The sequence below is a fragment of the Centruroides vittatus genome, unplaced genomic scaffold, assembly GCF_030686945.1.
Source record: "Centruroides vittatus isolate TY-2023 unplaced genomic scaffold, ASM3068694v2 contig_832, whole genome shotgun sequence".
In the NCBI taxonomy this organism is placed as follows: Eukaryota; Metazoa; Arthropoda; class Arachnida; order Scorpiones; family Buthidae; genus Centruroides; species Centruroides vittatus.
In genome coordinates, this window is record NW_027122541.1 from 12,127 (window position 1) to 84,215 (window position 72,089).

Sequence of the window (72,089 nt, forward strand, 5' to 3'; positions counted from 1 at the left end):
AAGCAATCGTCAAGGTGTTCATCTGTAAGTCGTGATCTGTACTTTGATTTTATGATATTCAGAACGGACCGGTTTATTTCATTTTAGGTATGGGAAATTTGGTTGGTGAAGATTTGGCGGAGGGGAAAAAGAAATCGGTCGCATTTCGCTTTGTGCTTTTATCTGTGTTGGACGCCATTTCTACTTTTGAGTGGTTAATCATTAAAAACGAAAAAACTTTTACTTAGCATTTTATTGAAAACCGAAATATTTTTATTTTTATCGTGGTCGCACAGCAGCGGGCACACGAAAAACGATCGGCGGGCGCTATGGTGCCCGCGGGCATAGGGTTGGGGACCACTGGTTTAGAGTATTATTGTTTAGTCTGCTGTGACCGTTACTCTAACTCACGTTCTGGTGAAGAATAGGTCCAGTGTCAACAATGTAAGAACTGGGCCCATTCCAGATGTAGAAAATATCGTGACATGTTAACATACTTTTGTCCGAATTGCGGTTCTGATGAATCTTGTGATGATTTATAAGTATAATATTATTTTCAGTCAAAGACGACTTTCTAATGTGATTAAACGTTGATAATTGATAATTTTTCAAGGTTAATTAGCTACTTAAGCTAATATAATGGTTAATGTTTCAATCGTTAAATAAAAATTATAAATGTTAAAAAGTAAAAATGTTTTCTTTAAAATAAATTTAAGAAAAACAACTAATTATTGATGAAATATTATTGATTAGTCTTTAAATACATACTTAGTTAAATAAATTATTGTTTTTTTTACATATTACACCTTTCACAGATCTCGTAACAACTTGTTCCACCCTGTTAACAACATGCCCCGAACCGGGGTAAGTTGTTACTTTCCGACTTTAGGTATTGTATTATTAATTATAAAAAAAACTTACAAAAAATGAACCCCAAAAACTGTATTTATAGCAAAGTTAGATATATTACTAAATTTTAATCTCTTAATACTTATGCTAGAATTATGTTTCCTTAACAAAATATAAGGTTGATTAAAAAACGGAACTTGTAGCCCCGCTCTCCCCTACTTAGCCTGTTCCATAATATTTGTAACATTTATGTTAAATATTGTTTAATCTATCACAGATAAAAAAAATGCTCACGAGTAAGAAAAAATTCATGCAAATTATATTGACGATACAGTCACGCATTAATCTCGAAATTTCGGAAAAGTGTTACAGGTTGCATCCAGACTTCTCACAGTCACAGCAGTCAAGATGCAGCCTGTTTGATTTCGGCGACTTCTCGCTGATTATATTTTTCTACTGTCAAAATGAACTTAATTAATTCTTTCTTATTCGGAAATTTGTTTCAAATAAAAGCAGAGATTAATATTAATCATATAGTTATAGTCATATGCTTATAATAGAATATATGCTTAAAATTCATTCCTAAAAAACATTTGTAAATTTACCTGGAAGCGATTTTGTGTTTCCGCTTTCGGATGAATCTTTTTCTCGTGTGTCTTTAATTCAGATTCGAATGTAAATGTTTCGTTGCAAATATTACACGAAAATGGCCGCTCTCTGGTGTGACTTCTCAGGTGACGTCTTAAAGCATAAGGATCGGATAAAATTATTCCGCAGATATGACATTTACGGCTTGTGATCTTCGGGTCATCTGGTGAAATCTAAATTCATAATAATTTATAAAATAATTATTGACAATACATTAAAGCAGGCAATATTTTATATGTTATATCATAAATTATAAATATGTTAACTCTAGTTGTGGTGAATGGCTTATGGGTAAAGTCTGTTCGACTTTAAAAAGGTTTTCAAGTTATGAATTAGCACACAATAAATTAGAAAAATTGTTTTTACGAAACACGCAAGCAAATAAATTAAATAATAATTTTAAAAAGTTTCCTAGCTTCAAAAATAATAATAATAATAATTACTATTATTTATGATTATTGTTGTTGTTCATGTTATAATTATATTCAGCTTAGTTTCAGAAAAGTGTACAGTTTCAATGATTTTTGAAATTAATATAAAACTTTATATATTCAGATAAAATCATATTGTATATGCTTATTTTATGTGTATGTAACCTAAACAATCGAAATTTCACAATATGTGAAAACACAAATGTAACTCTTTAAATGCAAATACTTGATGTCAATTATTTGTAAAAAAGTTGTAAAATGTTTGTTTCAACGATTTCTTTTATTGTGATAATGTCGGAATCAAAAGATTTTGATCATGTTTTATTAAACTATGTATATAGAAAATTATTTTACATAAATAGAGCTAATGAGTTGTTTTGAGTAATTTGCTTAGATCTTATTACTGAGATTAGCAATCACGCACAGTCGTACGACTGTTTTTGGAAGTCTTTTCGACAGTAACTCTGAACTTAATGTTTAAATTATAATATAATTTGTAATTTTAACAAAAAGAAAAACAAACACGAAATAACTTAATAGCACTGTAAACAATAAAGCTCACGTTTCTGTGGTGTTTGTAGTTTAAGAAATGCAAATACAAAATTAAAAAATAACAACACGTTGAAGATGTATCTCGTTGTAATGAATGGAAAAATCAATTGTAAAAATAATAATTGCCAAAAATGATTTTTTTTTATAATTTAAACTCGTTGTAATTCTGAATTTTATATTATTCTCGCCATTTTTAAAATAATTTTTAATAATAAATTGGCACAGAGTAAATAAAGAGAACGGTTTTGTATTCACAATTCACGAAATGACAATAATTATAATTATGGTAATTTATTATTATTGTTATTTCAACAATTTTTTCTGTAAATTAGCAGAATTTCATAGAGTTTATCTAAAAAATGAACTAAATATTTTATATAACCGTATACAATTATATTGTGTTCGTTTATTTTATAACTTTTATTGCTTTGAGAATCGAAATATAAAAATAAAATTTAAAAATTTATAATATTTACTTTATCTAAAATTTTTGTATCATGCCATGAGAACAAGTGTCGTTCTAACACATCTTTCTGTTTGAAGCTCCATTCACAGCCGTCGTAATTGCACTTGAATGGTTTTTCATCCAAATGCAATATTATGTGCCGTTTTAAATGGCTTTTATCCGAAAAACAACGTTCGCAAAATTCGCATTTAAACGGCTTCTCGCCGATGTGAATCCGCATGTGTCCACCTAAAACGTCTTCTGTCCCAAATGTCTTACTGCAAGTCGGGCATTGATGTTTTTCTTCTTTTCAGAAAATTCCGTTGAGTAAAAATAAATAATTAGTAGAAATTGAAATAGAAATTTTTTATAATATAAATATTTATCGTACATTAAAATGTTATGGTAAAATCTGTAATACGTACTGTACTATAGGTACAATATTAAACTAAATTCGAAAGTGTTCTTTTGGTAATTTTTTTAAAAAAACGATGCCAAATTGAAAGTGTTTGAAAAAATGAAAGTTTTACTCACCATTTCTAATTTCAATTAATTTAATTTACATAATAAATGCTGTAAGTTTAGTGTCTTAAATTCAATGTAATAATTTGGCCGAAAATGAAAACAACAAAGCGAAAAATAATGTTGTAAAATTTAATTGTTGTTTGAGAGTAATTAAATGCGCATGATTTAAACACAAAAATAATTGCAAATAGAAAGATATAATTGCATTTTATTTCTGTTTTTTCATGCGGCTTTTGGCTGATTTCAGATCTTTTACGTGTGACATTTATATTATTTGATTTAAAAAGTATTTTTAAAATCATATTTTATGCATTTTGACATTTTACTCTCCTCAAGTATCAAATGAGTTATAGTTTTATCAATTTTAAATTCTTGTAGACGTTTCCTTCGAAGTTATTTTATCGAAGGATTTATTTCTAAATTAATTCATGTACGGAATATTTTAAAAATAAAAAATAACAAATCATTTTATGTGAATTTAGTTACATTGATTTTGTTGAAAATAACCGAATAAAAACGAAAAAAATCTTATTTGAATTCCGTTTTCACAGTATGCAAGAATTGGTCCCCCTGTTTCCAGACTAATTCGAAAATTTTTATAAGGGTCTAAAATCTGTTCGATTTCCCGCAAACACGAAAAAACTGCATCTGCGTCTTGCACGTCGCTTTCTCTCAACAATTCCATTGTTACGTAACACTTCTGCTGTTAATGGAAGTGTTAGGTATTAATTCTGTCTCTCCGTAGAAAGGAATTTCGAAAAATACTTTCTTAGTATGCGTTCTCGTGACGTACCCTAACTGTGTACCAAATTTCAACATTTAATTTCTAATCGTTTGAGGCTCTGCGCTGATTATTATTATTACTATTATTATTATCAACTCGTCTCGATTATATATATAGATTCAGTTTTTTAAATAAGTCAGAAATTTCAAATAATTTGAATAAGGTTGAAAAACAAATGACGTGTTCTCATTATTATCATAAGATATTGAGCAAAGTATCATGTACGAGCTGTATCGTGATCATCTGAAAACAGCCCATCGTAAAATAATAATCATCAAGAAATCGGAACTAATCGATAAACAAGAAATATCTGATCCCTATTTAACTTTTCTCCTCAAATACAAACCAGCAATTTAAACTTTACGAAAAAGAGTAGTTTAACAATTTTTTTGAGAATTTGCTGCCATCGATGCATTGTCCATTAATAGTGTTACAACAATCTCGTTCGTATGAGAATCTTTGCAAAGCGCAGATATTTCTTACCACAAACAACTCTTGAATAATGGAACTTATTCATACATTTTATGAAACTGCCAAATATGAAATTATAAAACAATTGAGTTGTATGAAGAAGAATTGAAAAAAAAAAAATTTTATATTGTGAAGCTAACGAGCGGTAAGATGACAGAGAGTCGAAAATAAGAAAAACAAAACACGATGAATCCTATTTTTTTCGCTCGTTAAAAAACAGGATAGAGGATACCAACAAACACCTTTCTCACCGAGAATACACGAGAGCAAATACCGAATCTTGTACAACAAATTTTCCCGACAATATCACTTAAACTATAAAATTAAAACTAGTGTACAAAACAAAGAAATAGCAAGAAAGAGGGAATATCAACAATGGACAAAAAAGAGGGTACCAACGACTAGAGATATCTGGTGGCCGTTTGCGTCGAAAATAATTATTTATAATAGTTTAAAAGTATTGTTTTTGTTTTAAGAATTTTGCAGTCAAATATCATTTGTTGGTTTTTCAAATTTCGAAAAAATATGAACGTTAGAAATTTTCGAATTAAACATCGCCGTATTTACTACCGTGCGTACTTCAGAATGAAAAACAGAAAAGAAAAACATACGTAAGTAGTTAAAGTACGCAACACTTCCCTCGTTAATAATGATCGTACTTCTGTTTTCTTTTACAGACAGAAGTCGATATAAAAAGTTCCATTGTTCTTATTTTTGGTATCCCACAATTCTTTGCTTCTTTCAAACCCGAGACTGGGTAATTAGCAATGAACAGAATTACTTCTCATCAATCGTAAGTGATCGTACATTTTCTGTTATTTGTATCTGAGTGTATATTATGTTGAAATCATTATATATTTAAAACGTGCATGAAATATTGAAAATCTACTTCTGAATCATCTTCATTAATTTATTCTCTATATAGAAGGATTATTTTCCATTTCATTTCTCAGACTTCTATGCTTTTAAAATTTTATTTTAAATTTCAGGTACCGAAAGCACATTTCCGTTTGTTTTCTTTCATTGATCGATGAACGGTTATGGAAAGAGAACAATACAAAACAGTAGACAGTCATGATCTTTATATAGTTTTTTTTTCACTGAAATGAACTGAAAACAGAAGAGTAAGCTTTCTTCTAACGGTTTCAATCGTTAAAAGACGTCTTATAAATGAAACTTTTTGTGTGAAAAACATATTTATCGGTTTTTTCGTGTTTTCGTGTATAAGACAAAAAACGAATGGAAGTTCCGGAATTCAATATATATCTACAATTTATTATATTTCACCAATCTAGAACGTATTGTATCATTTAAACTTCGCTAAGTGTTAAGTTTTTTTTCTTGAATCGAGTTCTTAAGTTTCCCTAAATAAAATATAAGTAGATTTCTACTTATTTCAAGGTATTTTTACATTCACGATTTTCAAAAAACTGTTAGAAATATTAAAAAAATAAATTTTGTGACGAAAGCTGTAAAACAAGATAATTGGAAGAGAAGTAACATCTTTGTGAAATACAGTATTATTTGGTGTAATTGTTTCTAAACAACGCGTATCGAAACACTCCAAATTATGTACTAAACTTTGCTTGAAAAAATTTTTTAAGCAAACATTTAGTTTTCGATAAATTAAAATTTTATACCAAAAAGCACCATTTCATCACTCGGAATCTCTTTGAGATATGTCCATTATCTCCTTAACATCTCCCGATCCGATGGTTCGATTTCTTTTGAAAATTTCAATAGACTTCTTTTCTAACACAAATCTCACTACAAATTTTCAATAATCTTCGACAAAAGCATTGGAATTATTAAGCTTCAAATTAGATAAGCAGAATCGCGCCATTCATTTACAGATACGTCTATACACCCAAAAAATAAAACAAATACCGTATTTACTCGCATATAAGACAAGGTTTTTATTCACTTATCACATCTTCAAATTTTTTGGTAGCTCTATACGCGCGAGAGAAAGATTCTTTGCGTTTTTGCAAATAATTTTTTGAACCGTGTATTTAAAACTGAATGCTTACCCTCTAGTATTTAAAACAGAAGTATTTTATCTGGATCGTTTCAATCGTTCTTTTATGTCAGTGGTTCTTAACCGGTGGTCCATGGACCACTGGTGGTTTCTAAAAGCATTCAAAGTGGTCCCTGAAGTCATCTTAAAATTATTAAATAAATGACGACGAGTTGATGACGAGTTTTGTCAGTTCAAATTTCAAATACATTTTGCTTATTTAGTGGATTTTTTTGCACAAACTAAATAAATTGAACTTTTAACTACAACGGTCAGGAAATATGAAATTGGAAGGCACTAGCAATATATTTGCATTTGAAGATAAAATCAGTACGTTTATCGCTAATATCGTCCTATTGATCAGCAAAGTTGAAAGTGAGATTTTTTCTGCGTTTGATACATTGAACCCAATTATTGACAGACAGTGTGCTGAGATGCCCATTAGTGGCTGAGCAGTTCTTTCGCTAAACACTGAGAGTTTGGTCGCCGGTTTCCACTGCGTTCGGACGGGCTGGCCACGTGGAGTTCTCCGGGTTTTCTCCACGTTTGTAACACCTGAATAGGGAGCCAGTTTCCTTTAAAAGACCTCCTGGAAGGCATTATTCGGAAACTGATCCACAATCCTTTCATAGTCAACATTTCTGAGGTGCCGGATAAAATACAAGAAAAGTTAATTGAAATGTAACACGATAGTAACTGCAAGGATACTTTCGAGACAGGAATTAATCTTAAAGATTTTTGGAGCCATAAAGCTATTGCTTTCTCTAAAATTCGAGAAATTGCTTTACGGTACCTAACTTTATTTTCAACCGCGTATTTATGCAAGCAAGGATTCTCAGTGCTTTTGATAATTAATTAAAAATAAACATCGAAATCGGTTGGATGCCAGTGCCGACATGCGTTTGGCTTTGAGTAGTACTGAACAAAGAATCAAGCAGTTGGTAAACACTATGCAGTTACAAAAATTGCACTAAAATAATATAATTAATGAAACATTTTCACAAATACTATAATACTCTTGGTTTCAAATAATTTTATACATGTTTAATTTATAGAACAACCTTATAAAAACTTATATTACTGCCAAACAGCTCGTGGTCCATGGCAAGAGAAAAATTTTGATAAATGGTCCCTCATCACTAAAAGGATAAAAACCACTGTTTTATGTTGTCAGAAGTAAAGATGACTAGGAGTTGGAAAAGCAATGCTTTAAAATTAAAATTCAATTTAAAATTCCAAAATCACACGAGAGCCCGATATAAGTTTTAATCCATTCCCACGTGAAAAACAGATAATTATTCGAAAATTTGAACTTGGAGAAATTACTAAGTGTAATCGACAGAGAGTGGATTCGCCTGTTAAGAATTGGTAAAAAAGTTTCCCGATCGTCCAAGCTTTGCATGAACACATTATGTCATTTTATAAGATTTTTCCTTAAAGATTTAAATGCCAGTAATTTTTGCTGGACAATGTGTGCATTTACGTGCATTTGCCATTTTATTTATGATTCAACGGAATTAAATTAAACTGTATTAATAAATCTAACTTTCTATATTTTGATCTTTAAAGACACACTTCGTCCTATATGCGAGGTCGTCTTATATACAAAAAAAATACGGTATTTTGCATTGTAAAACGTTTCAAATGTCTTTGGAAGTGGAAACGTTTTTAAAATCTTGAAGGGCATTTTTGACCGATTACTATACTTTCCTGCTGTTATATACAGTATAAGAAAAATACGCCTTTTCCAGTAGTCAGACAAAATTTAATATCTCGGGTTCAGATTATATTTAAATAACTAGAATTAATTCTATATTTAAATAAATAATTAAATAAATAATTTAAATCTGGCAAGGTAGCTCCCGTATAAGAGGAATCGCTGTCTTGCATTCATGCTACACAGGGGTACTTAAATTTTATAAATTATAATATTCTGTTAAGTGCCTTTATTCCCTTTCCAGTATGAATTTTGTACTGCAATTTGAAAAGAAAAGTAAAATTCCCATTGATGCGCGACCGTAGTTTCTTAATCTCTAGAATGGAATTACAGTAAGGAATTCCGAGACAAAATATAGAAACGTCAGAGGCACAAGGCCCGGATTGACAATATAAAAACTTCCGATGCAAACCAGAAGTCACGTTATTTCAATCTAAATTTTTTTCTCTGAAAAAAAACCTAATAGATGACCAGTAAGAATCTAGTGTTAAAGGAAAAGTATGATGTACAGGAACAAGATACTTTTAATTTGAAATGAAAAGAATTTGCAGCGTGGCATTGTGTCGATTTCTCAATTTTCCATTATCTTTTTAACAAAAGCATAATTGAATTGTTAGTTTCGCTGTCTTTTGTTGCGTATTATAACATTTATTTGTCTCTTTCTTCTTGCGTTCAATGATCAAAAGCGTTTTAAGTTCAAATTAGTAGTCACATGCTTAAGTTTATATTCTATACTAATTTTTGAGCAGTGTAGTTTAAATTGAATATAATATTAGTTCAAAAAACTCTTTTAATTTAGTTTTTAAACTTTTTGTCTAATATTGAAGTACTGTGAATTTCTAATTTTATGAACTTTTAAAAATTTGAATTGCATGAACGATGAAATAAAATTTTTATTTAGAGATGAATCATTAGGTTTTTTTCTCCCCATTGAGGCAGCAGAAGTACCAGTGACTGTTATACAAGATAATGGAAGAAAAGAAAGTATGTCCCCATGTAATATAATTACAGAATTTCAATAGTTTATAAGCCTTTTTAAAGCAATAAAATCAGATCGAGTTTTGTTGTCAAATAATGTCTTAATCCCATTCTAATCTTTGTTACTGTTACAGAATTCAATAATTAGTTATTTCGGACATTTAAAGTTAAAAACCAATATTTAAAAATTACATTGTCAAAATTTTGAAAGGCAACTGTATTATGTCACAATAACCTAAAAATTTTTGTTTCATTTGTAGATACAAATTTTTGACAGTTAAACTGCTCATACAACTTTAGAGGAAACACAAAATGTGAGATGAATATGCTCAATAGAAAATTTTCTGTTATTGCCAGCAACTGCCATAAAGCAGCCTGCCTAGATGATTTGAAAAAACCACAATTGGTTCGATAAAATCCAAGACTAAGAAACGTTGATGGTTGCCATTCGGAAAATGTTCGCTAGAACTGAAAGATGAAATGATGCTGAAATGCTTTGTTAATTCTAATCTAATGAAAATGGCTGTGAACAGTGGCAAGCTTATAGAATTAGAAAAAATTCACAAAAAATTCATCTGCAAATTTCGACAAAATTGCACAGATTTCAAAAATAGGTAACTACTTTATAAATGATGGACGGCTCGCTCAAGAGCACGTCATCAACAACGAACTGAAAATCTGCATTCGCAACGTATGCGACACCCCTGCTGAAACTGACCACTTTTTTGCAAATAATGTCTAGAATCTCAGAATTTCAAGTGTGCCAATTAAGACCAATCCTTAAAAAGAACACTAGTTTTGTGAAAATTGCGTGGAAAAAATAAAAATCAATAAAATCGTCATCTTGTTTCGTCCATGTAAAATGATTATATTATCTTCAAAAGCGAACATTTAAATCTAATCTTATTTTCAATAATATTTTTTGTCGTCAAATTTACGTGGTATTATTGTGACTTCGTAAGTAATAAAAGTGTTTTATTTAAAGTGGACTGATGAGGAAACAGTAAGTTAGCCAAACTTTAATGCTTTGCAATAGATAAATATAAAATTCTTCAAACCTTTCGGATAAGCATAATTAATGAAGTAAATAATTATCCTTGAATATTATCAATATAATATGTGTAAAATCTATTAAACAAATACGAATTATTAAGCTGTTTGTGGATGTTTAGGTATTTGGTTTTCGTGAAGCAATAAAGATGAAAGTATAACTTTTGGAGTTTAGTCTCGTACAAATATTAGGAATTTTCTGTCAAACAATTACACTATAAATTAAATTAGATGCACACTTTCTACGACGGTTTTATAGTTAACGTGAAGTGTAATTAAAGTTCTCGTACTGAATGTCTAATTTTGCCTTCATTAATATATATCGAAATATAAATAATCTGACATTATATAAATTAATATATTTTAAAAATTAGTTGTTCGGAATTGATTAATCAGATGAATGGAATGTTTTTTCGTGCTCTTTTAGTGAAACGTCGTCTAGAAATTGTTCACAGCAAAACGGACATTCCAATATATTTTCTTCAACGTCTATTTCTGGGATGAATTCAACTTGTGGGGACGTCTCAAATCGATCAGCTTCTAAATCGACGTTTACGTTTTCAAGAAGTTCTTCGCATTCTTTTGGAGTAAAAACGATCTTTTGTGAAGAAATTTCTTCAAATTTTATTGACTGTGCTGTATGAGAACTTGTCGATGGTTGTTCGAGCGATTCTTGCTGCTGTTGTTGGACGACTTGTATACTTTTCTGGAAGTAAACAGCATAACTGTGCACAGTGTACTAGAATGTGGGTTGCATAAAAATATGGAATTCCAGATAATTATTTACTGCTTTATGTATTTGTAATGCTTTAAGATTTAACAGATTTTTAAGCTAATTAACATGACATATTTCAAAATGTTCTTAAAATTTCAAAGAATATTCACAATTGTAAGAAAACTTTTTGTTTTCAATAATCTTAACAATAATCGGTTAACAAATATAAATGCTCTTCATTAAAGTTATCAAAGCAAATTTTATCAAAAAAATATAATTGTCACATCCAATTTATTTAACGTTGAATTTATGGTACCAAAAACGTATCTGTATGGTAGGTAGCACGTTCCATAATATTGGTAACATTTATTTTAAATATTGTTTAATCTGTTACAAAAAAAATAATGCTCGCGTGTAAGAAAAATTCATTGAAGTCATTTTGACGATGGAGACACGCAATAGTCGTAAAATTTCGAAAGAGTGTGACAGGTTGCATCCAGATTTCCCACGTTCACAGCTGTCAAGCCTGTTGTAATTTCGGCGACTTCTCGCTGATTATATTTTTCTACTGTCAAAATGAGTTGAATTAATTCTTTCTTACTCGGAATTTGTTTCAAATAACAAGCAGAGATTAATGTTAATCATATAATTATAGTTATATACTAATAATAGAATATATGTTTAAAATTCATTCCTGAAAAAATATTTGTTAATTTACCTGGCAGAAAGTATGTGTTTCCGCTTTCGGATGAAGCTTTTTCTGGTGTCTGCTTAATTGAATTCTGAATGTGAAGTTTTCATCGCAAATAGTACATGAATAAGGCCGCTCTCCGGTGTGAGTTCTCATGTGATCTTTTAAAGCATCGGAAGTGGAAAAAAGTATTTCGCAAATACGACATGTACGGCTTGTGAATTTCGGGTCATCTGGTAAAATCTAATTTCATAATAATTATTGACAATATAAGTTATATCGTAAGTTATAAATATATTAACTCTATAGTTTTGATGGAAGGCTAATGGGTAGTGTCTGTCCGACTTTAAAAAGGTTTTCAATTTATGAATTGGCACGCAGTGAACTAAGAGAATGGTTTTTACGAAAAATGCAAGCAAATAAATAAATTATTAATTCATAATAAGTTTTATTTTTAATAATAATAATAATAATTTACAGGCAGTTTTCTACTTACGAACTTAATCTGTTGGTAGCGGTCGTTCGCAAGTCGAAAAGTTCGTAACTCGAAAAGACGACGTTTGGCTCAAAAACTCAAATGCAACGTTATGTTTACAATTATGTAATGTTTAGTCTACTTGAATAATGTTGAATTAAGATTGTTAAATGGAAGTATAAATTCAAATCAATCACATGTACATTATTTATTAAAATTACTTATTTAAAACAACAACGAATGTACATATGCATGTACTGTAAATGTTTTTAACGTTAAACTTCAAAAATAAACTTGACAATATATAAAAAATTACCAACTGCACTTTAATAGTAAACAAATAACACCACACACAATTGACACACGATTACAGTCCAAAGTCAACTAAGAGCCTCTCACCTACTTCTCACGCTTAGCGTACCTATATATCAGAGTAGCGATACACGAGTCATCGCCGCCATGTTCTGTCGATCGACTGTCATCACGTGGTATATGCAGTGGCGTAGCGTGGGTGTCAGCCGCCCGGGGCAGAGGAAAATTTCGCCGCCCCTTAAAATTTCGTTCCCTCTTAAATAAAATACGGGAATCCCTACAAGTCAGTACAGACGATGTTGTCAGTCGATACAATGAGCAAGTTGTCATTATTACACATACATTTAAAGAAAGGGGATTCCCCAGTTTTGTCACAAAATAAGTAATGAAAAATTCCGTGCTCATTTCAATCGGTCCGAATCGTAGGTGCGACAAAAATATGAAATGAAATGGTTCAAATTTTTACAAGATATTATTATTATTTATTGTGAAAAAATGCCGCTCCCTAAAAGTGCCGCCCGGGGCGGGCCGCCCCTGCCGCCCCCACTACGCTACGCCACTGGATATATGGGTTTACATTAAGAAATGACGATTTTTTTTACGAATAAAATACTTTATTAAACTAAAAATAAAATCGTTATTATGACAAATTCGTGGGCCTCTGCCAAGTTTAGTAACTATCGTTAGAGATGTGCAAGGATCTCTCTTTCTCAAAACACTAGGGCAATCCTATCTGTGTACCAAACACCTACACTTTCATGTGTAACCTCATTCTATCGCGCTGTTCTAGCATATTAAAACTCTGTTTAAATCAATTTTATTTTATTTTCTTTTGCATTCATATTAGATGTCTCGACACTGGCACTGACAGATTGAAGCTTACCACATGGTTTTAATATTCTGAGTAAATGTCCTCTACAACTCTATAACGTTGAAAAATTAATGTGTTTATGCACTTAATTTGTGTTTATAGAAAAACAATATAAAAACTCCATACAATTTCAAATTAAATTATTTTTACTTGGTAGTTTTCAAAAAGAGAAGGTCTAAACTTTATGAAAATAATTGAGAATTTATTAGTAATTTATATTTCATTTAAATCAGTACATTTTGAATATTAAATAACGTCTGTGATTTTGTTACAAAAATTAAAATTTTAAACACATATTTAAAATCTTTACAAGTAGATGACATCAAATTAAAATCGAAAGAATTTCAGAGGAATAATCGGTAAAATAAAAGTATATTAAAGTAAAAAATATTTCAATGTTTTCACATTGAAAATGTTCCTTAATGATACTTTCTCATGTGTTCTTGCATAGAAACTTCTTCGTCAAACTTAACTTGACACAAGAGACATTCCAATTCATATCGATCGATTCTTACTTCTGGGAACAGATCGAAAGATGTCGATGGTTCCACATCTGTTTCGAAGGTAGTGTCTTCGAGAATGTCTTCAGGATCGTGTGATATGTCGCTCGCCATTTCAGAAATGATCGATGTTTTTGTGTTTCGACGGAATGGATTCCTGCAGCTAAACAAAGATCAAATTTTTTCTTCTTCTCACTTATAACGTCTTTAATATTGTTTTTTGCATCCTGTAAATATATTCAATAAGATTTACTATATACTCTCTACAGATTTTTAGTATTTTTCTAAGACCAATTTGCGTGTATAACAAAAAAACTTTCCTGGATGTCTATAAATAAAACATTATTCACTACAGTTGCTGAGTATCGGTTCCTATCGTTGTAATTTGTCATTACACATTCGGTGTTTTTTAAACCATGGGCGTGTAAACACTTTGTTTCTTGCTCTCGATAATATTAAACCTATAAATTCCAACTGTCGTCCGTCTGTCCCTCTGTCAGTCTTTCCATAATTCCGAGAACGAAGTTAAAGAGATGAACGTCGAGACCAGATATAGAAGGCTTCGGGGGCAGGAGGCCCCGAATAATTTCATTTAAAATTTCTTAATTTTATATATTTAGTCAATAAAGTACGTTGAGAATGAGTAATTTTATCTGCCAATATACTACCATACCGAGCAAAATTCGTATAAATAATAATAAATAAAATGAAAATTAGTCATCGTCCGTTACAGATCGTTATGATTCTGTAAATGGAACGAAGTATTGCAAGTTATAGAAAAGCTTTGAAATTATTTGAGAATTTCCTTTAAACGAGGTAATTAAGTGTTAATGTGTTACCCTAAGTATACAAAATGGCGGCTCGTCTCCGATCCCATGATCCCATGGCTCGTCTCCGATCCCCCCTACAAATGTCGTTAATAATTAATTATATAGAGTATCAATATTGTTTGTAATTTTTAAGATATAAAATATTTTTTATATTCATTACAGTGCAAACACGAAACTAATTATGTGTAATAATATTATTTAATAGCCCTTACAGTTTGTCTGAAGTTAAAATTGTAAACGTTTCGAATTCTTTCAAGAAAAAGAGATATGTATCTTTCGTTTGTCGTGGGATTCCGGAAATTCCGGTATAGAATTAATTATTTTCATGATATACAAAATATCTTGTTTTTGCCTTTAATTAAAAGAAAATATATAAACAAATATATTCGATTTTTGGAGTTGACATTCTGGAATATAGCGGTTCTCTTGTGGTGGCAGACTATTCCGGGTTGGGATAAAAATTCAATTTGCTTTGGATGGTACGATTTATTTCAAAACAATCGTCTTCTGATAAAAGTAACATTTGCGTGCATACACTGCTGCTTTGCTTTTACATTCAGTTTCTTCAAAAGCAGAAAAGTCACTCTAATAAAAAAATTAAGAAACGAGAATCTTGTGAAGAAGATAAACCAATTAAATATCTTAATTAATAATATTTGTCGCTCGTTTCTTTTGCCATTACTTTCGATGTGTTTTGCTTTCAGATTTTAAACGTATTCTATATGTACCCAGCAATACAAAAAAATGAAAAGTTCCAGGGAGAAGCTTTGATTTGTTCAGTTGAAATTGGATTTGCAGCTTCTGTAGGATTTGGGGCCATAGGCTATGCTATACTGTTATTAGGAGTATTATCACTTCTAGTCGAAATGGAATTCAAACAATTAATACACGATTCTTGTGAGAAGAAGCGAGAGAAATTTCTATTTTAAATTGAGAGATTTGATGATTCGTCACGAAGAATTGTGGAATTCTATCAGTCAACTTAATACAAAATTTAGATACCCTAGTGTTGCTATCTAACTCGGTTTTATAAGTGCAACCAGTTTTTCTTATTATGCATTGTTCTTTATTGATGCAAATGTTGCAATTAGGTTAACAATTTTGGCTCTGGTTGTGTTCTTGACCTTTAGTTGTATTATTGGAGCTTGTTTGTTGTGCAGTTTTGCTTTCTCGGTAAAGAATTTGTTTGTAAAAATTTCTTTCATAAAAGAAAGACGTTATTGTAAATGTTTGAATACTGTTTTCAATATTATATTTCATTTTTCAGATGAAAAATGGCTTTCAAGATATCCGACAGTTTGCTATCAGCAATTTACATTCGGAAGAAAAGTTAAAAGTCTGAATCATTTTAAAAATTTACACATAATTTTATTAATTGGTAAATTATTTATTGTTTACTTTTATTTACAGATCTTAAATTTCATGAAAAGATTTGGAAAAGTGTCGTTGAGTTTCATGATTGGTGGTATTTATCCAGTTAGAAAAAGAATTTCTTTCAAAGTTTGTATTTGTTTATAGTAATATTAAATATGTTTACAATGAAAAGTTTTTTTAAGAACGATTTGAATAGTTTTATATATTTAAATTTAATAGACATTAAATTGAATATATATTTTATGTCGATTTCATATACAGGCATTACCTTAGGCAACGACAGTAACAGACATTCTATGAGAAACGTTCTTTGGACGTTCTTTGGTTACCCGATTTATTTCAACCCTGTCCTAGAGCCCATATTTATGGTGTGTTTCTCTTTTCTCTCCCTTTTAGTTGACAAATTCTCGTGTAATGTTACCTTAGGTAGCCAAGATGGCGGCTCGTCTCTGATTCCAGCAAGGAAACAGTGGGACGCACGTTCTAACCTAACCTAACCTAACCTATTCTAATAATTTGGTTGCTAATAATTATGGTAGTTTATTAGAATCGGTTAGATAAGGTTAGAACGTGCGTCCCACTGTTTCCTTGCTGGAATTAGAGACGAGCCGCCATCTTGGCTACCTAAGGTAACATTAACCAAAATCTCTTTTCCTTTCTGGTATCCCATTCCCGCTCATCTGTTTACCATCTTTTTTATGCTTCCTTCCTGATTTCTGCTGGCTTCAGTGGACACGCATCTGCGTATAGTCCTGGCTGAAGTAGAGAATGCTAAGTCTTCGCGAGAAGTGCAATCACTAATCATTGCTAAGGTATTGGTATTCAAAACCAAATGACATTTCACCGGAAAAATGTTTTGTGGGTTATGCCTGTACTTTTATCAAAAGTTTATATAGTTTATACAAAACTTTTGGTGTTTATGCATAATTGATATAAATTCAAAATTGTTTGCAGAATGGACATGAATAGGTACTTTCAAATCTCATGTAGCAGTATTTGTAACATTTATTATAAGATGTAACATAATTATATATCATACAAATGCTTTTTTTCAGGTTGCAAGTAATTTACATTTTTTTTTTCGGCATTTATGAAACTGAAAGGAATATCGAAAAAAAAAGAAGTCTGCACCAATACAACAAAATTGCATTAAGTCGCAAAAATTCGCACATTAAGCATTGCATTTATGTATTAATAGTTTAGAATTTGAATAAAGGTAATTGAAATTTTTTAAATGTTTCACAAAAGAATTGATCCTAAAAGAATTCGGAAACGTTTGTGAAATAATTCTATCTTAAAGCAGAAAATAGCAAGATTTATGTAATATAAATACCAAACTATAATAAACATTAAGAAAATGTTCTCCATTATAAATTATTGAGTTTACCACCCGGCATGCCAATTAATGCGTAGAATTTTCAGTAAAAGGGATTACAGATTAACAAACAGAATTTACAAATAACATATAATATCTGTTTGACATTACAAATCAGCGAGAAGTCGCCGAAATTACAACAGGCTTGACTGCTGTGAACGTGGGAAATCTGGATGCAACCTGTCACACTCTTTCGAAATTTTACGACTATTGCGTGTCTCCATCGTCAAAATGACTTCAATGAATTTTTCTTACTCGCGAGCAGTATTTTATTTGTAACAGATTAAACAATATTTGACATAAATGTTACCAATATTATGGAACGTGCTACCTACCATACAGATACGTTTTTGGTACCATAAATTCAACGTTAAATAAATTGGATGTGACAATTATATTTTTTTGATAAAATTTGCTTTGATAACTTTAATGAAGAGCATTTATATTTGTTAACCGATTATTGTTAAGATTATTGAAAACAAAAAGTTTTCTTACAATTGTGAATATTCTTTGAAATTTTAAGAACATTTTGAAATATGTCATGTTAATTAGCTTAAAAATCTGTTAAATCTTAAAGCATTACAAATACATAAAGCAGTAAATAATTATCTGGAATTCCATATTTTTATGCAACCCACATTCTAGTACACTGTGCACAGTTATGCTGTTTACTTCCAGAAAAGTATACAAGTCGTCCAACAACAGCAGCAAGAATCGCTCGAACAACCATCGACAAGTTCTCATACAGCACAGTCAATAAAATTTGAAGAAATTTCTTCACAAAAGATCGTTTTTACACCAAAAGAATGCAAAGAACTTCTTGAAAACGTAAACGTCGATTTAGAAGCTGATCGATTTGAGACGTCCCCACAAGTTGAATTCATCCCAGAAATGGACGTTAAAGAAAATATATTGGAATGTCCGTTTTGCTGTGAACAATTTCTAGGCGATGTTTCATTAAAAAAGCACGAAAAAACATTCCATTCATCTGATTAATCAATTCGTATTATATTGATAATATTTAAGGATAATTATTTACTTCATTAATTATGCTTATCCGAAAGGTTTGAAGAATTTATATTTATCTATTGCAAGACATTAAAGTTTGGCAAATTTACTGTTTCCTCATCAGTCGACTTTAAATACAAACACTTTTATTACTTACAAATTCACAATAATCCCACGTAAATTTGACGACAAAAGATATTATAGAAAATAAGATTATATTTCAATGTTTGATGTTGAAGTTAATATAATCATTTTATATGGACGAAACAAGATGACGATTTTATTGATTTTTATTTTTTCCAAGCAATTTTCACAAAACTAGTGTTTTTTTTAAGGATTGGTCTTAATTGGCACACTTGAAATTCTGAGATTTTACACATTATTTGCAAAAAAGTGTTCAGTTTCAGCAGGGGTGTTGCATACGTTGCGAATGCAGATTTTGAGTTCGTTGTTGATGACGTGCTCTTGAGCAAGCCGTCCATCATTTATGAAGTAGGGACCTACTTTTTAAATTTGTGCAATTTTGTCGAAATTTGCAGATGAATTTTTTGTGGATTTCTTCTAATTCTATAAGCTTGCCACTGTTCACAGCCATTTTCATTAGATTAGAATTAACAAAGCATTTCAGCATCATTTCATCTTTCAGTTCTAGCGAACATTTTCCGAATGGCAACCATCAACGTTTCTTAGTCTTGAATTTTATCGAACCAATTGTGGATTTTGAAGTCATCTAGGCAGGCTGCTTTATGGCAGTTGCTGGCAATAACAAAAAATTTTCTATTGAGCATATTCATCTCACATTCTGTGTTTCCTCCAAAGTTGTATAAGCAGTTTCACTGTCAAAATTTTATATCTACAAATGAAACAAACATTTTTAGGTTATTGCGAGATAATACAGTTGCCTTTCAAAATTTTGACAATGTAATTTTTAAATATTGGTTTTTAACTTTAAATGTCCAAAATAACCAATTATTAAATTCTGTGACAGTAACAAAGATTAGAATGGGATTAAGACATTATTTGACAACAAAACTCGATCTGATTTTATTGCTTTAAAAAGGCTTATAAACTATTGAAATTCAGTAATTATATTACATGTGGACATTTTTTCTTTTCGTGCATTATTTTGTATAACATTCACTGGTATTTCTGCTGCCTCAATGGGGTGAAAAAACCTAATGATTCTTATCTAAATAAAAATTTTATTTCATCGTTTATGCAATTCAAATTTTTAAAAGTTCATAAAATTGGAAATTTACAGTACTTGAATATTAGAAAAAAAGTTTAAAAATTAGATTAAAAAGTGTTTTTTGAATTAATATTATATTTAATTGAAACTACACTGCTCAAAAATTAGTAGATAATATAAAGTTAAGCAAATGACTACTAATTTGAACGTAAAACGCTCTTGATGATTGAACGCAAGAAGAAAGAGACAAATAAGTGTTATAGTATGCAACAAATTACAGCAAAACTGACAATTCAATTATGCTTTTGTTAAAAAGATAATGGAAAATTGAAAAATCGACACATGCTACGCTGCAAATTCTTTCCATTCCAAATTAAAAGTATTTTGTTCCTGTACATCATACTTTCTCTTTAACAATAGAGTCTTGCTAATCATCTATTAGGTTTTTTTTTCAGAAAAAAAAATTTAGATTGAAATAACGTGACTTCTGGTTTGCATCGGAAGATTTTATATAGTCAATACGGGCCTTGTGCCTCTGACGTTTCCATATTTTGTCTCGGAATTCCTCACTGTAATTTCATTTTCGAGATTAAGGAACTCCAGTAGCGCATCAATGGGAATTTTACAATTTTCATTAAATTCCAGTACAAAATTTATACTGGAAAGAAAATAAAGGCATTTACAGAATATTATAATTGATAAAATTTCAGTACCCCTGTGTAGTATGAATGCAATAAGATTTTAAATAGTCCTTGTGATGTTCTTTATTATACAATATATGTTCTAGCTTTAGATGAAAAAGATGCAACATGTCTATGTAGATATTAAAAAAATTTGTAATTGGACAGTAGTAGTCAAATGAGTGGCACTAATCACAAAATTCTCATAGGATAACATGTATGAGTGGCACTAATCACAAAATTCTCATAGGATAACATGTATGAGTGGCACTAATCACAAAATTCTCATAGGATAACATGTATGAGTGGCACTAATCACAAAATTCTCATAGGATAACATGTATGAGTGGCACTAATCACAAAATTCTCATAGGATAACATGTATGAGTGGCACTAATCACAAAATTCTCATAGGATAACATGTATGAGTGGCACTAATCACAAAATTCTTATAGGATAACATGTATGAGTGGCACTAATCACAAAATTCTCATAGGATAACATGTATGAGTGGCACTAATCACAAAATTCTCATAGGATAACATGTATGAGTGGCACTAATCACAAAATTCTCATAGGATAACATGTATTGGCAGCACTAATCACAAAATTCTCATAGGATAACATGTATGAGTGGCACTAATCACAAAAATTTCCCATAGGATAACATGTATGGGCAGCACTAATCATGAAATTCTCGTAGGATAACATGTATGACACATTCTAATCACAAAATTGTCGAGTAAATAATTTTTAGACTTACCTTTCCAGATTATATGAACTTTGATTGATGGGATTTTGATATAAATTAATTTTTAAGATATGTTAGAATTTATTTTAACGCCAGGATCGGTCATGGAAGCATACGGTTTTATTATTACCTACGACGGTAACAGAAATTATTCTGTTTCTCCTCGTTTGTACAAGTCACTCGATAGCTGTATTGCTGCGGTAAATAATTTTTTTTCGATATTCCTGATAATTTTCCTATTGTTTTGCGTTATTTTGAAGTTAACGGAAAAATATGAAAGGAAGATGGAAAATTTGGTTTTGTGATTGTGGACGACGATGGAAGAATTAATGAAGTTAGTAATGATTTATATTATTCGTTCGAAGAATGTTCAGATGTTATGAAAGAAAATTTATGTTGAAAAGAATAAAAAGAACATATTAATATTTAGAGAGATAAACTTTGGATCGAGACATTATAAATTTACTAAAGTTCATAAAATCGATTGATATGTATTTTAAACATCCGAGTAATTGTATAATTGCAGGACCGTCGTAATGTGGAAAGACTACGTTAGTAAGAAAAATTATTCGTTGTAAAATTTATGAAAAACAGTTAAAGAAAATTTTATGGTGTTATTCTGTATATTTACCGTTTTTTCGAGACGAAAAAGATATTACATTTATGTATGGCTTACCCGAATCTGTGCAAGGATGAGATTTAGTAGTAATTGATGATTTGATGCACGAACTTAGTTCAAAAACTGCGTTCCTGTTTACGACAGAGTCTCACCATAATAATGTGAGTGTGATCTTGATAATGCAAAATCTGTTTCCCAAAAATAGAATTATGAGAGATATTACTTTAAATACTCATTATTTGATTTTGTTTAAAAATAATCGTGACGAAAGCCAAGTAAGCTGTTTGGAGAGGCAAGCTTTTGCAGGAAAATGTAATTTTTTTATGGATGCGTATAAAAAAGCGACAGAAAAGGATTTTGGTTACTTGTTATTGGATTTTCACCCTAAAACGGACAAGAAACTTTCGGTGCAGGATTCGTGTTTTCCGGATAAACAAGGTAATTTTTGGATATACTTACCGATAAAATGAAGAACATAAAGAAAAATTATCATATGTTGGCGCTTTTGGCCAAAACTACCTCGTCTCAACAAAGGGCAATATTAAAAGAGGCCACTCCCGATCAAGTCAAAGTTTTGTGCGAAATATGCGATAATTTGCGGAGAGGAAATATACCTGCCAATGTTCATAAATTACGAAAATATAAAAAAATAATTAGAAAATTAAGCGAAAAACACGTTCCTTTAAATCTTCTTCTTCTTCTTCTTCTTCCTCAGCTTTTCCCACTCTATGTAGGGTCGCTGTTTCTGATGAATCGCCTCCACTGCTCCCTGTCTTGGGCTGCCTCCACATTCAGATGCCTCCCTCTCAAGTCCTCCGCCAAAAGATCCATCCACCGTCTCCGCGGTCGTCCCCGCCTCCTCCTCCCCCTCACTGACATCTGCATATCCCTTCTTCCCACATACTCTTCTTCTCTTCGTACCACATGACCAAACCACTTCAACCTTGCCTCCTGTATCTTTGCTTCTATGTTCGTAACTTTCACAGTCCCCCTCACACATTCATTTCGAATGTGATCCCTTCTCGTAACCCCACACATCCAGCGGAGCATCCTCATCTCCGCCACCTCCATCCTTTTGACATGGGTTTTCCTCAAGCTCACAGTCTCAATAGCATACAGCATAGCTGGTCTCACCACCACCCGATAAACTTTCCCTTTCAACCTAAGCGGCACCCTCTTATCACATAACACACCTGACATATCCCTCCAATTCCTCCAGCCAGCCTGAATCCTGCCTGTCACCTCTTTATCCACACCTCCATCCTCCGCCACAGTTGACCCCAGGTACTTAAAGGTATTGACTCTGCGAAATACGTCTCCCCTCAACTCCAGATCTCTCTCCCGGGCACCATCCACCTCCCCACTACACATATACACTGTTTTACTCCTACTCACCCTCAAGCCCCTCCCTTCCAACGTGCCCAACCATATTTCCAATTTAACCCTCAGCTCCTCTTTAGTCTCGGCGCACAGAACGATATCATCTGCATACAACATGGTCCAAGGCGCCTCTTCTCTGACCCCGTCCGTGATCACCTCCATCAGCATGTTAAACAAGAAGGGGCTCAGTGCTGACCCCTGATGTAAACCAACTCCCACCTTGAAGCACCGGGACACTCCAACACAGCTCCTAACCTTTGTGGCCACATCCCTATACAGTTCCTGTATCAATCTAACATACTTTTCAGGAACTAGCTTTTCCCTTAGACACCTCCAGAGTTCTTGTCTAGGCACCGTATCATAAGCTTTCTCCAGGTCAATGAATGCCATATGCAGCTGGGTTTGCTTCTCCCAATATTTTTCCAACATTTGTTGAAGGGCAAAAATGGCATCGACTGTTGACCGTCCTGGCATGAATCCAAACTGATCTCCTGCAATGGTCACCTCTGCTCTCAACCTTTTGTCTAAAACCCTTTCCAAAATCTTCATCGTGTGAGACATTAACTTTATTCCTCTATAGTTTTTACACTCTTGAACATCCCCTTTTCCTTTGTAGATAGGTACAAGTATACTTTCTGTCCATTCGTTAGGTATTTCCTCCTGCTCAAAGACTTTTTTGAATAGGTCCCATAGCAGGTCAATGCCCTTCCTCCCCAATGAGTTCCACACCTCTACAGGAATTCCATCTGGGCGCTCCGCTTTACCGTTCTTCATCCTCTTTAGGACCCTTTCCACTTCTTCTCTGGTTACCATCTGTACCATGCCCATGTTTTGGCTTCCTTCCTCTCTGTTCTTTGTTTCATTTTCTGTATTCAAAAGTCCCTCAAAGTATGCCCTCCATCCTTCTCGTATGTCGTTCTTCCTTCGAAGGACCGTCCCCGTTGTGTCCTTGATCTGCCTTACATGCGAGATGTCCTTCGTTGCCCTATTCCTGATTTTGGCTAAACGATATATTTTCTTCTGTCCTTCCCTTGTATCCAACTCCTCGTATAAATTCGCATATGCTCCTGCCTTTGCCTGTGCCACTACTCTCTTAGCTTCACGCTTTGCCGTTTTATATGCAAATCTATCTTCCTCAGTACGTGACCTGTCCCACTTCCGTTTTGCCTCCTTCTTTACCTGAACAACTTGTTGCACATTTTCATTCCACCACCAACCTTCCTTTTGCACCCTAATCTTTCCAGATGTTACACCAAGCACCTCCTCCGCACAGTTCCTGATAGCCTGGGCATTATATGCTCACCAGTCCTGCACCCCCTCCCATTCTTGCGAGATTTGTAGCAGCACCCTCTCCACATACTCCGCCCTCGCCCTCTCCTCCCTCAAACGAAACCACTTGATTTTCTTCATCTGTGTATTTCTACTTTTCCTATACATTCTTAACTTCATGTCTATGCACATCAACCGATGTTGTGCCGATACCTGATCTGTTAGTATAACCTTACAGTTTATCACCGTCGCAAGGTGCTCTCGTCTAGTAAGGATATAGTCAATCTGCGAACTATGAGACCCACTGTTGAAAGTTATCATATGACTTTCCTGCTTGGTGAAAAACGAATTCACAATCCCCAGATCGAAAGCCACAGCAAAACCCAATATACTCTCCCCCTCCTTGTTGGGTTCCCCAACCCCATGGCCTCCATGGATCCTTTCATAGCCCATGTTCCGCCCCCCTATGTGCCCATTGAAGTCGCCTCCCACAATTACTCTCTCCCCTCCTTCCAGTGTCCTCATTTCTTCATCCAATTCACTCCAAAAACATTCTTTCTCCTCTGTTGCACATCCTACCTGGGGTGCGTACACACTAAACACCACAAGTAGATCATCTCCAAAACTCAGTTTCATTCGCATCATCCTATCACCTCTCCTGTACACCTCTAGTACCTCGCTCCTCCACTTGCCAGCCACCACTATTCCAACCCCATTTCTTCCATTCCTGTTTGCACTGCTATAAAACAATTTACATCCATCTCCAAGTTCCTTCGCCTTGTCTCCCCTCCACCTCGTTTCTTGCACGCACAGTACATCAATCCTCCTTCTCCGCATCATATTCACCACCTCCATTCCTCTTCCCGTCCTACTTCCCACATTTAGTGTTCCCACTCTCAACACCTTTTCCTCATGTAGGGCTTGCTTCTTTAACCTCATCTGCCACTGGTGAGGTAGCCCTTGCCCACTTTTCGCAGTTTTAGGGCGATCTAGCTGCACGTTGCCTACAGGGTACGCCCTAGTTCTCCTTCTATCACAGTTTCTGAGACTCATCATGTAGTTTTGGCAAGATGTTTTACGGCCGGATGCCCTTCCTGATGCCAACCCTCCTCCTCTATCCGGGCTTAGGACCGGCAACAGCCATTTTCAGGGCTGCGTAAAAGTCAATAAATATTTGATAAAATTCTATAAAAACACGTTCCTTTAAATACCAAGAAAAAAATTTTGGTTAATCAATCTGGTGGATTCCTTCCTCTTCTACTGGCGCCGTTATTGTCTATGGCAGGAGGATTAATCGGTAAAGTAATAGCAAAAAGAATCTAATGGCAAAACAGATGGCTTTGGTTCCTCCATAATTGTTAGCGGCGTATGAAATTAAACCTGAAATAAGAATTGGAAATAATATCAAAGAATTACTCGAGAGTACCGATTTATCCGACAATAGTAAAGTTAAATTATTAAGTCAGTTTATTTCGAGATATCAGAGAACCGTCCATAAGCCGAAGGAGCCGGTCAGAGTATCCGTTGTACCCGATGAAAAACCGTTTGAACCACCCGAAGAAAAACCTGTCGCTGCCGATGATAACGGTGAGGATGCATTTATTAAACAGATAATTTTACCTGTACCGCAGTCATATCAAAAATACATTCCTCATTTAATCGACAAACTGAGACAAAATAACTATGGATGGAATACAAAAGGCGAATTAACCGTTAAGGGCACTCCAGTTGCGGGGAGTCACTTAATTGACCTGTTATCTTATTTAACGAGAAATCGAAAGACACATATTTCGCCTATTGGTTTTAACGTGTTTTGGGAAGCTGTAAGAAAATTAAATTTTCCTAAAGAGTGGATAGGAAATAAAAGTTTGGCAACGCTACCTGAAATCGGGGAAAAACCGAGATATCAACCGATACAAGTTGAAAGTCCCGAAGAAATTTTTTCTACAATTTCTCCGAGAGTATTTTACCAGTGGAAAAAGTCGTCGAAAAAGAGGAAGAAGAGTCCCGAATAGAAAAACTATTGAAATCGATATACTATAACCCTAAATTTTCGGCATCGTTTGGAGGAGTGAGTAAACTAGTTAAAGCTTCTAATTTATCGAGATCTACTGTCGAAAAATGGTTGTCTTCTCAGCCTGCCTATTCATTGCATAAACCTGTAAGAGTCAAATATTCGCGAAGAAAAACTAAAGCTTTCTATGCAAACGACTTATGGCAAGCCGATTTAATTGTGCTAAAACAATTTTCTAGATATAATAACGGCATAAAATATTTAACAGTAATCGATGTATTTAGTAAATATTGTTACGTTGTACCAATAAAGGATAAAAAACCTATGTCTATTCTAGAAGCATTTCAAATTATTTTTAAACAAAATATTCCTAAAAATGTTCAAACTGATAAAGGAACCGAATTTTATAATAGATTAGTTAAAAATTTGTTTAAATAACATAAAATTAATCATTATTCGACTCATTCGGATACTAAAGCTTCAGTGGTCGAGAGATTAAATAAAACTTTACGAAATAAAATATATAGATTATTTACTTATCGTAATTCTTATCAATATATTGATAAATTAAACGATATTGTAAAAGGATATAATAATAGTTTTCATAGAAGTATCGGGATGGCTCCATCTGAAGTCGGTCTTTTGCATTACGGTTCGATTTTTGACTGACTGTATGGTATAAAAAGGAAAAGTAAATTTAAATTTAATATTAGTGATTTAGTTCGAATTTCGAAAATACGTAAAACATTTAGTCGCGGATATCTGCCGGGGTGGACGAAAGAAATATTTGTTATTCACGATCAATTTCTATCTCATCCTCCTACTTACGTATGAAAAGATACAAATAACGAGATTCTAGAAGGAAGGTTTTATACCGAAGAATTACAAAAGGTAACAAAATGATGATGTCAGATTTTTACGTAACGCTGATAAGTAATGCAAGTATGGACCTGTTTCCCGAGAATATGCAAGCACATTTCACGGTGAAAATGAGTCTGCCTATTAATTTACACGGAAATTGGGCCGTCGGACTTGCCGAAGTCATTATTCCCAGAAACTGGTTTAATATATCTAATCATAATAATCACTATATTGTGACAACCGAAGAAAGCGTGAAAGGAGAAGATGAGCCGCTGCCGGATAAATCATATATGGTTCCATTAACTTCTATTAAAGGCGATAAAAACTGAATTGTTCGATATAATAAATTCAAATATAATTAGTTTAACAAATTCTAATTTAGCAGAATTTATTTTTGATAAAAATAAACAAACTGTGGATATAAATATAAAAGACGAACACGAGTTATTTAACACCGTAAAGGATTCGTCTAAAATTACTTTATATGCTAAACTTACTTAACGAAGATACTGTATTAAGAGGTAATTCGACCCATAATTTTCAACCATCAACTCAGGACTACTCCAATGAATATTTTAATTTATTAGAAAAAATAGAGAAAAAGAAGTAATTAAGAAAGTTTATAAAGATGAAAAAATCTTTATTCCTATCGGATTATACTCGTCTCCAGAAAAATTTCTTAGCATTTTTAAATATATAAAACTAGCATTGCTACCCAACAATAAAATTATTTTAAAAGTTCTGTCGAATATTTCTGTAGAATTTGGAGATGAATTGAAAGACTTTCTGGGATTTACAACTACAAAATTTCCACCCGGCGAATATATAAGTCATTATCCCATCAAAATGTCGGCAGGAATTTCGGAAATTTTTATTTATTCGAATATTGTTTCTTCTCATCACGTCGGAGATATAACAGCACCATTATTAAGAGTTATACCCGTTACAGGCGGGAAAAAGATCAGATAGTTAAAGTTTATTCAAAACCTTTGTATTTTCCTATTAGGAAAATTTTTATCGAAACTATAGAAATAGAACTGAGATCTGCGAGTGGAAAAGAGATCGTCTTTTTTGGCGGAAAAACAATATTAGTTTTTTCTTTTAAACAGTTAAATATACCAGTTAGTTTTATTTTTAATGTTAGTTTGCCTTTAAGAAGTGCAAAATGAAGCTCGATCCAAAAGCTTGTATAAATTATTACTGTAATCAAGCAGGAGGTACGTTACGGACTCCCGATTTATATTTGAGGCAACGTCTGACGGGACGAGGTTATTTTGCGGGATTTCAAATACAACGGGGATATGGATTCTTCTCGGATCTCTTTAGGAAATCTGTACCAATTTTTGCGAAAATCGGAAAATACCTGGGACGCAAAGCATTAAATTTTGCGTCAGGCGTCGGATCCGACGTAATTGCGGGGAAATCGTTTAAAGAATCGGCAAAATCACATCTAAAAGATACTACATCCGAAATTAAAGACGACATAATTAAAAAAGTACAGACTGGATCAGGTATAAAAAGAAAACGAGCTAAAAGATTAACACAGTCGAGGAATAAAAGACAGAAAGTGCAAGATATATTTACCGAATAATGGATCCAATTTCATGCCTTTGTTCCAAAACAGAATTGGACTTATTTAGTACTGTTTCCACTCAACTAGCAATCGACGATTCAAAAGAAGTTATTGTTCATCCGATAGCGAACATTACAGACAATCGTGCCCCAATTGAATTTTACATATCCGGTTCTGGAGAAAATTATATTGACTTACATTCGATTTATCTTCACGTTCAAGCAAAAATTATTAAAAAGGACGGAACAGATCTTCAACTCGAGGATAAGGTCGCACCTGTTAACTATTTCTTGAATAGTTTATTTTCTCAATGCAGTGTGTTTTTAAATGATAAACAAATAATTTCGCAGACTAACTATCAATATAAAAGTATTTTAGAGGCATTATTATTTTATTCAAAAGATGCGCAAAAAACATTTTTAACAAGTGCGTTATTTTATAAAGATACTGCACAATATATGGATTCATTAGAAGATAATAATGAAGGATTGTCCAAAAGATTTAATATTGCCAAACAAAGTAAATTAATAGATTTAATCGGAAGGCTTCATATCGATTTATCCCGCCAACCCAAATTATTAATAAATAACGTCGATATAAGAATTAAATTAGAAAGATCTAAAGACAATTTTGCCCTAATGGCCTCTAGCGATAATTATAAAATTATTATTAAAAATGCATCTCTAAAACTTAATAAAGTAGACGTTAGTTCGTCTGTTCAAATTGGAATAGAAAAAGCATTGCAAACAGGTCTGATAAAAATGCCGTTTCGAAGAACCGAGGTCAAAGTTTTTACTTTAAGTAGCGGGATACAATCTAGTAATATTTCGAATGCCGTAATCGGGCAACTACCTTATAGAATAACCATCGGTTTAGTGTCTAACGTTTCGTTTAATGGAAATGTAAAATATAATCCTTTTAATTTTAAAAATTATAATTTAAATTATATATGTTTATTAAAAGACAATCAAATGCTTCCATCGAAGCCGTTCGTGCTTGATTTCGACGCTAATTTATACGCCAGAAGTTTCTTAACATTATTTGAAGACATAGGTTGTATTAATCATCATAAATATACTAATATATCTTACAAAAATTATAAAGACGGCTATACACTCTACAGTTTCGACCTAACGCCGGATCGATCGGCCTCCGAATCACATAAAAGTGTAAATCAAATAGGAAATATATCAATCGAGGTCAAGTTCAAGACTGCATTATTAGAAACTGTAAACGTTATCTGTTTACTCAAATACAATAATACTCTAGAAATTGATCACTCCAGATCGATATTTTTGGATTACTAAAAAAAAAAATGAACACTATTACATTGTGGAGGCTTGCGTCTAGCGACCCGAAAATAAAAAGAACTTTCAGAGGAGTTTTTCCATCTGACAATTTACCGGCCTGATCGCTAAGTATAAATCATTTATAATTAATTTAGACGAAAGAAACAAACCCGGTAGCCACTGGATAGCGGCATTCTTTGACGGAAAAACCTGCTTTTACTACGACAGTTACGGAATTAAGCCGACAAAACCGAAAATTATTAATTTTATCGAACGAAACTCCGAAAAATATTGTTTCAATAATATTGTCCATCAGGGGTTATATTCTATGAATTGTGGATATTTTTGTTTGTATTTTCTATATAAAATAAACAGAAACCAATGTTTAAAAGAATTAAGTATGACAGACACATATTCCAACGATCAATTTGTCACGCGATTTATATCTAACAATTTTTATTTGGCTAAGCCGCTTACTGTAATCAATGTTGTAATTCAATGAATAAAAATATTTAAAATGTAAAAATTTGTTTTTTATTTTTTCACAAAATATACACACAGTTATCAGAAAACCTATACAAAATAAAACTGATTTAATCTAGCCAAAAATAATTATTTTTCAAGCTAACATGACAGATATTTATCTCTGATTTCTTATTAAATTGTCGGCACGTTTGATCCACAAGGTTGCATGCAGGTAAGATGATATGCGCGCGTCAATTTCTCGGAATTGGCCGGCCGAAAATAATAATTTTTCAAGTTAAATTAGGCCAATTTTGACATGTCGGACCTTGAATTGCACTATATAAAGACGCGAATTGACCGAGAGACGCATCTCATCTCCTACGAACCAACTACAAGTCCACTTCTACGAAGCAATCATGAGTTCCGACGGCGGTAAGTATTATTTTACTTATTAAAAATTAATTGTAATTAAAAAAATCCTGAAAAAAGTAAATATATTTATTTAGATGATTTTGATTTAAATATCAAACAGAATGCTAGTAAAAAAAGAACGTCCAAATCTAAAAATGTCGAAGATGAGCTGAAAAAGCAAAAGTTTGACTTAGACTTCTCTATAGATAAAAATTTGAAAATTCGTCCATTTAAAATCAAAGTATGTAATAACGACATTATGGAGGTAGTTCCATTCAAATCGAATTGGTACGTTTCGTTAACAAAAATGAAAGGAAATTACGCCCCTACTAAATATAATATAAATGTGAATGACTTTAAATTTTATAAGAAAGCCTTCGATGCGATGAATGAACATTTGCAGGAAAATGTTTAATGTTTTAAAAAGGTCTACGGTGCAATATGTATAATTTTATTATTAGGAAGCGAGCTTTCAAAGGATACTTGAAAACTTACAGATCGCTAATCTCAGAAAATATTGATCCTGCAGTCTTTTTTGAAAAAATAACGCCAACTGTTTATAATATTTTAGCTAACGATAATTTTGTGTGTAGAAGGAAATTCTTGATAAATTTAAAAACTAAATTTTTAAAATATAAAGATGATGATATTGCTGAATATCAAGATGTATATTTTTCCAGCCGTGTTGAGCATATTTTGTCCTGGTATATGATTAATGATAAATTAACTAATGCTTTCGATACAATTCTAAATTATATCGACGAATTTATTAAGTATGGATTAGGATGGATGCTAAAAGAAATTATATTCATAGATATTAATATTGGAATATATAAAAATGAAAGTGGCGGCTGCGGGGACATTATTCTTCCCAAAAATCGAAGTTTTGTTTAATACAGAATTATTAAGACACCAACAGTATGGAATTAAAAGCAAAAATCATGTAGTAACAACATATCTACAAAATAAAATTTTACTTTCTCCCTTTTAGATAATAGAATAGACGTGCTATCATTTGGTCACTACAGTTTCTACTTTTAATTTACAGATCTATCATCATCATCTCCACAATATGGCTTTTTAATAGTATACAAAAGAAAATATACTTATGTAATACACAGTATATGTAGTAAAACTTACCCTTGTTTAAAACAAGCATGTATTAAAGCGGAATCTCTAAAATTACCGAATAATAAAACATATAAGTGTAAATTTTTTATAATTAATGATAAAATAACATTACCAACATTTAACAAATATTTTATAAATTGTGATTGTATAAAATGTAATAATTACATATTTTATTTTTAGAAATTGTATATTTTAAAAAATTATCCGAAACTGCAAAAATCCCGAAAAAAAGTTCGGCAGGGGCGGCTGGTTATGATATTTTATGTGTTAACTGCTTTGATCTTAAACCCAATGAACTTAAAGTAGTATTCGTAGACCTTGCCATTAAAATGTCAAACAATAACTGCTATGCTAGAATTGCTCCAAAATCATTATTATCGTTAAATAATATAATAATAAATGCAGGAGTTATTGACTCCGATTATCACGGAAACATCGGTGTAATGATGTATAACTTTGGACCTGAAACTGTAATTTTTGCACCTGGATCGCCAATAGCCCAAATAATATTCGAGAAAATAATGCATCCAACTTTTTTGGAAAAGGAATCGTTAAATGACAGCGATAGAAGTGAAATGGGGTTTGGCGAATATAGTTATTCTCAGAAAGTGAGATTTGATGACTGTGACGAAATTCTCAATTCTGAAGACTCGTGAAAAAAATGATGATGATAATTCAGAAACCTCTAGCTTATCCGATTCTGGAGACAAAAAGTAAATTGTAATGGTTTAGGTATATACTCAATTATTTTTGTACTCATATATTGGTGATTGTAATATACTTAATTATTTTTGTCTTAGGTGATTGTAATATACTCAATTTTTCTTAATATATATTGGTGATTGTAATATACTCAATTATTTTTGTACTCATTCCATTTTTGTACTCAAATAAAGCAGCAAATAATATTAAAATGTTTATTTCTTTGTAGACAAAGAACCACCCGCAATTGACTGGAAAATTTTCTCATCTTTTACAGACGAATACACAATAATACAATTTCAAGACTGGGACACAATTAGCCAACGAAGCGATTTATTTCTCCAATTTATTTCGGAATTCGCGAATAAATTAGATTGGAAACACATATGGAAAAATTACAAATTTTCAACCACATTTATTTCAACCCATCTTAATTACGCAAAATGGGATTTCATTTGCCAATATCAACAATTAAATGATCTTTTCCTTACAAATTATGTAGACCATCTTGATTGGAACAAAGTCGCTGAATTTCAAACTCTCTCAGATGATTTTATTATCCTCTTCATACATAAATTTGATATAAAAAAACTATTAAAACACCAACAATTAAAAACATCAACTTTACGTAAAATAAAAGATCACTTAAATTGGATTTTTGTTTCTCGTTATCAAAAACTCGATCAAGACTTCATCGACGCGTTCCAAACTAAACTTTCTTGGTCTTACATTATAAAATATCAAAATTTAACTAAGGAATACATTGTTAGCAATCGCGAAAATTTTTTCCTATACCTAATGTCAGAAATATGTCTCTGTTTAGAAAAACTGAAAGATACAATTATTAACTCTGTAATACAAAGTAAAAATAAAAATCTTTCAAAATAATTTCAGTGTTAAATTATTTCAACTTGATAAAAATAATTTACTTAATTTTATATCAACTACCTTATATTAACTTAACAAAATACTTTAAAAAATTATTTACTCGACAATTTTGTGATTGGAATGTGTCATACATGTTATCCTACGAGAATTTTGTGATTAGTGCTGCCCATACATGTTATCCTATGGGAAATTTTTGTGATTAGTGCCACTCATTTGACTACTACTTTGGACTTCAGTTAGATAAACCTAAAACCCTATTTCAGGTAAGCAATGCTATTTCTTGAAGCATTATCTTAAATTTTTCGAGAACAGAATCTCAAACATGTAAAAATGATAATAATATAAAATTAATATATTTTTGAATAAGTAAATATTTACTTATTTATTATTACCCATACTGAATACACTCCTTGATGCGAGGAGCAAAACCATCTTCCAAAAAACAAAACACTTAGATACAATGAACATAAGATAACAAACAAAATTATATATTACTAGCGGGTGGGCCCGCCGTCGCTCGGGCAAAAGTAACGATACCGAAGATTAAGAATATTACCTTACCCGTTTTCACAAAATGCAAGAATTCGGTCCCTTTGTATCTACACTAATTAGTTTTAGGTGGGTCTAAAAATATGTTGGATTTTCCACAAAAACGAAAAAAACTGCACCTACATCTTGCACATCACTTTCTCTTAACACTTCCATTGTTACGTAACACTTCTATTATTGATGGAAGTGTTAAGCCTTAATCAGTCCCTCTTTCCCGTGGGAAAAAATTTCGAAAATTCTCTTTTTATTGTGCGTTTTCGTGACGTACCCTAACTGTGTACCAAATTTCAACTTTTAACTCCAAACCGTTTGGGCTCTGCGCTGATTTTTATTATTATGAACTCGTCTCGATTATATATATATACTGTATTACAATAATAAATTAAATAAATAACAATTTGAATATAAATTAAGATTTAAAAATCAAATGTAATTACTAGTTAAAGTTTAAAGATAAAGTTTAAGAGCATCTGTCAATAAAATACAAACAACCAAAAGAATAAAAATAAAACAACCAACCAAAAAAAAAGAAAGCAAATTGCTTACCTATAAAAAAAAAAATAAGTTAGTAACGAAGACACAGCACTGACAGATGCTCCCGAATAAGTAAATAAGATGTAGTCTATTGAGTATTAACTGTCAGTAATGTTGTTGCAATGATTATGATGTAATTTGTGTAACCAGATGTAATTTTTAATATTTGAAGTGAAGTAGAGTGGTAATTTGACAAAGCAACTACATTTGTGTTTAACCAGTACCATCGCGAACATGTACACTTTTGTTGTATTCCAACGCATTGTTACACCTCCATTATGCGTCTAGCTAAACCCATAATGGATTTGCATAAAAAAATTCCCTTTTAGTCGCCATTTGACAGAGTTAAAAAATCCACTGAGTCGAAAGCACTAATTCAAATAGTGAACGTTTACTATAAAAGAGAGGAATGAAGAGATCGCTGCACACAACGTTACTTACTGACCATTTAGGCCAAATAGATGATGGTATGACAGTTAATAATCCAGAAACTCTACATTTGGTAGCACTTACCATCTTCAACTTCTGGTTTCATCATATCAGTACTCAATTGACATTTTATGGCATTTTCCAAGAATGACTTCAGTTTTTGTAACAAAGTCAGAAAAAACTGGTATGTTCGAAAACAATACCAAGTTTTGTCTGAAAAAAAAATTGCAAGTGAATTGGCTTTTTTGGAAAACAATCTTAATTTCTCATGCCTGTTAAAAATTTATCCGTGGATTCGCAGGGTGGTACACTCGATCGAAGCTTTGGGATTATCAAGCAAAAGACATTTGTCAAAACTCAAGGCTGTATCTGCACTTCAGGAAACGATCGACACATTTTGGCGTAGTAATCACGACTCGGTCGTTCCGCATATAAATCTACAGAGAACAAATCTATTCCATATATTTTACTTTTAGAATGTAATGACAAGGAAGTGACGTGCGTGTATAAAAAGAATAAAAAAACGACTGGTTGTCTTTATAGTTACATGAAAGATTCCAGATGATAATGCTGTAACGCCTATTTTATTTTCTTTGTTCATTTCTATTATCTTCACTTGTGAAAGCAAAGAAAATGTTGCGGAAACTAATTTAAATGAAGTTATTTACAAGAAGATAATTGTTCCGCGGTACTCAAGCAGTGCAGTTTTGATGTTACTTAAAGAATGCTGTAGTAGCCATTTTATCCTGTTCGGTTCCGAATGTAGTGGTAAGAAGAGCCATTCCTTGAAATGATTGAGTCATTTTTGAAAAGCGCGTGTCTACATGGGTAATTTCTTATTAATACTTTCTATCCTGTTATTTTTCCTATCTCCTAAAGTATCACGATGTGATCAAAAATAGATTACGAATATTTTGCCAGTTAATCTCAAAATAATCGAATACACTGTTTTAATTTTGCTTCCTTTAATTGTTGTTAGTCACGCAGTCTTCAGTATTAGTATAAATCTTTTTCTATAGAATTTGCAGACAATATGTGTGTTCGCGTGTGGTTACTACTATCTTTTTTGTAATAAGTTTTCTGTTCATATATCTCATGGCATGGAAAATGAATATTTGCAAATGAGCTTGAAAAATTTGTTTTTTAATGCCCTTTTTCGGTGAAATATTTGTTTGTCATAATTGTTTTAATATTTTTTTCAATTCGAATCGTTTTTATGAACACTGGCCAATTGGCCAGTGAAATTGTTTTTAAATGTTTTGTATTATGCAGACAGCGATTCCTCTTATACGGAAGCTACTTTGCTAAATTTTGTTATTTAAATTTAGTCTCAATCCGAGACATTAAATTTTGTCTGACTACTAGAAAGGGCGTATTTCTCTTATACTGTATATAACAGCAGGAAAGTATATTAATCGGTCAAAAATGTCCTTTCAAGATTTTAAAACTATTCCACTCCAAAGACATTTGAAACGTTTTACAATGCAAAATACCGTAATTTTCTCGCATATAAGACGACCTCTCATATAGGACGAGGTGTGCCTTTAATGATCAAAATATTAAAAATTAGATTTATTAATACAATTTAATTTAATTTCGTTGAATTATAAATAAAATGGCAAATGCACGTAAATGCAGACATTGTCCAGAAAAAATTATCGGCATTTGAAACTTTAAGAAAAAATCTTATAAAATGACATAATGTGTTCATGCAAAGCTGGACGATCGGGAAACTTTTTTGCCAATTCTTAATAGGCGAATCCACTCTCTGTCGATTACACTTACGAATTTTTTGAAGTTGAAATTTCCGAATAATCATCTGTTTTTCACGTGGGAATGGATTAAAACTTATATCGGGCTCTCGTGTGATTTTGGAATTTCAAATTGAATTTCAATTCCGAAGCATTGCTTTTCCTACTGCTAGTCATCTTTACTTCTGACAATATAGAAGAACGATTGAAACGATCCAGATAAAATACTTTTGTTTTAAATACGAGAGGGTAAGCATTTGGTTTTAAATACACGGTTCAAAAGAATTATTTGCAAAAACGCAAAGAATCTTTCTCTTGCGCGTATAGGGCGACCAAGGAATTTGAAAATGTGATAAATAAATAAAAACCTTGTCTTATATGCGAGTAAATACGGTATTTGTTTTCTTTTTTGGGTGTATAGACGTAACTGTAAATGAATGGCGCTATTCTGCTTATCTAATTTGAAGCTTAATAATTCCAGTGCTTTTGTCGAAGATTATTCAAAATTTGTAGTGAGGTTTGTGTTAGAGGAGATGTCTATTGAAATTTTCAAAAGAAATCGAACCATCGGATCGGGAGATGTTAAGGAGATAATGGACATATCTCAAAAGGATTCCGAGTGATGAAATGGTGCTTTTTGGTATAAAATTTTAATTTATCAAAAAATAAATGTTTGCTTGAAAAATTTTTTCAAGCAAAGTTTAGTACATAATTTGGAGTGTTTCGATACGCGTTGTTTAGAAACAATTACACCAAATAATACTGTATTTCACAAAGATGTTACTTTCCTTGCTATTATCTCGTTTTAAAGTTTTCGTCACAAAACTCATTTTTTAAAATATAACTAATACTTTTAAGTTACTTGAAAATCGTGAATGTAAAAATACCTTGAGATAAGTACAAATCTACTTATATTTTATTTAGGTGAATTTAAGAACTCGAGTCAGAAAATAGAAAAAAGAAAAAAACTTAACACTTAGTGAAGTTTAAATGGTACAATACGTTCTAGATTGGTGAAATATAATAAATCGTAGATATACATTGAATTCCGGAACTTCCATTCGTTTTTTGTCTTATACACGAAAACACGAGAGAACCGATGAATATGTTTTGCAGACAAAAAGTTTCATCTATAAGACGAATTTTCAAGATTGAAACCGTTAGAAGAGAGCTTACTGTTCTGTTTCCAGTTCATTTCAGTAAAAAAGAATAAAGATAATGACTGTCTACTGTTTGTATTGTTTTCTTCCAATAAGCGTTCATCGATCAATGAAAGAAAACAAACGGGAATGTGCTTTCGGTACCTGAAATTTAAAATAACTTTAAAAGCATAGAAGTCTGAGGAACGACATGAAGAATATTTTTTTCTTATAGAGAATAAATTAATAAAGATGATTCAGAAGTAGATTTTCAATATTTTATGCACGTTTTAAATATATAATGATTTCAACATAATATACACTCGGATACAAATAACAGAAAATACACGATAACTTACGATTGATGAAAAGTAATTCCGTTTATTGCTAATCACCAGTCTCGGGTTTGAAAGAAACAAAGGGTTGTGGGATACCAAAGGTAAGGAACCTTGTATATCGACTTCTGTCTGTGGAAGAAAACAGAAGTACGATCATTATTAACGAGGGAAGTGTTGCGTACTTTATGTACTTAAGTATGTTTTTCTTTTTCTTTTTTCATTCTGAAGTACACACGGTAGTGAATACGGCGATGTTTAATTCGAAAATTTCTAACGTTCATATTTTTCAAATTTGAAAAACCGACAAATGATCTTTGACTGCAAAATTCTTGAAACAATAAAAATACTTTTAAAGTATTATAAATAATTATTTTCGACGCAGACGGCCACCAACGTTCCAACGATTGGCCGAGTGGTTGCCATCATAAAATGTCGTGACTGCAAACGATGATTGTGTGTCGCTGGTAGTTAGGAAAACAGGTGTTATAAGTCTTTCCGCGTTGCCTGTAATTTTATAATTTTTTGTATTTTATTAAATGTGAATACAGTCGGCTTACTGGAAACAAATTACATCATTCTTACCCATTCGTCATTTTGGTGAGCTAATGCTTACCAAAATGACGAATTTGGTACAACTTCCTTGGAAATTCATGCCCACAAATCCCGTCCCTTGTTGGAAATTAGCAACAGTAACATGTGTCGCACCTTCGATAGATGTTTCGCAATCCAAACTCTGCAACGTTCACTTTTAATTAAGGATAGTCTGGTAGACATTTAGCTTATTCTAGTCAAGTTTGATTTTTGCGTTTTGCTGGCGTTTCATCTCGGCATGAAGCATTCTTGAATGGGTGCTCGGAATCGCGCCTTTTATCGTAATACTTGGCTGTTGTTCGGGCGATGATAGCAGTTTGTGAAAATCGAGTGGTAACGGACACAGTAGATTTTTAAATGTCGACGTAGACTTCTGCCTGTCGTTTGCCGGAAAGAGTCGAATCAGCTTAATATTTTTGTTTTAGCAGTTTAATTGAAGGTTTCGGTGTACCGAAAATATAAAACTCATACTTACAACGCCACATAGTTTAAATGGGTCTTTATAGTTTCACCCGGATGAATTTCACACGTAAAACATTGTCAATTAACGTAGTCGCTGTTGAATTTGGCAAGAACATTGATTCTGTAATGCGCTCCGACAACTTTCCCAAACGCCCTTGCTATATTCGTCACAAATATTTCTTACGAAACGAGACAAGTGTGCTTTACAACAACGCCGTCATAACACGACAGTTCTTCTTTACAAGTAGAGAACGTTGCACTCGGACGTCTTCTTTCTGAATCGGAAAGCCCTTTTTTGTGTAAGGATAAAAATATTACAAACAGAAAATAAAGTTCATGACATGGAATCTTATCTCATTTTTCTGTTTCACAATTCTGAAAGATGCTATTTCTTACGAGAGATTTTTTTAAAAATCTGCTCATTTTTCTAATTTGGAAAATCGATTCTTCATATTTGTCAGTTGTTTATAACACAGATAATCTACAGTTATCTATATCGAAAGAACTCAACACGTCATAGTCATTCTCGGAAACCTCAGACTCGTCATTTTCCTGATTCCTCGCTAGTAATATTTACATCAGCTTTAGCAAAGTTTTATTTTTATATACTACATCATTATCTACAAGTGTATGGCAGGTGAATAGCATAGTCGATTAATTATGCGTAATATTTTGCCAAGCTTTTAATAACAGTAGCACCATCATTTCTTGCTGAAACTATATCGTTTACTCGATTCAAGTAAAATTTTGTAGCCTCTTCGTAACCAGTTTTAAAATTCTCTTAGCATCACAAGAACTAGCTATAAAAACTAATCCTAAATTAAAATCTTTTTCAAAATGATGTACGTTGACTTTCAAATAACTGCTATATCTCGTGCTAGTCCATTCATCTAAAGTTATAGTGTGGCTAAACGCCATGTTTCAAAAGTATATTTTTATATATAATTTTCTCGATTTTTATATTTTATATTTTCCGTTCCTTTATTCCTTTCTTTCTAACCTATTTGTCCATTCTTCCTGGAATGTATCTATCTGTCTTACACTTTCTTTGTTATTTCGATGAGTCACACCTGAAAACAAAACAGGGAGTGCAGCCCTGAGGGGAGAGAGAGGAACACGTGAGTCAGTCTGGAGCAGGACCTCGAGTTGGAAGGAGTGTTTGGGGAGCCTCTCGAGTACGCATAGGACCAAACGATAAAGACAAGAACAATCCGAACTGCCGTTTAGAAAGTGAGAAAAAGTGAAAGTATTCGTCAACTCCTTTTCACCGTGACATCCTGGCCGGTAGATTTGTCATCTAGTCGTGGGTACCCTCTTTCCTGTCTATTCTTGATATTTCCTCTTTTTTGCTATTTTTTTGTTTTGTATACTAGTTTAAATTTTATAATTTAGGTGATATTGTCGGGAAAATTTGTTGTACAAGATTCGGTATTTGCTCTCGTGTATTGTCGGTGGGAAAGGTGTTTGTTGTTATTTTCTGTATTTTGTTTTTTAAAGAGCGAAGAAAATAAGATTCATCGTGCTTTGTTTCTCTTATTTTCGACTCTTTGTCTTCATACAGCACGTTAGCTTCACAATAGAAATCTTTTTTTTTCATCCTTCTTCATACAACTCAATTGTTTTATAATTTCATATTTGGCAGTTTCATAAAATGAATGAATAAGTTCCATTACTCTAGAGTTGTTTCGTGGTAAGAAATATCTCCGCTGTTGCAAAAATTCTCATACGAACGAGATTGTTGTTACACTATTAATGGACAATGCGTCGATGGCAGCAAATTCTCAAAAAATTTGTTAAACTACTTCTTTTCGTAAAATTTAAATTGCTGGTTTGTATCCGAGAACAGGAGATAAATCGGTATCAGATATTTCTTGCTTATGGATTAGTCTTGATTGCTTGATAATTATTATTTTATGATGGGCTGTTTTCAGATGATCACGGAAATAGCTCGTACATGGTACTTTGCAGCTGAATATCTTATGATAATAATGAGAACACGTCATTTGTTTTTCAACCTTATTGAAATTATTTGAAACTTCTGACTTATTTAAAAAACTGAATCTATATATATATATATATTCGAGACGAGTTGATAATAATAATAGTAATTAAAATAATCAGCGCAGAGCCCAAACGCTTAGGAGTTGAATGTTGAAATTTGGTACACAGTTAGGGTACGTCACGAGAACTCATACTAAGAAGGGATTTTTCGAAATTCCTTTCCACGGAGAGAAAGAATTAAGGCCTAACACTTCCATTAACAACAGAAGAGTTACGTAAGAATTGAAGTGTTAAGAGAAAGTGACGTGCAAGATGCAGATGCAGTTTTTTCGTGTTTGCGGGAAATCGAACATATTTCAGACCCAGCTAAAAATTCTCGAATTGGTCTGGGAACAGGGGAACCCAATTCTTGCATTCTGTGGAAACGGAATTCAAATAAAATTTTTTCGTTTTTTTTCGGTTATTTTCAACAAAATAAATGTAACTGATTTCACATTAAAATGATTTGTTATCTTTTATTTTTAAATATTACGTACATGAATTAATTCGGAAATAAATCTTTCGATAAAATAACTTCGAAGGGAATGTCTACAAAAATTTAAAATTAATAAAACTATAACTCTTTTGATACTTGAAGAGAGTAAAATGTCAAAATGCATAAAATATAATTTTTAACGTACTTTTTACATCGAATAATATTAATGTCACACGTAAAATATCTGAAATCAGCCAAAAGCCGTATGAAGAAACAGAAATAAAATGCAATTATATCTCTCTATTTGCAATTATTCTTGTGTTTAAATCATGCGCATTTATTTAATCTCGGACAAGAATAAAATTCTATAACATTATTTCTGTTCATTGTTGTTTTTATTTTCAAAGAAGTTAATACATTGAATTTAAGAGAGTAAAGTTACAGCATTTATTATGTAAATTAAATTAATTCAAATTAGAAATGGTGAGTAAAACTTTCATTTTGTCAAACACTTTCAATTTGGAATCTTTTTTTTTTTTTTTTTTTTTTTTTTAAATTACTAAAAGGACACTTTCGAATTTAGTTTCATATGGTACCTAGAGTACGTATTACAGATTTTACCATAATATTTTAATGTACGATAAATATTTTCATTATAAATAATTTTTATTTCAATTTTCACTAATTATTCATTTTTACTAAACGTAATTTTTTAACAGCAAGGAAAACATCTATGCCCGACGTGCAATAAAGCATTTGGGAGAAAAGATTATTTACTGATACACATGCGGATTCACACCGGCGAGAAGCCGTTTAAATGCGAATTTTGCGAACGTTGTTTTTCGAATAAAAGCTATTTAGGACGGCACATGGAATTGCATTCAGATGAAAGACCATTCAAGTGCAATTACGACGGCTGTAAATGGAGCTTCAAACGGAAATTTACATTAGAACGACACTTGTTCGCCTGTCATCCTAAAGAAATTTTATCTAGAGTGAATATTAGAAATTTTTATTTTTATATTTCGATTCACAAAGCAATAAAGTTATAAAATAAACAAACTCAATAAAATTCTATACTATTATATAAAACATTTAGTTTATTTTTCAAGCAAACTCAATGAAATTCTGCTAATTTACATAAAACATTGTTAAAATGATAATATTAATAAATTACCGTAATTATAACTATTGTTCTTTCGTGAATTGTGAATACAAAACTGTTCTCCTTATTTACTCTGTGCCAATTTATTATTGAAAATTATTTAAAAATGGCAGAGACGTTACCTGTAATAAATTCATCGGTATAAATAATGATCTATTTTAATCGTAAATGATATAAAATTGGAATTAACACGAGTTTAAATTATAAAAAAAATCATTTTTGGCAATTATCATTCTTACAATTGATATTTCCATTCATGACAAGATACATCTTTAACGTGTTATTTTCTAATTTTGTATTTGCATTTCTGAAACTACAAACACTTGAAACGTGAGCTTTATTGTTTACAGTGTTATTAAGTTATTTTGAGTTCTTTTTTCTTTTTAATTATATTAACAAATTATATTATGATTTAAAGATTACTGTATACTTTATCAAATTACTGTATAATTTTATTTGAATATATAAAGCATTTTATTAATTTTAAAAACCAATTAAACTTTAAACTGTTCTGAAACTAAGCGGAACATAATTATAACAACTTCAACAACAACAATAATCATAAATAATAGTAATTATTTTTTTATTCTTTAATCTACAAAACTCTTTAAAAATTATGACTTAATTTATTTGCTTGCGTCTTTCGTAAAAACAATTTTTCCATTTTACTGTGTGCCAATTCATAACTTAAAAACCTTTTTAAAGTCGAACAGACACTACCCATAAGCCATTCCTAAAAAGTATAGAATTAACATATTTATAACTTAAGATATAACATATAAAGAATTGCCTGATTTAATGTATTGTTAATAATTATTTTACAAATTTTTATGAAATTAGCTTTCACCAGATGACCCGAAGATCACAAGCCGTAAATGTTATATTTGCGGAACAATTTTATCCGATCCTTATGCTTTAAGACGTCACTTGAGAACTCACACCGGAGACCGGCCATTTTTATGTAATATTTGCAACGAAACATTTACATTCGAATCTGAATTAAAGACACACCAGAAACAGTTTCATCCGAAAGCGGAAACACAAACTCGCTTCCAGGTAAATTTACAAATGTTTTCTAGGAATGAATTTTAAGTATATATTCTATTATTAGCATATAACTATAACTATATGATTAATATTAATCTCTGCTTGTTATTTGACACAAATTTCGGAGTAAGAAAAAATTAATTGAATTTATTTTAAAAGTAGAAAAATATAATCAGCGAGAAGTCGCTGCACCACAACAGGCTGCATCTTGACTGCTTTGTAACCTGTCACACTTTCACACTCTTTCGAAATTTTACGACTATTGCGTGTCTCAATCGACAAAATGACTTCAATGAATTTTTTCTTATTTATCAGCATTCCTTTATCTGTAATAGATTTAACAATATTAATAATTAAAATCATATTTTTAAAATAAAATCTTATCACAACCGGAAAGATTACGCAACTCGTCGCAAGATTTATTTTAAAGCTATTGTGTCCTCATATTTTGAAATTTTATCGATTGTATTTTCCACGTTTTTTTTCCATTAAAATTATTTATCAAAGGTTTATTCTGTTTTTCCGTTTCCTTGTATTTACGACGTCGTGTCGAGTTTGATACTCGTATCAGATTCCTGTGAATTCTGGTCGCCTGCACTCCTCTCCCTTTCGTGACTTACAATACTCTATTCGATTTCTTCCCGATTTGCATTATATTCATTGCCAGACTTATTGAATGGCGTTGAAATTGTGAAAAGTTTAGAATTGAGTTTAAATTTTAAAATGTCTATATTTCATCTATTTATATCAATCATAGAAAAAATATTATGTATTTTCACATCTCTTATAAACTTTCCTCTGATGAGAATGATGATTATTTCGTTCGTTACACTATCTACTTCTCTGCTCTTTTTATTTCTGAGAAATATATCATTTAGTCTCATTTACTCTAGTGTTTCACCTGCTTGAACACAATTATATGTTTTAATTTCACAGTAAAATAGTATAAAGTGATGTATGTCTGGCAGTGCTCGATCATATATAAATACTGTATATTCGAGAAATTAAAACGTCCTACTATATTAAGATATTAGTTTATTACACCAGAAAAAAACTTAATTATTTCAACATTACAAAAACAAAATAATAATACATTAATTATCAGTTATAAACAACATCAACTCCAATTTGTATTAAATGTAATACAAAAGGCAACTTTGGGTCTTTACGACACGAAACTTATAAATCATGTAAAGAAATAAAGAAGATTCTGTTCATCATTATGCATTTTGAGATGTAAAAATAACCCTTATACATCAATGAATTCAAAGAATTAAGTATTTTCATCTGACATTTCTTTTAAATGTGTGTGAATGGAAAATGATTCCATGACACCGTGACAAAAGTTGTATAATAAAAATAAACCAATGTAATAAAATAACATGTTCTAAACAGCATTTTTAAACACTTCGTATAGAACTATTACAGAAAATGCTTTTAGCCCTAAGTATAATTAAATTAATTAAAATATTTATAATTGTGATGTAGATAATAACTCTTACAATTATCTGCCTGACGGTTATAGATATTTCAATTATTTTATTAACAACATTTTATTTAATTTTATTAAAGAAATGCATGAAATTTTGCAATTTCTTCTGGTTTCCTGTTTCTAAGATTTTTATATGTCGTCTTGTGGTACATTTATCTAACTCCGTTTTCGAAATTATAGAAAGACCGAGGAACAGATAGACAAACAAGCGATAGTGGGAGTTTATAGGTCTATATTTTTTCAAAGTGCAGCCCAATAATTTCCTCAGCCTGTAACAAATTGTTTTCACGCCAATTGTTTGGATGGCACCGAATACGTAATCCCTAAATAAGTGCATAGCAACTGACACTCAGCAGATGTAGTAAATAATTTTTTATTTATTCACATTCAAAAACTTTTTGTATTATAACATCCAAATTGGTTTTTTAAAACAAATTTGAATGTGTAGATAGTACATATTAAATTTTATGAAATGTATATTTACAGGATATAAAAGACAATATTAACGACACTATACATGAAAGGAAAAGAAAAGAATATGATCCGTGTTTCAGTGCAGCAATCGATTCCGACGAAGCACAAAAAGAACGTGAAGAAATCATTTCTGGAATGACAAGCGACATATCACACAATCCTGAAGACATTCTCAAAGACACTACTTTCGAAACAGATGTGGAATTATCGACATGCTTCGATCTGTTCTCAGAAGTAAGAATCGATCGATATGAATTGGAATGTGTCTTGTGTCTAGTCAAGTTTGACGACGAAGTTTCTTTGCACAAACACATGAAAAAGCATCATTAAGGAACATTTTCAATGTTAAAAACGTTGAAATTCTTTGCAGTTTACCATTGTTCTTCAGAGATTATGGAACTTTCGATTTTAATCTGTTGTTATGGGCAAGTGAAGACTTTATATTTGTTCGACATTTAAATTTTAGTGACGAAAGTACACACGATATTTGACATTCAAGATTGCAGTGATTTTAAATCAAATATAAATTACTAATAAAAATTTCCATAATTTTCATAAAGTTTAGAACTTATTATTTCTTCAAAATCAAGAAGAAAAATAAGCTAATTCGGAATTACATAAAGCTTGTATATTGTTTTTTTATAAACACCAATATAGTGCATAAACACACGAAGTGCATAATTTTCCAACGTTATAGAGTCATAGCAAACATTTATGCACAATATTAGTACTCTGATGTTAGCTTCAATCTGTCATTGAGCAATATGGAAACATCCAATATAAAAGTAAAAAAATATGTTAGAAACACTGTTTTAATATGCTAAAACAGAGCGATAGAACAGGATCACACGTGAGAGTATATGTGTTTGGTACAGATAGGCTTGTTCTAGCGTCTTGAGAAAGTGAGATCCTTACGCAATCCTAACAGAAGTTGCTAACTTTGGCGAAGGCACACGTACTGAGCTTCGAAATCTATATGGAAGAATCGTATAAGAAGAGATCGTTCCGTGGTTGAGTGGCTCATTCACACACGTTTCGATAAACGGGAGACAAGTCGGCTGCAAATGGTGTATAGGATTATAATTTGTAAATTCGGTGATGGGTTAGGATGCTCGACACCACTTCAACTTTATCAAAGCATTTTTACGAATAAAATGCTTTATTAAAGTAAAAAAATTGTCATTTCTTAATTTGAATCCATAGACCACGTGATGACTGTCGACAGAACATGGCGGCGATGACTCGTTTTTCGCTACTTTGATATATAGGTACTCTAGTAAAATCCATTGACCAAAGTTTCCTACTCGTTGATTTAAAAAAAAAAAGAAAATTGTACAAAATAAAAAAAAACCAAACTCAAAATTTTTATTATTCCTCATATTTTTCTGAATGGAAATTTTTTAAGAAAATTTGCATACGAAACCTTCAGTTTGATAAGCGAAATCTTCAATCCATTTCTAAACACGCATGCCGTCGAGCTTTTCCGAAGCGCCGCCATATTCGATATCTACGTTAATCGGTTCTACCTTCCTAAAGCGCGTTAGGAAATTGTAACTGCTGGTAGCTACCAAGGCGTTTAGAAAATGTAGAAAAGGTGTAGAAAATAACCAATTGCGTTTAAAAATCACTGTTATGACGTCACTGGTTGTCCTGCGGTATATACCGAAGTAACCGTCTGTGCCGCCAAACTTTTAAATTATTAAAAGTGTACCATGACGAGAAAAGCTTGAGAAGCACTGATATAGATTACACCTCGGAATGACCATACACTAATTATGGCAAGACTGGCAAGTTCTATGGGCGAACTTGTTCCGCGCATTAACCCTTACGCAGATACTTGCTGCTAGCGCCACTCTGTGACCGCCGCGTGAAAACTACTTAAATTTAACTTCGTTTATGCTGTGAATACGTGTGGTAGAAGTAGAAAATGAATTCAAGATCTTGGATGACTGCAGGAGTTAATTATTGTTCAGCTGTTAATTGCTCAAATGCTCCAGGGAAACATCATCATCTGTCCTTCTTTAGATTTTCTAAAGAAAAAGACCGGTAAGATCATGTTTTTGTTCATGAATGACGTTAGGCTTAAGGTTTAAGTTTATTTTCGTAGTCCCAATGTCGGCGCTTTGGTTAGGTTAGTACTACATTTTTGGTAGATGTTTCCATTTTTTTTTAGTTCAAGAACTAGCGTGAATCAATAACAAGTGATGTTAATTAATCTTCGGCTCGAGTTTGTCAAGAGCACGAACAGTCGGAAGCGCAAGCCATCGGGACTATTTAGGTAAACTTTAACCAGGTTTAAGGTACTGTCACTCGTTGGAAGAAACCAGTATACCTTCTAAATTGCCTGCAATTACAGTAGAGCATCGATTATCCGACTCAATTGGGGACTCTTGTTGGTCGGATAACTGAAAAGTCGGATAACCGAAAAGTATGAAAAAATACATTATTAGTATAGTGTATTAGGCCTGGTTTAAATACTAGCCTCCCTTTCATGGTCAAGCCAGTGCTGCCAGCTAAAACATGCAAAAATTTAACAAAAATAGTATTAAAGTAGCCAAGACATAACTAAATATTGTAGCGCCACATCACTAGCGGACATTTGAATTTGCCTACTAGAACGCGGTCGGTTAACCGATAAGTCGGTTAATCGGAGGTCGGAGAATCGATGCTCTACTGTAATTAAAAGTGTCATACTATCCATTCATATGCAGCTCCATTTTATTTATTTTTCAGATGCCGCTTTTGGGTTCAAAACACTCGACACCTAAATCTTCTAAATAAAACAGCAGAAGTGCTATATAAAAATAATTATCTTTGTGTTGAGCATTTTGAAAAAAACAAATTTATGAATTCGGCAAAGAAGAAATTAGTTTGGAATGCAGTCCCAACAATTTTCAATATACCAAACTCTACAAAATTACTGACTGGAAAAAGAAAACCACCGACACCTCGTTCTGATTTGCTAAAGAAACCAAAACTTGCACAAAAAAAAACTGGGCAAATTCTCTTTCAGTTTAAAGAATGTTGTTTTAAAGTAGAAGCTGAGGAATTTCCTGTAGATTCAGGAGACCTAAATATTCCTATAAATTCAGAAACTATTACTCTACCTATTAATTTAGAAGCTCCGGAACTTTCTGCAAATATTGAAGTAATACAATGTAACAATTCCTTGCTGTTGCCAGCTTCTTCTCAAGACGAAATTTACCTGAGAAATGTGTTTTGTCCTACATTACAAGGTGTGTTTTGAAGAAAGCTTACAAGATTCACTTATGTAGCTTTTGTTTAACAGGTTCACAAAACCCTTTGCTGTCTTCTTCTCATCAGATATTTACCCATTTTAAATCATATACGCTAAAAAAGGAGATTTTGGAAGTTTAATTTCACCTCGCGATAAAGTCTTACAGTTCATGTCACATTGTGAAACTACTTTTGTGCAAGAGTTTAATGCGAATATGCATAAAAAAGGAATTGTGTCACATTTTAAGGACAATAGAACTAAACAACTTTTCTATGAAAATAAACGTCTGCGAAGACTTTCAAGATTTACTGGTAAAATTGTATATACGAATGCGTTTATATTATGCTACAATATTTTTACATCAGACAATATCTACTACAACAAAGGTCACTTCAATTTCCACCTCAAATTACTCAATTCCAATTACTCAAAACTTCACCAGTTCCAATTACTCAAAATTTTGTAAAGTTTTGAGTAATTGGAACTGGTGTAATTAATTGGAACTGGTGATTGTAATGACATTGTAAGTAACAAGGCATTTGCCTTGTTAATTACAATGTCATTACAATCGTGATACAGAAAAGAATCTGCCTATCATTTCGATATAATTATTTAAGTTTTAAAATATTTTTGCATTTGTATAATCTGTACAATATTAAGTAAAATATTTTTTTTTAAGACAAGTATTTTATTTACAAGTTTTTTTTTACAAGTTTTCAGTTTACTTGAGAACTGCAAATACATTAAAACTTCATAGTATTTAAAAAAAATACAATATGAATAAATCCGGCATCGTTTTGCTTACGAACCATTATCGTAGTTCTAACACGCCATGTTCGTGACGGTAGTTTTCACGCGGCGTCCGCTTGAGGACACGATGGTCGGTTCAGTCAACCTTTCCGTTCTATTAGTTTGCCAGTCTTCTTAGCTTCGCTAGGTTATTAGTTTATGGAAATATATAAAATACGTAAATACTATCTAATAAGATAAAAATTATTTATATCTTAAAACAAATGTGTCATTTAATTACAACAGATGTGAAATTTAATACATAATGTGAATCTTATTCTTTATGTAGAATCTTACTGTAAACTGTTTACTTTACAACTTGATTTTATTCAAACTAGATGTGATGTCTTCGGATAAAGGTCATCATATGCCTGACATGCTTTTCATCCGAAGACATTACAACTTGATTTTATTCGAACGAAAAGAATAAATAAATAAATATATTTCCTGGCCTGAATAGGGGCGAGAAAAAGGGGTGAAGAAAAGGTTGAAGGAAAGGTTCTGAAGAGAGAAGTATGAAGGAAAAGGGGAAAACGAGGCTTGCACTTAAGCTTATTTGCTTTTGATTGTTTTAAGTTTTCTAATAATCCCATATGGATGATTTAAGCATCCAAATATTCGTTCAATACTTTGTCTAATTTCTACTGTATTCCTTTTGCAAACGGAATTATTACTTAATTCAGGACATATTTTCATTACACGACTTAATAGATTTCTGGCTTCTCTCAATATTGACTCTTCTGCATTCTCTTTTGCCTTTCTGTTGTCTAATTTAAGGGAATCTTGTGGTGTTGGGGGCGAAGACTGTGGATCCTCATTTAATAGCAGTTTGTCAATTACCTCCAGTCTATCTGACGAACACTTAATATGTTTCATTGCCAAAAGAAAAGCAACCCAATGTTTATACATGTGATGATGTAAAATAATTACACACCAATTTTATTTAAAACTTACTATTATATTGTCCAATAACTTAATTACCTGACAATTAACGCGAGAGAGTAGAAATATTACATTCAAATGCAATAAAGTAATGAAACTTATTAAAAAGCATCGTTAAAATAATCAAGTTCCGTTATACTATGAATTAAATTACATCCATTTTTACAATTAAACCCTTAACAATCAAAATTTGAGTTGCAGGTGCAATGATTAATATAGAATATCTATTACATCCGTTGAAAAATTTGTTAAAGAACGTTATAAAACCGTTAAAGTCCGTTATGACTGTCAAAAATTTCCCAGTTAATCTCTATAGTAAAAATTTTAAACCCTTATAATTCGATTATTATTAAACGTATTGCTACCCCCTTGTAGGACCTTATTGACAAAGCCAACTTCTAAGTAACCCCCTAATGCCCCCATCCACTAGACCCGATCGAATTTTACGAAATTTAAAATTAATAATTCATTCCTTATCCATTCCTTCATTAGCGTACAGTAACAAAATATATGTCGAAGAACCAGGATCCAGAGTATATTACAACGGTATCCTCAAAAATTTAATGCGATTAATACTTCAGGCACAATCACAATAATTCCACACAGCACAATTTATCACATCTTTCTCACTCAATCGTCAAATCTCGCTTTTCCAAGAGCGGCCATTTTAACTGCTGGCTACAAACAAAAATCGTTTACAAGTAAATGAATTATTGCTTACCTCCTTAACGAGACAGGGCGGGTCAAATAGATGCCAGTTACCTCTTCAAAAGGCATTCGACAGTGTTGCGTTGCCGTAAGAAACAATAAACGATTATTTTGAATTCACATAAACAAGAAACATGAAAATGAGCAATAAAATACATGCAACGAGATAGCACCGGCCCAGCAGCAGTGTCATTCCGAGGTATAATCTATATCAGTGCTTCTCAAGCTTTTTTCGTCATGGTACACTTTTAATAATTTAAAAGTTTGGCGGCACAAACGGTTACTTCGATATATACCGCAGGACAACCACTGACGTCATAACAGTGATTTTTAAACGCAATTGGTTATTTAAATCACATTTTCTAAACGCCTTGGTAGCTACCGGCAGTTACAATTTTCTAACGCGCTCTAGGAAGGTAGAACCGATTAAACTACTTGTCTGACGTCGCTTATGCATGGATATTCTCAGTGGCGGCACACTTTAAAAATTTGGCGGCACACTAAAGTGCCGCAGCACAGTGGTTCTTTCTTTCTCCCTCCTCCTGGTTCATATGGAGATTACGACCTTAATTCGCCTTTTCTCCGAAAGACAGCACAGTGATTGAGAATCACTGATCTATATAAATAAAAAATTAATGTTACCGTAGATATAGAATATGGTGGCGCTTCCGGAAAGCTCGATGGCATGCGTGTTCAGAATGGATTGTAGATTTCGCTTATCATACTGAAGGTTTCGTATGCAAATTTTCTTCAAAAATTTCCATTCAGATAAATATGAGGAATAATGAAAATTTTTAGTTTGGTTTTTTTTATTTTGTACAATTTTTTTTTTCCTTAAATTAACGAGTAGGAAACTTTGGTGAATGGATTTTACTAGAGTACTGTACCTATATATCAGAGTAGCGACACACAAGTCATCTCCGCCATGTTCTGTCGACAGTCATCACGTGGTCTATGGATTCAAATTAAGAAATGACAATTTTTTTACTTTAATAAAGAATTTTATTTGTAAAAATGCTTTATTGAAGTTGAAGTGGTGTCGAGCATCCTAACCCATCACCGAATTTACAAATTATAATCCTATACCATTTACAGACGACTTGTCTCCCGTTTATCGAAACGTGTGTGAATGGGCCACTCTACGACGGAACGATCTCTTCCTATACGATTCTTCCATATGGATTTCGAAGCCCAGTACGTGTGCCTTCGCCAAATTTAGCAACTTCTGTTAAAAATGCGTAAGGATCTCTCTTTCTCAAGACGCTAGAACAAGCCTATCTGTACTAAACACATATACTCTTACGTGTAATCCTGTTCTGTCGCTCTCTTTTAGCATATTAAAACACTATTTCTAACATATTTTTTTGCTTTTATCTTGGATGTCTCCATATTGCTTAATGACAGATTGAAGCTAACTTCAGAGTACTTATATTGTGCATAAATGTTTGCTATGACTCTATAACGTTAGAAAATTATGCACTTCATGTGTTTATGCACTTAATTTGTGTTTATAGAAACACAATATACAAGCTTTATGTAATTCCGAATCAGCTAATTTTTCTTCGCGATTTTGAAGAAATAATAAGTTCTAAACTTTATGAAAATTATAGAAACTTTTATTAGTAATTTATATTTGATTTAAAATCACTACAATCTTGAATGTCAAATATCGTGTGTAGTTTCGTCACTAAAATTTAAATGTCAAACAAATTTAAAATCTTCACTTGCCCATAACAGCATTTTCTGTAATAGTTATATACGAAGTGTTTAAAAGTGCTGTTTAGAACATGTTATTTTATTACATTGGTTTATTTTTATTATACAACTTTTGTCACGGTGTCATAGAATCATTATCCATTCACACACATTTAAAAGAAATGTCAGATGAAAATACTTAATTCTTTGAATTCATTGATGTATAAGGGTTATTTTTACATCTCAAAATGCATAATGATGAACAGAATCTTCTTTATTTCTTTACATGATTTATAAGTTTCGTGTCGTAAAGACCCAAAGTTGCCTTTTGTATTACATTTAATACAAATTGGAGTTGATGTTGTTTATAACTGATAATTAATGTATTATTATTTTGTTTTTGTAATGTTGAAATAATTAAGTTTTTTTCTGGTGTAATAAACTAATATCTTAATATAGTAGGACGTTTTAATTTCTCGAATATACAGTATTTATATATGATCGAGCACTGCCAGACATACATCACTTTATACTATTTTACTGTGAAATTAAAACATATAATTGTGTTCAAGCAGGTGAAACACTAGAGTAAATGAGACTAAATGATATATTTCTCAGAAATAAAAAGGGTACAAGAGTAGTCAGTATAACGAACGAAATAATCATCATTCTCATCAGAGGAAAGTGTATAAGAGATGTGAAAATACATAATATTTTTTCTATGATTGATATAAATAGATGAAATATAGACATTTTAAAATTTAAACTCAATTCTAAAATTTTCACAATTTCAACGCCATTCAATAAGTCTGGCAATGAATATAATGCAAATCGGGAAGAAATCGAATAGAGTATTGTAAGTCACGAAAGGGAGAGGAGTGCAGGCGACCAGAATTCACAGGAATCTGATACGAGTATCAAACTCGACACGACGTCGTAAATACAAGGAAACGGAAAAACAGAATAAACCTTTGATAAATAATTTTAATGGAAAAAAACGTGGAAAATACAATCGATAAAATTTCAAAATATGAAGACACAATAGCTTTAAAATAAATCTTGCGACGAGTTGCGTAATCTTTCCGGTTGTGATAAGATTTTATTTTAAAAATATGATTTTAATTATTAATATTGTTAAATCTATTACAGATAAAGGAATGCTGATGAATAAGAAAAAATTCATTGAAGTCATTTTGTCGATTGCAGACACGCAATAATCTTGAAATTTCGGAAAAGTGTGACAGGTTGCATCCAGACTTCTCACAGTCACAGCAGTCAAGATGCAGCCTGTTTGATTTAGGCGACTTCTCGTTGATTATATTTTTCTACTTTCAAAATAAATTCAATCATTTTTTTCTTACTCGGAAATTTGTTTTAAATAACAAGCAAAGATTAATATTAATCATATAGTTATAGTTATATGCTAATAACAGAATATATGCTTAAAATTCATTCCTAGAAAACATTTGTAAATTTACCTAGAAGCGAGTTTGTGTTTCCGCTCTCGGATGGAACTTTTTCTGGTGTGTCTTTAATTCAGATTCGAATGTAAATGTTTCGTTGCAACTATTACATAGAAATGGCCACTCTCTGGTGTGAGTTCTCAGGTGACGTTTTAAAGCATAGGGATCGGATAAAATTGTTTTGCAAATATGACATTTACGGCTTGTAATCTTCGGGTCATCTGGAAAAACCTAATAATAATTTATAAAATAATTATTGACTATACATTAAAGCAGGCAATTCTTTATGTTATATCTTAAGTTACAAATATGTTAATTCTATAGTTGATAGGAATGGCTTATGGGTAGTGTCTGTTCGATTTTAGAAAGGTTCTCAAGTTATGAGTTGGCACAGAGTGAATTAGAAATATTGCTTTTACGAAAAACGCAAGCATATAAATTAAATCACAATTTTTAAAGATTTTTGTAAATTGAAAAATAATAATAATTATAATAATAATAATTACTATTATTTATGATTATTGTTGTTGTTGAAGTTGTTATAATTGTGTTCCACTTAGTTTCAGAACAGTATAAAGGTTAATTGATTTTTAAAATTAATGAAATTCTTTATATATTCAGATAAAATTATATTAAATGTGTTTATTTTACATGTATATCACCTAAACGATCGAAATTTTACAATATTATCAAACTAAAACGTAACTCTTTAAATGCAAATAATTGGTGTTAATTATTTGTAAAAAAGAAGTGAATCATTTAATACAACGATTTCTTTCATTGTGATGATGTCGGAATTAAAACATTTCATTCAATTTTTATTAAACTAGATGCATAGAAAATTATTTATAAAAATACAGCGAATGAGTTGTTGTAGAGTAATTTGCTTAGATCTTATTACTGAGATTAGCAATCACGCACAGTCGTACAACTGTTTTTGGAAGTCTTTTCGACAGTAACCTGAACTTAATGTTTAAATCATAATATAATTTCTAATTTTAAGAAAAAAATAAAAAACCTGAAATTACTTAATTACACCGTAAACAATAAAGCTCACGTTTTTGGTGTTTGTAGTTTAAGAAATGCAAATACTAAATTATAAAATAACAATACTTTGAAAATGTATCTCGTTGTTATGAATGGAAACATCAATTGTAAAAATAGTAGTTGCCAAGGATGATTCTTTTTATAATTTAAACTCGTTGTAATTCGAATTTTATATTATTCACGAACATCATAGATTATTAATTATAAAGATGAATTCATTACAGGTAACGTCTCTGCCATTTTTAAATAATTTTCAATAATAAATTGGCTCAGAGTAAATAAGGAGAACGGTTTTGTATTCACAATTCACGAAAGAACAATAGTTATAATTACGGTAATTTATTAATATTATCATTCTAACATTATTTTTCTGTAAATTAGCAGAATTTCATTGAGTTTGCTTGAAAAATGAACGAAATGTTTTATATAACCATACACAATTATATTGTGTTTGTTTATTTTATAACTTTATTGCTTTGAGAATCGAAATATAAAAATAAAATTTAAAAGTATGTAATATTTACCTTCTCTAAAATGTGTTTATGATGACATGCGAACAAGTGTCGTTCTAATGTCTTTTTCCGTTTGAAGCTCTGTTCACAGCCGTTGTAATTGCACTTGAATGGTTTTTTATCCGAATGCGATATCTGATGCCGTCTTAAATTGCTTTTATTCGAAAAACGACATTTGCAGGATTTTCATTTAAACGGCATTTCACTAGTGTAAGTTCGCATGTGTTTCTGTAAATTTTGTTTTGTTCGAGATGTTTTACTGCAACTCGGGCATTGATGTTTTCCTTGCTGTTAAAAAATTACATTTAGTAAAAATAAATAATTAGTAAAAATCGAAATAGAAATTATTCATAATATAAATATTTATTGTACATTAAAATATTATGGTAAAATCTGTAATACGTACTATAGGTACTATATTAAACTAAATTCGAAAGTGTCCTTTTGGTAATTTTAAAAAAAAAAAAAAAAAAAAAAACGATGCCAAATTGAAAGTGTTTGACAAAATGAAGGTTTTACTCACCATTTCTAATTTGAATTAATTTAATTTACATAATAAATGCTGTAACTTTAGTGTTTTAAATTCAATGTAATAAGTTGGCCGAAAATGAAAACAACAATGCATAGAAACAATTTTATAGAATTTAATTGTTGTCCAAGAGTAATTAAATGCGCATGTGTTTGGACACAAGAATAATTAAAAACACAGAGATATAATTACATTTTTTTTTAATTTTTTCAACTAGCTTTTGGCTGATTACAGATATTTTAGCTGTCACATTCGTACTGTATATTCAAATGTATAATAAAAAGTACTTTTAAAACGATATTTTATGCTTTTTGACATTTTACTCTCTTCATGTAACAAACGAGTTTTGATTTTATCATTTCTGAATTTCCGTATACGTTCACTTCCAAGTTTTTCCACGAAGGATTTCTTTCTAAATTAATTTCTGTACGTAATATTTTAATAATAAAAAAGTAAGAAATCTATTTATGTACAATCAGTTTGGATGATTTTAATAAATCGAAATGACAAAACGTTAATTAAATTCTTTTTTGCCGATGCAACACAATGAAATGTAATGAATTTAGCAAAGATAATCGTAAATCAAAAAGTATTTAAATGCTTTCAGCATTAAACAAAACGTCCTTCAATGATACTTTTTTTGATGTTTTTTTGCAGAAAATCTTTGCTTTCAAACTTCACTTTACACAACACATGACATTCATTTCGACCGATTCTTACTTCTAAAAACCGATGTCAGTAGTATATATATGACCGCCTTTGGGATAATTTTGTAAAAGTTTAACACTTTATAACTTTTATCCTAGTATCTCGCTATATTTTCGCAGGAAAGACGGCCACCAGGAGCTAAAATCGACGAATTTCGCGATAACCGCTAAATCGTCCGACAGTTTCTGAAATATTTTGTATCCAAAAGCTCGCATACCCATCAAAACCACACCCATTTTTGATGCCCCTTCCGTTATACTTTTCCGCGTGATTTAAACGCGAGTTTCTGAAATATTTTAACATTTTTTCTATGTATAAGAAAACTAATATTTGTTTAATATGGTACAGACTTCGAAAAACAATTCTTAGATTCCAAAAAATATAAATTAAATAAAACCGATCATTACAGTTTTAATTTTATATAAAAGAAAACTAATATTTTATTAATGTTTTACTAATTGTATTTTTTCTGACTGACGTCGCCATCTGTTGACAAAAATATTAAATTGTGGTTAAATAAATAGTTTTTTATGTCTGGCGATTAGTTTTTTTATGTCTGGCGATGGTTTTTTTTTTAAATTGGAATAAAGAACAAGCTCTCTTTCATTGGAACTTTTGTGACGCCATCTGTTGACAAAAATATTAAATATCATTTTTTAAATATTTTAATATATATTTTTTTTCTTTCAAAATTATGCGTTAAAAAAATAACAAATATCATGAACCGTCGCTAATCGGATCATGCTATTTGTTATTTGGTTTTGATCAATTTTTTTATGACATATATTGTGTTCCTTAGTTTTTTTTTAATATCTGACACGATTCTAATTATCTTTAATATTTTTTATGTCACGATGATATTTAAATAATCGACAACTCTCTCTTTTTTACTGGAATAAAAAACAAGATGTTCTTTTATTGAAAATAAAGAACAAAGTTTACAATGATAATATTATTTCAAAAATTATACAAAATTATAAGTGTATAAATTATATTTTAAAAAATAACGATTAAGTTAAAACTTATTTTAGAAAAAGAGATTTAAAAAATTATAGTTTTTCACATATTTTCGCTAAAACATGAACAAGGGTAAAATGATAATTATCTGATATAAATTTGTTCGACAAATGTTTCTGATTGGCAATGAGTATGCACCAATTAAGTTTATGCTTGAACTCTTCCATAAATTTTTCAGATAATTCTTGATATTTTGAAATAATGTCCCAATCTACATCGTTTACAAGTTCTCTAATAATTTCTTCATGCAATTGTTGATATCTACAAACAAGCTTCATATTGAGGAAATATTTAAAAGTTAATATGAAATTTTGACTCAGTCTTTGATATTGAGACAGATCCCAGTTCAGACGATCGTGATATCGAGTCAAAAAGTTTTCTGATAGAAGTTGATAGCGACAAATATCATCCCAATTAATTTGTTGAACATGCTTTTCTATAAAATCGCTGGAGAAACGTTTGTTTTTCCAAAGTTTACTCTAATTTAATTTATGTTTGTAATCGTTAATAAATTCATTACTAAGATTAGTTTTTTCAGAAATAATGTCCCAATCAACTTTATCTTCAAGTGATCTTATTACTTCTTCGCTTATATTTAATTTGGAGAAATCCTTCCAATTAATCCCCGCACCTATTTCGCGAACTAACATTTCTACTTTATTATTATCCATTATAATAAAAAAACGATCCTTCCTCTTTCAATACTGATATAAAGAATAACTAGTTTTATTGATTGACTTGCTTTATATATTTTTTATGACGCAACTACTCGGGTCAATGAACCTAAACTCGAACCCGCAACTTCTGCACGGATAGCAGAAGTTGCGGGTTCGAGTCCCGCTTCGGGCCGAACCTAAAAATGATGTAAGCGCAATCGTTTTTCCACTAATAAACTGGTTTTGTGTTAATGAATTATTCAATTAAACAAGACACAAAATTTTCGGAAAAAAAATATAATTTATTGTTTTTTACTTTCGTATTCAAAATACATTTTCGGAATATTATTTTCTGGTCCACAATGTGGATCGTGCTTGTCTGCGTCCGTGAAACACTGTTCGAAGTTGTCGAATATTTTGTCAGATTTCTCTAAAATTTCTAAGCTGAAATGATGATAAGATTCCTTCGCTGTAAGCATCCAACGAAAATGTTTCACTTTCGGTTTAAACCGCGGTCGAAAATCTATGGAGTATAGAATTTTAACGTTTGGAGGAAACTGTTGCGCCATAGCCGATGCTTTGGCGGATTCTTCCGCCAACTCGATGCAAGGGAACGAGCTTCTAGAGAAGGCGTAAGGAACTAATAATTTTTCATTGATGGGAAAAAACGCAGTCCAACGAATTGCGGGTAACATATCGTCATCGCAGCCTTCCATTATTTTTTCGAATAAAATAATTTTAAATTCGCGATTTGGTTTTATTATGTTTTCGCGCATGCGCACTAATGTTTTGTGATTTGTTTTAATACGCAATGATTTTTGGTTTTAAACATTATTTTACATCATGTCGCGTAAAACAGTAGCCGTTCTTGTTAGTATAATCTGTTTTGAAATAGTTTTTGTAACAGTTTTTATAGTTTTATTAAGTAGATCGGGTTTTAAAGAAATTGATATAAAAAATACTACTTGCGAATATTCTTTACATCTAGATAGAAACATTTATTTACATAAATGTGCAAATGCTGGAAGAGTTGTATATGATATTCGAAAATTCACGAGCGAAGGACTACCTCATAAATACATCGGTGTGCAATTATTAAAAAAGGAATTTGACTTACTTTGTACGAAATGCGTTTAAAACACCCATCGAGTTGTATCGTCGTCAGTCCATCGCAATCTGGAAAAACTTCTTTAGTTCGGAAAATGTTGCGTGAAAATATCTATGAAAAACCTTTGAAAAGAATTTTATGGTGTTACTCGATGTTTCAACCTTGGTTTGTCGAAGAGAAAAATATTCATTTTAAATGTGGTATCCCCGAAAATATTGAAAATGTAGATTTAATAATTATAGACGATTTAATGCATTCTTTAACCGAAAAAATTGCCGAATTATTTACCGTTCAATCTCATCATAAAAATATAAGTGTTATATTGATAATGCAAAATTTATTTCCTCGTAATAAAGTAATGAGGGATATAAGTTTAAATACTCATTATTTAATATTATTTAAGAATAATAGAGACGAAAGTCAAATCAACTGTCTTGCTCGACAAGCGTTTATAGGTAGGATGTCCTACTTTAAAGATGCATATTTAACCGCAACATCCAAACCGTACGGATATTTATTAATTGATTTCCATCCGTCTACAGATAAAGAATTGTGTTTAAGAGATTCCTATTTTCCCGACAATCAAGGTGTATATTGGGTTTATATTCCACAAAAATGAAGCATATCAAGAAACATTATCATTTGTTAAATGTGCTTGCAAAGACAACACCTGCTCAGAGAAAAGCGTTGTTAAAGGAAGCTTCTGCTGATCAAATAAAAGTTATATGTGAAATTTGTGAAAACACTCTTCAAGGTCGTTTACCGGTTAATTAAAACATTAATAAAATATTAGTTCTTTTTTATATAAAATTAAAACTGTAATGATCGGTTTTATTTAATTTATATTTTTTTTGGAATCTAAGAATTGTTTTTTGAAGTCTGTACCATATTAAACAAATATTAGTTTTCGTATACATAGAAAAAATGTAAAATATTTCAGAAACTCGCGTTTAAATCACGCGGAAAAGTATAACCGAAGGGGCATCAAAAATGGGTGTGGTTTTGATGGGTATGCGAGCTTTCGGGATACAAAATATTTCAGAAACGGTCCGGCGATTTAGCAGTTATTGCGAAATTCGTCGATTTTAGCTCCTGGTGGCCGTCTTTCCTGCGAAAAGATAGCGAGATACTAGGATAAAAGTTATAAAGTGTTAAACTTTTACAAAATTATCCCAAAGGCGGTCATATATATACTACTGATGTTGATTGTTCCTGATCTGTCTCCATTTAGAAATGTTAATATGTTTATAAAAAATTTAATTTAATTATAATTGTTTTTTATAGTCTAGCTCGTGTAAGATTAAATACAATCATTTTAATCCCAGACATTTTTCAAAGTCGTATTAAAAGGAAATACTTAATTTATCCTGTTCCCAGACTTACACATCTAGACTTGCACAGTAAAAATAGAAACTGCGTTAATTTAATTGTTTTGAATTTCTTATGTATTTCATACGTTTAGTATCATAAAGACCAAGTGGTATTTTTCAATTAGGGGAAATTGGCTAATATTGACCACCTAATTATTGGGTCAATGTGTGGGGCGTGTAATTTGGCTACGAAATGAATATCAACAAGCCTACCTTTATTAATAGGCTAATAAAAGTAGAATAAATTGTTTGTTACAAATATTTTTTTGAGTAGAAACGTTATTTTTGAAAGAAACGAATCAATTCAAGATATGTAGCTTTATATATAATATGAAACACCTTGATCATAATATTGACCGCTGAGTGAGTGAATAACTGTTATAAACACTAATATTTACGTACAAATTTTTACCCTATCCCGATACAGTACCAGAATATAACATGTATGTTCGGAGTTACAATTTGAAACATACTTGATGCACATAAGCTTCGAACTTAATGCACTGAATCATGCCCTACTTGGGCCTACATGTGTTTTGCATAACTTGCAAAACTCTTCATTTTTATATTTAACATCAATTTCACAACTTCATCTCTTTGTTTACTTTCAACGTATTTCTTGCGTTTAAGTTAAAGTTGATAATTCCATTTGTTTCCTGTACACTGAGGCCTGTGAGTAATCTTTTTTGTTCTTTCCTGCCGCTATTTTGTTCAGTTATATCTCGTTCGGTGCCCTTTTAATTTGTAAAATGTTGCATTTACAACATTATTTGCCTTTTCCCTTCTCGCACTTATCGGTAGATACGATATATTCAAAGCTTTGACAAAGATATCAGATTGTTTAGAAGGCGATGCTGCTAGATGCGTGTATTGATTGAGATTGATTTCGGTAGATTTTACTAACATATGCCAACTCGATCTAATTTGGTTCTGCTTTCAAAACATGGATTATATTTCCTATGATCATTGGTTCTTACATGTCTGCGAATACACATGCGTTTAATTGTGAATAGTAACAAGTATCTTAACGTCCCGTGTCGAAATTCATCGATCGAATATGGGTAAAACGTTAACTTCTTATCATTGTTTAAACCCTAGAAAATACCTGAATTTCCTTCTATCGTGAGGCATCTTAAAACGTTCGATACGATACACACTCAGTTAATGATTGCAAAACTATATCAAACCTGTGGCAAAAGTATATCATGTAGGACTTCTACAGTGCTAGACGATCACCCAAATCATTACATCAAACGCAGTAAAAAGCAACAATACATGATAACTTTTGTAACAACTGTTATCATGTATTGTAATAAATGTGCTCTAATATCTGTCATTTGGCTTTTATACAAGTTATATGATAGAAGCTTTTCCATTGAGGCGGTACGTGTACCAGTGACTGATATACAAGATAATGGAAGAAAAGAAAGCATGTCTTCATGTAATATAATTACTGAATTTCAGAGTTTATCAGCTATTTTAAAGCAATGAAATCAGATCGAGTTATGTTGTCAACTAATGTCTTAATCCCATTGTAATCTTTGATACTGTTACACAATTTCATAATAGGTTATTTTGAACATTTAAAGTTAACAATCAATATTTAAAAATAACACTGGTTGTTATACCTTTACTTTTGAAAAGCAGCTGTAGTAATCACAATATAATCTAAAAACGTTCATTTTATTTGTAGATTTGGAAGTTGGCAGGAAAACTGCTCATACAACTTTAGAGGAAACACATAATGTGAGATGAATATGCTCACTAGAAAATTTTCCATTACGCCAGCAAGTGCCATAATGCAGCCTGCCTAGATGACTTTAAAAAACCACAATTGTTTTCGACAAAATCCAAAACTAGGAATCGTTGATGGTTGCCATTCGGAAAATGTTCGCTACAAGTGAAAGATGAAATGATGTTGAAATGGTTTGAGAATTTTTATGTAATGAAAATGGTTGTGAACAGTGGCAAGCTTATAGAATTAAAAATATCCATAAAAAATCATCTGTAAATTTCGACAAAATTGTAACGATATAAAAAATACGTCACTACTTTATAAATGATGGACGTCTCGCTCAAGAGCACGTCATCAACAACAAAGTCAAAATCTCTATTTGCAACGTATGCGACACACCTGTTGAAACTAATCGCTTTTTTTGCACACAGTCTAGAATCTCAGCATCTTTTCAAGTGTGCCAATTAACACCAAGCCTTATAAAAAGAAACCCTAGTTTTGTAAAAATTGCTTGGCAAAAAATAAAAATCAATACAATCGTCTTCTTGTTTCGTCTATTGAAAATGATTATATTAACTTCAACATCAAACATTGAAATATAATCTTATTTTCAATGTTATTTTTTCCCGTCAAATTTACGTGGGATTATTGTAATTTTGTAAGTAATAAAGACGTTTGTATTTAAAGTCGACTGATGAGGAAACAGTAAGTTTGCCAAACTTTAATGTTTTGCAATAGATAAATATAAAATTTTTTAAACCTTTCGTATAAGCATAATTAATGAAAAAAATACTTATCATTAGTATAAATATAATGTGTTTAAGAATGCTCAATTCTTTAAGCTGAAATTTATTCAATTAAAGCTTATCTATTAAAGAAATACGAAAAATTAAGTCTTTTGTCGAAGTATAGGTATTTGGTTTTCGTGAAATAATAAAGATTAAAGTATAACTTTCGGAGTTTAGTCTCGTACAAATATTAGGAATTTTCTATCAAAAACTTTCGCTATAAATTAAATTAGATGCACACTTTCTACGACATTTTTATAGTTAATGTGAAGTGTAATTGAAGTTTTTGTACTGAGTGTTCAATTTTGCCTTCCTTAATATATATCGAAATATAAATAATCTTACATTATTTAAATTAATATATTTTGAAAATTAGTTGTTCAGAATTGATTAATCAGATGAATGGAATGTTCTTTCGTGCTCTTTTAGTGAAACGTCTTCTAGAAATTGTTCACAGCAAAACGGACATTCTAATATATTTTCTTCCACGTCCATTTCTGGGATAAATTCAACTTGTGAAGACGTTTCAAATCGATCAGCTTCTAAATCGACGTTTACGTTTTCAAGAAATTCTTCACATTCTTTTGGAGTAAAAACAATCTCTTGTGAAGAAATTTCTTCAAATTCTATTGACTGTGCTCTTTGAGAACTTGTTGACGGTTGTTCAAGAGATTCTTGTTGCTCTTGTTGAACGCCTTGTATACTTTCCTGAAAGTAAATAACCCAACTGTACACAACTTAGTAAGATGTCGATTACATGAAACTATAGAATTTTGAATAATCATATACTGTATTATGTATTTGTAGCAAATTAAAATGAAATGTTTCATAATGTTTTAGAAATTGCAAAAAATTTACAGTTTTAACAAATGTTTTGTAATTAATAATCTTAACAATAATCGGTTAACAAATATAAATGCCTTTCAATAATGTTGACAAATCAAATTATAACAAAACATAAAGTCAAATCTCAATTTATTTGCATGGGGTAACGTTCATTTTATGATACCAAAAACGTATCTGTAAGGTACTTAGCAGGTTCTATAACGTTCGTAACATTTATGTTAAATATTGTTTAATCTGTTATAAAGAAAATAATGCTCGTGAGTAAAAAAATTCATTGAAGTCATTTTGACGATACAGGCACGCACTAATCTGAAAATTTCGAAAGAGTGTAACAGGTTGCATCCAGACTTTCCACAGTCACACAGTAGTTAAGATGCAGCCTGTTGTAATTTCGGCGACTTCTCGCTGATTATATATTTTTACTGTCAAAATGAGTTGAATTAATTCTTTATTACTCGAAATTTGTTTCAAATAACAAGCAGAGATTACTATTAATCATATACTTATAGTTATATACTAATAATAGAATATATGTTTAAAATTCATTCCTGAAAAAATATTTGTTAATTTACCTGGAAGCGAGTTTGTGTTTCCGCTTTCGGATGAAGCTTTTTCTGGTGTCTCCTTAATTGAGTTTCGAATGTGAAGTTTTCATTGCAAATAGTACATGAATAAGGCCGCTCTCCGGTGTGAGTTCTCATGTGACGTCTTAAAACATAGGGATCGGATAAAATTATTCCGCAGATATGACATTTACGACTTGTGATCTTCGGGTCATCTGGTGAAATCTAATTTTATAATAATTTATAAAATTATTATTGACTATACTTTAAAGCAGGCAATTCTTTATATGTTATATCTTAAGTTATTAATATGTTAACTTTATAGTTGTGATGAATGGCTTATGGGTAAAGTCTGTTCGACTTTAAAAAGGTTTTCAAGTTATAAATTGACACACAGAGAATTAGAAAAATTGTTTTTACGAAAAACGCAAGCAAATAAATTAAATCATAATTTTAAAAAGTTTTCTAGCTTCAAAAATAACAATAATAATAATTACTATTATTTATGATTATTGTTGTTGTTGATGTTGTTATAATTATGCTCTGCTTAGTTTCAGAAAAGTGTACAGTTTCATTGATTTTTAAAATTAATATAATACTTTATATATTCAGATAAAATCATATTGTGTATGCTTATTTTATGTGTATGTCACCTAAACTATCGAAATTTCACAATATGTGAAAACACAAACGTAACTCTTTAAATGCAAATACTTGATGTCAATTATTTGTAAAAAAGTTGTGAAATGTTTGTTTCAACGATTTCTTTCATTGTGATAATGTCGGAATCAAAAGATTTTGTTCATGTTTTATTAAACTATGTATAAAGAAAATTTTTTTTATATAAATACAGCTAATGACTTGTTGTAGAGTAATTTGCTTAGATATTATTGACATTCGCAATTACGCAAAGTCGTACAACTGCTTTTGGAAGTCTTCTCGCCTGTAATCTGAAGTAAATCTTTAAATCATAATATAATTTTTAATAAAGAGCAAATATATATATTTATTTATTTATTTATGGTGCGGTTTTTTTATTTATTTTTTTTAAAAATCAATATTTTTAAAAAACTTCAGCGGTTAATGCAGAATACAACTTTCGTGTTTTAGCACAAACCGCATTGAACAGGAACAAACTACTTAGAATTATAAAGATTCTTTAAAAGATTGATATTTAAATACAATGAAATTCCTAATTTTAACAGGAAAATAAAATACGAACTAACTTAATAACATCGTAAACAATAAATATCACGTTTCTGGTATTTCTACTTTATAAAATGCAAATACTAAATTAGAAAATAACAACAGGTGGAAGATGTATCTCGTCTTGATGAATGGAAATATCAATTGTAAGAATAATAATTGCCAAGGATGATTCTCCTTATAACTTAAACTCGTTGTAATTCGAATTCTATATTATTCACGATCAACACAGATTATTGATTATACTGTTAAATTCATTACAGGTAACGTCTATCCTTCTTTTAAATATTTTTCTATAATAAATTGGCACAGAGTAAATGAGGAAAACTGTTTTATATTCACAATTCACAAAGGAACAATAATAATAATTACGGGTATTTATTAATATTATTATTTCAATATTTTTTTTTAGTAAATTAGCACAGTTTCATTGAGTTTGTTAGAAAAATGAACTAAAGGTTTTATATAACGCTATACAATTATATTGTGTTTATTTATTTTATAAGATTTATCGCTTTGAGAATCGAAATATTAATATAAAAATAAAATGTAAAATTTTTAAATAAATACTTTAGATAAAATCTCTGTATGATGCTGTGCGAGCATGTGTCGTTCTAACCCAAATTTGTGTTTGTAGCTCCGTTGACAGCCGTTGTAATTGCACTTGAAAGGCTTTTTATCCGAATGGGATTTTAGGTGCTGTGTTAAATAACTTTTCTGTGAAAAACGACATTCGCAGAATTCGCATTTAAACGGCTTCTCATTTGTGTGAGTCCGCAAGTGTCTTTGTAAATATTGTTTTGTCCCAAATGTTTTATTGCACGTCGGGCATTGATAGTTTTCTTCCTTTTAAAAAATTCCGTTCAGTAAAAATTAATAATTAGCAAGAATTTAAATAGAAACTATTCATGGTAATATAAATGATTAATATACATAAAAATCTTATGGTAAAATCTATAATACGTACTCTAAGTACGATATGAAGTTAAATTCGAAAGTGTCTTTGGAAATTTTTAATAAAAACGATGCCAAGTGTTTCATAAAATGAAGGTTTTACTCACCATTTCTGATTTTATTTCATTTAATTTAGATAATAAATGTTGTAAATTTAGTGTTTTAAATTGAACGTAAGGAAACGAAAACAACAATGCACTGAAATAATGTTATTGAATTTAATTATTGTCTGGGAGTAATTAAATGCGCACGATTTAAGCAGAAAAATAATGAAACACAGAGATATAATTACATTTTATTTCTGTTCTCTCGTGTGGCTTTTAGCTCATTCCAGATATTTTAGCTGTCACATTAATATTATTCGTCATATTTACAAATGTGTAATAAAAACAACTTTTAAAATCATATTTTACGCATTTTGGTGTTTTATTTTCTGTAAATAGCAAACGAGTTTTGATTTTATCAATTTTGGATTCTTGTAGACGTTCCTTTTGAAGTTATTCCATCGAAGGATTTGATATTGAAAGTATTCAAATCAAAACAACGAAATCTTATTTCAATTCTTTTTTGCCGATGAAACAGAATAAAATCAAAAAACTTTACAAAAGATAATCGTAAATAAAATAGTACTTGAATGCTTTCAACATTAAAGAAAAGTTCCTTTGTGATACATTTTTACGTATTCTTGCAAAGAAACTTCATCATCAAACTTGAAACATGACACATTTTAATTCAGTTCGGTCGATTCCTACTTCTGGCAACAGATCGATCATGTCGTATATTTTCCTTAAAATTTAGAATATACTTTTTACAAATTCCAAATATTTTTAAATTTCCTCAAAGTTTACAAAGTAAAAAAATTTCTAAAATTCAACTTACATATTTTCCTGCAAAATTTGTAAAGGGTCTTCAAAATTTTTTTGGATTTTGCCATTGATAATATAAATCTCCTTTTAAACGTATTATTTTATTATACAGTTGAACCTCGCATAACGAGCGATGTTTCGCATAACGAGTGAAGAGGAGAAGGAATGTCCCGAATTGTGCGCATGCGGCACGCTCCATCAGTCTGTTTGGCACGCCTTCCGCTAGCATCTTAGTGTCGCTCGAGATCACGTATTTTTCCAAACTTGCTTTCACACATATTACTTCTGAACATCAACCACCATAGCCCGTCATATAAGAAATACGCAAACGATATGCCAAATTATTGGATCATTAAATTTAATGACCGACACCAAATTAAATTTAAGAAATGTCTGAATTAAAAATTAACTATTTATAATTATTAAATTTAATACGAGATGGAAACATAACTCTCTTTCTCTAGTCAAATCAATTGATTTCGAATATTTGATTATAGCCTTTATATAACGCAAGAATTTGGTACATCGTGTGGAATGTTTATCAAACATATTAGCTGTGAATTTTTTTTTTGTTTCTGCAAATCGAATTCTTATCTCAGGATGGTTTATTCCGCGCTAGAAGAGATGATGATGATTTAAGCTCCTTAACATAGTATATTGTACAATTTTTTATTTTTGAATAAACCTTATACACAAAACATTTGAGCATTTTTACGGCGTGGAAAGCATTATCTTATTTTACAATAATTTCTATGAGATAAATTGTTTTGCTTAACAACTGTTTCGCATTACGAGTAAGACTCTAGAACGAATTATGCTGTCTAAGCGAAGTTCTCACCGTATTCGTTTATTTTATTATATTCGTATCATTTAACTCATATAAGAGACAATACAGTCATTTCGACCCCAAATAGTTATTAAATAAACCTATCGAATGGAAATATGTAATTTATCAGATACGGGGCTTGTATACTTGATTTCGCCATCTCACTATACACCGTAATAATCGGTGTATAGTGAGACGTGAAAAAAAACGAATTTATTCACAAATTAGCGATTTTGTAATATATAAATTTCACTGTATTATAAATATTTTAATTAATTTATTAGACCAAAAATGAGTTTTTTAAATAAATCAGAAGTTTTAAATAATTTCAAAAACGTTGACAAAGACATGACGTGCTGTCATTATTGTGAGGACCGGGTTAAACCGGCCAGTCCGATTTTAAAATTTTATTGTTCAAATCCTCTCGGGAGATAGCGATCAAGATACAAAGGATGTGCAGCCTTCCGCCGTCAAACACGCTTCCCTCCTCTCTGGATCCGACCTCTGACTGTGAGTCACGGAAATCGACTCATCACCCACCGTCGCGATTGGTGATCGCAGCGGTCGAGACCTGGAGTATATAAAGGGGGGAGATATCTGAGAACAGGGTGGCTGAACGTCCGAAGACGACGAATCCCGGCGAATCCGAATCGAAGACCAAACCCGAAGACGCTGGAGCCGCCAACTACGAGCCGCCAAGCCCGATCTTTCCGCCCACCGCCAGAGCCGAAGAACGACAGACCCTCCTTTCACCGACCGATCAGTCCTACGATTGTTGTCGATACATCAGAAAACGAGGTATGATTCCCCCAACATTTGTGAACTCTCTCTCTCACGCGACTAGGGACAGGATGCGTAGATTCTCTGTATTAAGTTCTCTACCCAAATAAATCATTATCTGTGTTATCCTGGCTCCGTTATTTCAGATATTGCCTTATCCTTATCGACGAACCTACACACTTCCTCCACTCGACCTGACAATTCATTACCCTATCCCGACAAGTCGGGATATCGTGAAAAATTTAGCCATCCGTGACAGTGGGCTGGGTCTTACCGACCTGTTCGCCGAAGAAAAAAAAGGTACGACTTCGTCCTACCTCCCGGCGTTCCCACATTATTGTCGTAAGATGTTGAGCTACAAAGTGTCATCTACGAGCAATTTCCCTGATCATCTGAAACAGCCCATCATCAAATAACAATCATCAAGAAATGAGAACCAATCGATAAGCAAGAAATATCTGATCCCGTTTTATCTCCAGCCCACAAATATAAAGCAGCAATTTATATTTTATGAAAAGGAGCAGTTTAAAACAAATTGTTTCAAAACTTCCTGCCATCGATAAATTGTTTATTATAGCAGTTTAGAAGAAAAAATAGAAGAGACATGTTCTCTTATATTATACGTTCTCACAAAGTATGGACCGGTTATTCAGATGGAATGAGTCGCACACAGAAGGATAGACATTTTATGCTATCGTCCCACATTTTCAACCGTTCAGTTCTTGAAGGACGAAAAATACAGTAAACTACTTGAATGCATTGTTTATCGATGAATTTCTTCTGTTTTTTTTCACTCTCTGCTCTTGCACTTTCATCGCTACGACAAAATGAATGGAAGATTATGGAATTCTCATCCACAGAGGCGAGTTAGTCTTTTGTTCATTCGTTTGAAATTCGACATTTTGTTTGAACTATGAATTGTTTGGGTATACAATTTTCGGTTAATGTTACCCTAAGATCCAAAATGGCGGCGGGGGAAATTTTTCCCTACGTTGGAGACTGCGACGGGGAAAAAAATTTTCCCTCGATTCAAGATGGCTGCGTTTCCGGCCGCCATCTTGAATTTCTCTGCACACTCCGCGGATATTAACCGAAATAAACAATAAAAAAAAAGAATTTTTTTACTCACTTTTCGATGGTGGTTGCCTGCTTCTTCCTATCTTTTTTTCCTTTCCGAACGTATTTTTAAATATACGCCCTTTCTCGTACTTTCTTTTACATATTACGGTCTCGTCGATTTCCACCGTTTTATTCGGCACTCCTTTTTTAAACGATGTCAAATTACTCAAAGCTATAAGCAATACCAACCGTATGTGATTGGACCAATCGACTCCCGTTTTTCTGGATTTGCCCGCCGCAATCGCCGAGGTCGTCGCCGTACATTCCAGACATAGTTAGTGCCATATAAACGACAGAATGCAACTCCAAGAAATGTGGCCAAATTTACTTTTAAATGTTCCATCAAAGGCAGAGGTCT

At 31.5% G+C, this 72,089-nt stretch overlaps 3 protein-coding genes across 3 annotated transcripts in view; 2 read left to right on the forward strand and 1 right to left on the reverse strand.

The window, feature by feature from the left end:
* Window positions 1–28,950: 28,950 nt before the first annotated feature.
* LOC136982442 (uncharacterized protein F54H12.2-like) lies at window positions 28,951–30,240 on the forward strand. Its single transcript, XM_067278926.1, has one exon. The coding sequence runs from the start codon at window positions 28,951–28,953 to the stop codon at window positions 30,238–30,240; it is 1,290 nt and encodes a 429-aa protein (XP_067135027.1).
* An 863-nt stretch (window positions 30,241–31,103) lies between these two features.
* On the forward strand, window positions 31,104–46,596 carry LOC136982443 (zinc finger protein 287-like). Its single transcript, XM_067278927.1, has 5 exons — window positions 31,104–31,119; window positions 32,635–32,837; window positions 42,808–43,083; window positions 44,094–44,309; window positions 46,279–46,596. The coding sequence occupies exons 1-5, from the start codon at window positions 31,104–31,106 to the stop codon at window positions 46,594–46,596; spliced, it is 1,029 nt and encodes a 342-aa protein (XP_067135028.1).
* A 22,248-nt stretch (window positions 46,597–68,844) lies between these two features.
* LOC136982444 (zinc finger protein 271-like) overlaps window positions 68,845–72,089 on the reverse strand; it is a gene marked incomplete at its 5' end in the record, with an annotated part of 55,167 nt that continues 51,922 nt past the window's right edge. Inside the window, one exon of the mRNA XM_067278928.1 lies at window positions 68,845–68,926. Within this exon, the coding sequence (XP_067135029.1) occupies window positions 68,845–68,926 (82 nt within the window). The remainder of the gene's footprint in view (window positions 68,927–72,089) is intronic.

What these genes read in the sequence shown, in the direction of transcription:
- LOC136982442 (XM_067278926.1), top strand. Translation starts at nt 28,951, where the DNA reads ATGGATCCAATTTCATGCCTTTGTTCCAAAACAGAATTGGACTTATTT.
- LOC136982443 (XM_067278927.1), top strand. An exon ending in AATATAGTTATTCTCAGAAA is followed by an intron (nt 32,838 to 42,807) that starts GTGAGATTTGAT and finishes ATTTTTTAACAG; the next exon opens with CAAGGAAAACATCTATGCCC. An exon ending in AAACACAAACTCGCTTCCAG is followed by an intron (nt 44,310 to 46,278) that starts GTAAATTTACAA and finishes GTATATTTACAG; the next exon opens with GATATAAAAGACAATATTAA.